Genomic DNA, 69518 nt, shown 5'->3' with positions numbered 1-69518 from the left:
TGAGGTGGGGACAACGTCGGTGTGGGGTCCATCCCTCGATATAAGGATTTTTTGCAGTCAGGGCCAGGGGCCCCTTGGCACATCCTTTTTCCATTTTCCCTGGGAAAGAAAACTCAGCAGTCCAGGTTCCTGATGTCAGTTTGTTGGGTTCCCTTGGGTCTATCACGGTGGCACAAGTTTGAGGTGGGGACAACATCGGTGTGGGGTCCATCCTTCGATATAATGATTCTTTGCAGTCAGGGCCAGGGGCCCCTGGGCACATCCTTTTTCCATTTTCCCTGGGAAAGAAAACTCAGCAGTCCAGGTTGCTGATGTCAGTTTGTAGGGCTCCCTTGGGTCTATCAGGGCAGCACAAGTTTGAGGTGGGGACAACTTCGGTGTGGGGTCCATCCTTCGAAATAAGGATTCTTTGCAGTCAGGACACAGCCCAGGGCCAGGGGCCCCTTGGCACGTCCTTTTTCCATTTTCCCTGGGAAAGAAAACTCAGCAGTCCAGGTTCCTGATGTCAGTTTGTAGGGCTCCCTTGGGTCTATCAGGGCAGCACAAGTTTGAGGTGGGGATAACTTCGGTGTGGGGTCCATCCATCGATATAAGGATTTTTTGCAGTCAGGGCCAGGGGCCCCCGGGCACAACCTTTTTCCATTTTCCCTGGGAAAGAAAACTCAGCAGTCCAGGTTCCTGATGTCAGTTTGTAGGGCTCCCTTGGGTCTATCAGGGCAGCACAAGTTTGAGGTGGGGACAACTTCGGTGTGGGGTCCATCCTTCGATATAAGGATTCTTTGCAGTGAGGTCCCTGCCGAGGGCCAGGGGCCCCCGGGCACATCCTTTGGCCATTTTCCCTGGGAAAGAAAACTCAGCAGTCCAGGTTCCTGATGTCAGTTTGTAGGGCTCCCTTGGGTCTATCAGGGCAGCACAAGTTAGAGGTGGGGACAACTTCAGTGTGGGGTCCATCCTTCGATATAAGGATTCTTGCAGTTAGGTCCCTGCCCAGGGCCAGGAGCCCCCGGGCACATCCTTTGGCCATTTTCCCTGGGAAAGAAAACTCAGCAGTCCAGGTTGCTGATGTCAGTTTGTAGGGCTCCCTTGGGTCTATCAGGGCAGCACAAGTTTGAGGTGGGGACAACTTCGGTGTGGGGTCCATCCTTCGATATAAGGATTTTTTGCAGTCAGGGCCAGGGGCTCCTGGGCACGTCCTATTTCCCATTTTCCCTGGGAAAGAAAACTTAGCAGTCCAGGTTGCTGATGTCAGTTTGTAGGGCTCCTTTGGGTGTATCAGGGCAGCACAAGTTAGAGGTGGGGACAACTTCGGTGTGGGGTCCATCCTTCGATATAAGGATTTTTTGCAGTCAGGGCCAGGGGCCCCTGGGCACATCCTTTTTCCATTTTCCCTGGGAAAGAAAACTCAGCAGTCCAGGTTGCTGATGTCAGTTTGTAGGGCTCCCTTGGGTCTATCAGGGTAGCACAAGTTTGAGGTGGGGACAACTTCGGTGTGGGGTCCATCCTTAGATATAAGGATTATTTGCAGTGAGGGCCTTGCCCAGGTCCAGGGGCCCCTGGGCACGTCCTTTTTCCATTTTCCCTGGGAAAGAAAACTCAGCAGTCCAGGTTCCTGATGTCAGTTTGTAGGGCTCCCTTGGGTCTATCAAGGCAGCACAAGTTTGAGGTGGGGACAACTTCGGTGTGGGGTCCATCCTTCGATATAAGGATTTTTTACAGTGAGGCCCCTGCCCAGGGCTAGGGGCCCCTGGGCACGTCCATTTTCCCATTTTCCCTGGGAAAGAAAACTTAGCAGTCCAGGTTGCTGATGTCAGTTTGTAGGGCTCCCTTGGGTGTATCAGGGCAGCACAAGTTAGAGGTGGGGACAACTTCGGTGTGGGGTCCATCCTTCGATATAAGGATTTTTTGCAGTCAGGGCCAGGGGCCCCTGGGCACATCCTTTTTCCATTTTCCCTGGGAAAGAAAACTCAGCAGTCCAGGTTCCTGATGTCAATTTGTAGGGCTCCCTTAGGTCTATCAGGGTAGCACAAGTTTGAGGTGGGGACAACTTCGGTGTGGGGTCCATCCTTCGATATAAGGATTTTTTTGCAGTGAGGCCCCAGCCCTGCGTCAGGGGCACCTTGGCACATCCTTTTTCCATTTTCCCTGGGAAAGAAAACTCAGCAGTCCAGGTTGCTGATGTCAGTTTGTAGGGCTCCCTTGGGTCTATCAAGGCAGCACAAGTTTGAGGTGGGGACAACTTCGGTGTGGGGTCCATCCTTCGATATAAGGATTTTTTACAGTGAGGCCACTGCCAAGGGCTAGGGGCCCCCGGGCACATCCTTTTTCCATTTTCCCTGGGAAAGAAAACTCAGCAGTCCAGGTTCCTGATGTCAGTTTGTAGGGCTCCCTTGGGTCTATCAGGGCAGCACAAGTTTGAGGTGGGGACAACTTCGGTGTGGGGTCCATCCTTCGATATAAGGATTTTTCGCAGTCAGGGCCAGGGGCCCCTGGGCACATCCTTTTTCCATTTTCCCTGGGAAAGAAAACTCAGCAGTCCAGGTTCCTGATGTCAGTTTGTAGGGCTCCCTTGGGTCTATCAGGGAAGCACAAGTTAGAGGTGGGGACAACTTCGGTGTGGGGTCCATCCTTCGATATAAGGATTTTTTGCAGTCAGGGCCAGGGGCCCCCGGGCACATCCATTTTCCATTTTCCCTGGGAAAGAAAACGCAGCAGTCCAGGTTCCTGATGTCAGTTTGTAGGGCTCCCTTGGGTCTATCAGGGCAGCACAAGTTTGAGGTGGGGACAACTTCGGTGTGGGGTCCATCCTTCGATATAAGGATTTTTTGCATTGAGGCCCCTGCCCAGGGCCAGGGGCCCCCGGGCACAACCTTTTTCCATTTTCCCTGGGAAAGAAAACTCAGCAGTTCAGGTTCCTGATGTCAGTTTGTAGGGCTCCCTTGGGTCTATCAGGGCAGCACAAGTTTGAGGTGGGGACAACTTCGGTGTGGGGTCCATCCTTCGATATAAGGATTTTTTGCAGTCAGGGCCAGGGGCCCCCGGGCATATCCTTTGGCCATTTTCCCTGGGAAAGAAAACTCAGCAGTCCAGGTTCCTGATGTCAGTTTGTAGGGCTCCCTTGGGTCTATCAGGGTAGCACAAGTTTGAGGTGGGGACAAATTTGGTGTGGGGTCCATCCTTCGATATAAGGATTTTTTGCAGTGAGGGCCCTTCCCAGGGCTATGGGCCCCTGGGCACAACCTTTTTCCATTTTCCCTGGGAAAGAAAACTTAGCAGTCCAGGTTCCTGATGTCAGTTTGTAGGGCTCCCTTGGGTCTATCAGGGCAGCACAAGTTTGAGGTGGGGACAACTTCGGTGTGGGGTCCATCCTTCGATATAAGGATTCTTTGCAGTCAGGGCCAGGGGCCCCCGGGCACATCCTTTGGCCATTTTCCCTGGGAAAGAAAACTCAGCAGTCCAGGTTCCTGATGTCAGTTTGTAGGGCTCCCTTGGGTCTATCAGGGCAGCACAAGTTTGAGGTGGGGACAACTTTGGTGTGGGGTCCATCCTTCGATATAAGGATTCTTTGCAGTCAGGGCCAGGGGCCCCCGGGCACAGCCTTTTTCCATTTTCCCTGGGAAAGAAAACTCAGCAGTCCAGGTTCCTGATGTCAGTTTGTAGGGCTCCCTTGGGTCTATCAGGGCAGCACAAGTTTGAGGTGGGGACAACTTTGGTGTGGGGTCCATCCTTCGATATAAGGATTCTTTGCAGTCAGGGCCAGGGGCCCCCGGGCACATCCTTTGGCCATTTTGCCTGGGAAAGAAAACTCAGCAGTCCAGGTTCCTGATGTCATTTTGTAGGGTTCCCTTGGGTCTATCAGGGTAGCACAAGTTTGAGGTGGGGACAACTTCGGTGTGGGGTCCATCCTTCGATATAAGGATTCTTTGCAGTCAGGGCCAAGGGCCCCTGGGCTCATCCTTTTTCCATTTTCCCTGGGAAAGAAAACTCAGCAGTCCAGGTTCCTGATGTCAGTTTGTAGGGCTCCCTTGGGTCTATCAGGGCAGCACAACTTTGAGGTGGGGACGACTTCGGTGTGGGCTCCATCCTTCGATATAAGGATTCTTTGCAGTGAGGCCACTGCCCAGGGCCAGGGGCCCCCGGGCACATCCTTTGGCCATTTTCCCTGGGAAAGAAAACTCAGCAGTCCAGGTTCGTGAAGTCAGTTTGTAGGGCTCCCTTGGGTCTATCAGGGCAGCACAAGTTTGAGGTGGGGACAACTTCGGTGTGGGGTCCATCCTTCGATATAAGGATTCTTTGCAGTGAGGTCCCTGCCCAGGGCCAGGGGCCCCTGGGCACATCCTTTGGCCATTTTCCCTGGGAAAGAAAACTCAGCAGTCCAGGTTCCTGATGTCAGTTTGTAGGGCTCCCTTGGGTGTATCAGGGCAGCACAAGTTTGAGGTGGGGACAACTTCGGTGTGGGGTCCATCCTTCGATATAAGGATTTTTTGCAGTCAGGGCCAGGGGCCCCTGGGCACATCCTTTTTCCATTTTCCCTGGGAAAGAAAACTCAGCAGTCCAGGTTGCTGATGTCAGTTTGTAGGGCTCCCTTGGGTCTATCAGGGCAGCACAAGTTTGAGGTGGGGACAACTTCGGTGTGGGGTCCATCCTTCGATATAAGGATTTTTTGCATTGAGGGCCCTGCCCAGAACCAGTGGCCCCCGGGCACATCCTTTTTCCATTTTCCCTGGGAAAGAAAACTCAGCAGTCCAGGTTCCTGATGTCAGTTTGTAGGGCTCCCTTGGGTCTATCAGGGCAGCACATGTTTGAGGTGGGGACAATTTTGGTGTGGGGTCCATCCTTCGATATAAGGATTTTTTGCAGTGACGGACCTGCCCAGGGCCAGGGGCCCCTGGGCACATCCTTTGGCCATTTTCCGTGGGAAAGAATACTCAGCAGTCCAGGTTCCTGAAGTCAGTTTGTAGGGCTCCCTTGGGTCTATCAGGGCAGCACAAGTTTGAGGTGGGGACAACGTCGGTGTGGGGTCCATCCCTCGATATAAGGATTTTTCGCAGTCAGGGCCAGGGGCCCCTGGGCACATCCTTTTTCCATTTTCCCTGGGAAAGAAAACTCAGCAGTCCAGGTTCCTGATGTCAGTTTGTAGGGTTCCCTTGGGTCTATCACGGTGGCACAAGTTTGAGGTGGGGACAACATCGGTGTGGGGTCCATCCTTCGATATAATGATTCTTTGCAGTCAGGGCCAGGGGCCCCTGGGCACATCCTTTTTCCATTTTCCCTGGGAAAGAAAACTCAGCAGTCCAGGTTGCTGATGTCAGTTTGTAGGGCTCCCTTGGGTCTATCAGGGCAGCACAAGTTTGAGGTGGGGACAACTTCGGTGTGGGGTCCATCCTTCGAAATAAGGATTCTTTGCAGTCAGGACACAGCCCAGGGCCAGGGGCCCCTTGGCACGTCCTTTTTCCATTTTCCCTGGGAAAGAAAACTCAGCAGTCCAGGTTGCTGATGTCAGTTTGTAGGGCTCCCTTGGGTCTATCAGGGCAGCACAAGTTTGAGGTGGGGACAACTTTGGTGTGGGGTCCATCCTTCGATATAAGGATTTTTTGCAGTCAGGGCCAGGGGCTCCTGGGCACGTCCATTTTCCCATTTTCCCTGGGAAAGAAAACTTAGCAGTCCAGGTTGCTGATGTCAGTTTGTAGGGCTCCTTTGGGTGTATCAGGGCAGCACAAGTTAGAGGTGGGGACAACTTCGGTGTGGGGTCCATCCTTCGATATAAGGATTTTTTGCAGTCAGGGCCAGGGGCCCCTGGGCACATCCTTTTTCCATTTTCCCTGGGAAAGAAAACTCAGCAGTCCAGGTTCCTGATGTCAATTTGTAGGGCTCCCTTGGGTCTATCAGGGTAGCACAAGTTTGAGGTGGGGACAACTTCGGTGTGGGGTCCATCCTTCGATATAAGGATTTTTTTGCAGTGAGGCCCCAGCCCTGCGTCAGGGGCACCTGGGCACATCCTTTTTCCATTTTCCCTGGGAAAGAAAACTCAGCAGTCCAGGTTGCTGATGTCAGTTTGTAGGGCTCCCTTGGGTCTATCAGGGTAGCACAAGTTTGAGGTGGGGACAACTTCGGTGTGGGGTCCATCCTTAGATATAAGGATTATTTGCAGTGAGGGCCTTGCCCAGGTCCAGGGGCCCCTGGGCACGTCCTTTTTCCATTTTCCCTGGGAAAGAAAACTCAGCAGTCCAGGTTCCTGATGTCAGTTTGTAGGGCTCCCTTGGGTCTATCAAGGCAGCACAAGTTTGAGGTGGGGACAACTTCGGTGTGGGGTCCATCCTTCGATATAAGGATTTTTTACAGTGAGGCCCCTGCCCAGGGCTAGGGGCCCCCGGGCACGTCCATTTTCCCATTTTCCCTGGGAAAGAAAACCTAGCAGTCCAGGTTGCTGATGTCAGTTTGTAGGGCTCCCTTGGGTGTATCAGGGCAGCACAAGTTAGAGGTGGGGACAACTTCGGTGTGGGGTCCATCCTTCGATATAAGGATCTTTTGCAGTCAGGGCCAGGGGCCCCTGGGCACATCCTTTTTCCATTTTCCCTGGGAAAGAAAACTCAGCAGTCCAGGTTCCTGATGTCAATTTGTAGGGCTCCCTTAGGTCTATCAGGGTAGCACAAGTTTGAGGTGGGGACAACTTCGGTGTGGGGTCCATCCTTCGATATAAGGATTTTTTTGCAGTGAGGCCCCAGCCCTGCGTCAGGGGCACCTTGGCACATCCTTTTTCCATTTTCCCTGGGAAAGAAAACTCAGCAGTCCAGGTTGCTGATGTCAGTTTGTAGGGCTCCCTTGGGTCTATCAGGGTAGCACAAGTTTGAGGTGGGGACAACTTCGGTGTGGGGTCCATCCTTCGATATAAGGATTTTTTGCAGTCAGGGCAAGGGCCCCTTGGCACATCCTTTTTCCATTTTCCCTGGGAAAGAAAACTCAGCAGTCCAGGTTCCTGATGTCAGTTTGTAGGGCTCCCTTGGGTCTATCAAGGCAGCACAAGTTTGAGGTGGGGACAACTTCGGTGTGGGGTCCATCCTTCGATATAAGGATTTTTTACAGTGAGGCCCCTGCCCAGGGCTAGGGGCCCCCGGGCACGTCCATTTTCCCATTTTCCCTGGGAAAGAAAACTTAGCAGTCCAGGTTGCTGATGTCAGTTTGTAGGGCTCCCTTGGGTGTATCAGGGCAGCACAAGTTAGAGGTGGGGACAACTTCGGTGTGGGGTCCATCCTTCGATATAAGGATCTTTTGCAGTCAGGGCCAGGGGCCCCTGGGCACATCCTTTTTCCATTTTCCCTGGGAAAGAAAACTCAGCAGTCCAGGTTCCTGATGTCAATTTGTAGGGCTCCGTTAGGTCTATCAGGGTAGCACAAGTTTGAGGTGGGGACAACTTCGGTGTGGGGTCCATCCTTCGATATAAGGATTTTTTTGCAGTGAGGCCCCAGCCCTGCGTCAGGGGCACCTTGGCACATCCTTTTTCCATTTTCCCTGGGAAAGAAAACTCAGCAGTCCAGGTTGCTGATGTCAGTTTGTAGGGCTCCCTTGGGTCTATCAGGGTAGCACAAGTTTGAGGTGGGGACAACTTCGGTGTGGGGTCCATCCTTCGATATAAGGATTTTTTGCAGTCAGGGCAAGGGCCCCTTGGCACATCCTTTTTCCATTTTCCCTGGGAAAGAAAACTCAGCAGTCCAGGTTCCTGATGTCAGTTTGTAGGGCTCCCTTGGGTCTATCAAGGCAGCACAAGTTTGAGGTGGGGACAACTTCGGTGTGGGGTCCATCCTTCGATATAAGGATTTTTTACAGTGAGGCCCCTGCCCAGGGCTAGGGGCCCCCGGGCACATCCTTTTTCCATTTTCCCTGGGAAAGAAAACTCAGCAGTCCAGGTTCCTGATGTCAGTTTGTAGGGCTCCCTTGGGTCTATCAGGGCAGCACAAGTTTGAGGTGGGGACAACTTCGGTGTGGGGTCCATCCTTCGATATAAGGATTTTTCGCAGTCAGGGCCAGGGGCCCCTGGGCATATCCTTTTTCCATTTTCCCTGGGAAAGAAAACTCAGCAGTCCAGGTTGCTGATGTCAGTTTGTAGGGCTCCCTTGGGTCTATCAGGGAAGCACAAGTTAGAGGTGGGGACAACTTCGGTGTGGGGTCCATCCTTCGATATAAGGATTTTTTGCAGTCAGGGCCAGGGGCCCCCGGGCACATCCTTTTTCCATTTTCCCTGGGAAAGAAAACTCAGCAGTCCAGGTTCCTGATGTCAGTTTGTAGGGCTCCCTTGGGTGTATCAGGGCAGCACAAGTTAGAGGTGGGGACAACTTCGGTGTGGGGTCCATCCTTCGATATAAGGATTTTTTGCATTGAGGCCCCTGCCCAGGGCTAGGGGCCCCCGGGCACAACCTTTTTCCATTTTCCCTGGGAAAGAAAACTCAGCAGTTCAGGTTCCTGATGTCAGTTTGTAGGGCTCCCTTGGGTCTATCAGGGCAGCACAAGTTTGAGGTGGGGACAACTTCGGTGTGGGGTCCATCCTTCGATATAAGGATTTTTTGCAGTCAGGGCCAGGGTCCCCCGGGCATATCCTTTGGCCATTTTCCCTGGGAAAGAAAACTCAGCAGTCCAGGTTGCTGATGTCAGTTTGTAGGGCTCCCTTGGGTCTATCAGGGCAGCACAAGTTTGAGGTGGGGACAACTTCGGTGTGGGGTCCATCCTTCGATATAAGGATTCTTTGAAGTCAGGGCCCAGCCCAGGTCCAGGGGCCCCTGGGCACATCCTTTTTCCATTTTCCCTGGGAAAGAAAACTCAGCAGTCCAGGTTGCTGATGTCAGTTTGTAGGGCTCCCTTGGGTCTATCAGGGCAGCACAAGTTTGAGGTGGGGACAACTTCGGTGTGGGGTCCATCCTTCGATATAAGGATTCTTTGCAGTCAGGGCCAGGGGCCCCCGGGCACAGCCTTTGGCCATTTTCCCTGGGAAAGAAAACTCAGCAGTCCAGGTTCCTGATGTCATTTTGTAGGGTTCCCTTGGGTCTATGAGGGTAGCACAAGTTTGAGGTGGGGACAACTTCGGTGTGGGGTCCATCCTTCGATATAAGGATTCTTTGAAGTCAGGGCCCAGCCCAGGTCCAGGGGCCCCTGGGCACATCCTTTTTCCATTTTCCCTGGGAAAGAAAACTCAGCAGTCCAGGTTGCTGATGTCAGTTTGTAGGGCTCCCTTGGGTCTATCAGGGCAGCACAAGTTTGAGGTGGGGACAACTTCGGTGTGGGGTCCATCCTTCGATATAAGGATTCTTTGCAGTCAGGGCCAGGGGCCCCCGGGCACATCCTTTGGCCATTTTCCCTGGGAAAGAAAACTCAGCAGTCCAGGTTCCTGATGTCAGTTTGTAGGGCTCCCTTGGGTCTATCAGGGCAGCACAAGTTTGAGGTGGGGACAACTTTGGTGTGGGGTCCATCCTTCGATATAAGGATTCTTTGCAGTCAGGGCCAGGGGCCCCCGGGCACAGCCTTTTTCCATTTTCCCTGTGAAAGAAAACTCAGCAGTCCAGGTTCCTGATGTCAGTTTGTAGGGCTCCCTTGGGTCTATCAGGGCAGCACAAGTTTGAGGTGGGGACAACTTTGGTGTGGGGTCCATCCTTCGATATAAGGATTCTTTGCAGTCAGGGCCAGGGGCCCCCGGGCACATCCTTTGGCCATTTTGCCTGGGAAAGAAAACTCAGCAGTCCAGGTTCCTGATGTCATTTTGTAGGGTTCCCTTGGGTCTATCAGGGTAGCACAAGTTTGAGGTGGGGACAACTTCGGTGTGGGGTCCATCCTTCGATATAAGGATTCTTTGCAGTCAGAGCCAAGGGCCCCTGGGCTCATCCTTTTTCCATTTTCCCTGGGAAAGAAAACTCAGCAGTCCAGGTTCCTGATGTCAGTTTGTAGGGCTCCCTTGGGTCTATCAGGGCAGCACAACTTTGAGGTGGGGACGACTTCGGTGTGGGCTCCATCCTTCGATATAAGGATTCTTTGCAGTGAGGCCCCTGCCCAGGGCCAGGGGCCCCCGGGCACATCCTTTGGCCATTTTCCCTGGGAAAGAAAACTCAGCAGTCCAGGTTCGTGAAGTCAGTTTGTAGGGCTCCCTTGGGTCTATCAGGGCAGCACAAGTTTGAGGTGGGGACAACTTCGGTGTGGGGTCCATCCTTCGATATAAGGATTCTTTGCAGTGAGGTCCCTGCCCAGGGCCAGGGGCCCCCGGGCACATCCTTTGGCCATTTTCCCTGGGAAAGAAAACTCAGCAGTCCAGGTTCCTGATGTCAGTTTGTAGGGCTCCCTTGGGTGTATCAGGGCAGCACAAGTTAGAGGTGGGGACAACTTCGGTGTGGGGTCCATCCTTCGATATAAGGATTTTTTGCAGTCAGGGCCAGGGGCCCCTGGGCACATCCTTTTTCCATTTTCCCTGGGAAAGAAAACTCAGCAGTCCAGGTTGCTGATGTCAGTTTGTAGGGCTCCCTTGGGTCTATCAGGGCAGCACCAGTTTGAGGTGGGGACAACTTCGGTGTGGGGTCCATCCTTCGATATAAGGATTTTTTGCATTGAGGGCCCTGCCCAGAACCAGTGGCCCCCGGGCACATCCTTTTTCCATTTTCCCTGGGAAAGAAAACGCAGCAGTCCAGGTTCCTGATGTCAGTTTGTAGGGCTCCCTTGGGTCTATCAAGGCAGCACAAGTTTGAGGTGGGGACAACTTCGGTGTGGGGTCCATCCTTCGATATAAGGATTTTTTGCAGTCAGGGCCAGGGGCCCCCGGGAACATCCTTTTTCCATTTTCCCTGGGAAAGAAAACTCAGCAGTCCAGGTTGCTGATGTCAGTTTGTAGGGCTCTCTTGGGTCTATCAGGGCAGCACAAGTTTGAGGTGGGGACAACTTCGGTGTGGGGTCCATCCTTCGATATAAGGATTCTTTACAGTCAGGCCCCAGCCCAGGGCCAGGGGCCCCTGGGCATATCCATTGGCCAATTTCCCTGGGAAAGAAAACTCAGCAGTCCAGGTTGCTGATGTCAGTTTGTAGGGCTCCCTTGGGTCTATCAGGGCAGCACAAGTTTGAGGTGGGGACAATTTTGGTGTGGGGTCCATCCTTCGATGTAAGGATTTTTTGCAGTGACGGGCCTGCCCAGGGTCAGGGGCCCCTGGGCACATCCTTTGGCCATTTTCCGTGGGAAAGAATACTCAGCAGTCCAGGTTCCTGATGTCAGTTTGTAGGGCTCCCTTGGGTCTATCAGGGCAGCACAAGTTTGAGTTGGGGACAACTTCGGTGTGGGGTCCATCCTTCGATATAAGGATTTTTTGCAGTCAGGGCCAGGGGCTCCTGGGCACGTCCATTTTCCCATTTTCCCTGAAAAAGAAAACTTAGCAGTCCAGGTTGCTGATGTCAGTTTGTAGGGCTCCTTTGGGTGTATCAGGGCAGCATAAGTTAGAGGTGGGGACAACTTCGGTGTGGGGTCCATCCTTCGATATAAGGATTTTTTGCAGTCAGGGCCAGGGGCCCCTGGGCACATCCTTTTTCCATTTTCCCTGGGAAAGAAAACTCAGCAGTCCAGGTTCCTGATGTCAGTTTGTAGGGCTCCCTTGGGTCTATCAGGGTAGCACAAGTTTGAGGTGGGGACAACTTCGGTGTGGGGTCCATCCTTCGATATAAGGATTTTTTTGCAGTGAGGCCCCAGACCTGCGTCAGGGGCACCTGGGCACATCCTTTTTCCATTTTCCCTGGGAAAGAAAACTCAGCAGTCCAGGTTCCTGATGTCAGTTTGTAGGGCTCCCTTGGGTGTATCAGGGCAGCACAAGTTAGAGGTGGGGACAACTTCGGTGTGGGGTCCATCCTTCGATATAAGGATTTTTTGCAGTCAGGGCCAGGGGCCCCTGGGCACATCCTTTTTCCATTTTCCCTGGGAAAGAAAACTCAGCAGTCCAGGTTGCTGATGTCAGTTTGTAGGGCTCCCTTGGGTCTATCAGGGCAGCACAAGTTAGAGGTGGGGACAACTTCGGTGTGGGGTCCATCCTTCGATATAAGGATTTTTTGCAGTGAGGGCCCTGCCCAGAACCAGTGGCCCCCGGGCACATCCTTTTTCCATTTTCCTTGGGAAAGAAAACTCAGCAGTCCAGGTTCCTGATGTCAGTTTGTAGGGCTCCCTTGGGTCTATCAAGGCAGCACAAGTTTGAGGTGGGGACAACTTCGGTGTGGGTTCCATCCTTCGATATAAGGATTTTTTGCAGTCAGGGCCAGGGGCCCCCGGGAACATCCTTTTTCCATTTTCCCTGGGAAAGAGAACTCAGCAGTCCAGGTTCCAGATGTCGGTTTGTAGGGCTCCCTTGGGTCTATCAGGGTAGCACAAGTTTGAGGTGGGGACAACTTCGGTGTGGGGTCCATCCTTCGATATAAGGATTCTTTACAGTCAGGACCCAGCCCAGGGCCAGGGGCCCCTGGGCATATCCATTGGCCAATTTCCCTGGGAAAGTAAACTCAGCAGTCCAGGTTGCTGATGTCAGTTTGTAGGGCTCCCTTGGGTCTATCAGGGCAGCACTAGTTTGAGGTGGGGACAACTTCGGTGTGGGGTCCATCCTTCGATATAAGGATTTTTTGCAGTCAGGGCCAGGGGCTCCTGGGCATGTCCATTTTCCCATTTTCCCTGGGAAAGAAAACTTAGCAGTCCAGGTTGCTGATGTCAGTTTGTAGGGCTCCCTTGGGTGTATCAGGGCAGCACAAGTTAGAGGTGGGGACAACTTCGGTGTGGGGTCCATCCTTCGATATAAGGATTTTTTGCAGTCAGGGCCAGGGGCCTCTGGGCACATCCTTTTTCCATTTTCCCTGGGAAAGAAAACTCAGCAGTCCAGGTTCCTGATGTCAATTTGTAGGGCTCCCTTGGGTCTATCAGGGTAGCACAAGTTTGAGGTGGGGACAACTTCGGTGTGGGGTCCATCCTTCGATATAAGGATTTTTTTGCAGTGAGGCCCCAGCCCTGCGTCAGGGGCACCTGGGCACATCCTTTTTCCATTTTCCCTGGGAAAGAAAACTCAGCAGTCCAGGTTCCTGATGTCAGTTTGTAGGGCTCCCTTGGGTCTATCAGGGTAGCACAAGTTTGAGGTGGGGACAACTTCGGTGTGGGGTCCATCCTTCGATATAAGGATTTTTTGCAGTGACGGGCCTGCCCAGGGCCAGGGGCCCCTGGGCACATCCTTTCGCCATTTTCCGTGGGAAAGAATACTCAGCAGTCCAGGTTCCTGAAGTCAGTTTGTAGGGCTCCCTTGGGTCTATCAGGGCAGCACAAGTTTGAGGTGGGGACAACGTCGGTGTGGGGTCCATCCCTCGATATAAGGATTTTTCGCAGTCAGGGCCAGGGGCCCCTGGGCACATCCTTTTTCCATTTTCCCTGGGAAAGAAAACTCAGCAGTCCAGGTTCCTGATGTCAGTTTGTAGGGCTCCCTTGGGTCTATCAGGGCAGCACAAGTTTGAGGTGGGGACAACTTCGGTGTGGGGTCCATCCTTCGATATAAGGATTTTTTGCAGTCAGGGCCAGGGGCCCCTGGGCACATCCTTTTTCCATTTTCCCTGGGAAAGAAAACTCAGCAGTCCAGGTTCCTGATGTCAGTTTGTAGGGTTCCCTTGGGTCTATCACGTTGGCACAAGTTTGAGGTGGGGACAACATCGGTGTGGGGTCCATCCTTCGATATAAGGATTCTTTGCAGTCAGGGCCAGGGGCCCCTGGGCACATCCTTTTTCCATTTTCCCTGGGAAAGAAAACTCAGCAGTCCAGGTTGCTGATGTCAGTTTGTAGGGCTCCCTTGGGTCTATCAGGGCAGCACAAGTTTGAGGTGGGGACAACTTCGGTGTGGGGTCCATCCTTCGAAATAAGGATTCTTTGCAGTCAGGACACAGCCCAGGGCCAGGGGCCCCTTGGCACGTCCTTTTTCCATTTTCCCTGGGAAAGAAAACTCAGCAGTCCAGGTTCCTGATGTCAGTTTGTAGGGCTCCCTTGGGTCTATCAGGGCAGCACAAGTTTGAGGTGGGGACAACTTCGGTGTGGGGTCCATCCATCGATATAAGGATTTTTTGCAGTCAGGGCCAGGGGCCCCCGGGCACAACCTTTTTCCATTTTCCCTGGGAAAGAAAACTCAGCAGTCCAGGTTCCTGATGTCAGTTTGTAGGGCTCCCTTGGGTCTATCAGGGCAGCACAAGTTTGAGGTGGGGACAACTTCGGTGTGGGGTCCATCCTTCGATATAAGGATTCTTTGCAGTGAGGTCCCTGCCCAGGGCCAGGGGCCCCCGGGCTCATCCTTTGGCCATTTTCCCTGGGAAAGAAAACGCAGCAGTCCAGGTTCCTGATGTCAGTTTGTAGGGCTCCCTTGGGTCTATCAGGGCAGCACAAGTTAGAGGTGGGGACAACTTCAGTGTGGGGTCCATCCTTCGATATAAGGATTCTTTGCAGTTAGGTCCCTGCCCAGGGCCAGGAGCCCCCGGGCACATCCTTTGGCCATTTTCCCTGGGAAAGAAAACTCAGCAGTCCAGGTTGCTGATGTCAGTTTGTAGGGCTCCCTTGGGTCTATCAGGGCAGCACAAGTTTGAGGTGGGGACAACTTTGGTGTGGGGTCCATCCTTCGATATAAGGATTTTTTGCAGTCAGGGCCAGGGGCTCCTGGGCACGTCCATTTTCCCATTTTCCCTGGGAAAGAAAACTTAGCAGTCCAGGTTGCTGATGTCAGTTTGTAGGGCTCCTTTGGGTGTATCAGGGCAGCACAAGTTAGAGGTGGGGACAACTTCGGTGTGGGGTCCATCCTTCGATATAAGGATTTTTCGCAGTCAGGGCCAGGGGCCCCTGGGCACATCCTTTTTCCATTTTCCCTGGGAAAGAAAACTCAGCAGTCCAGGTTCCTGATGTCAGTTTGTAGGGCTCCCTTGGGTCTATCAGGGTAGCACAAGTTTGAGGTGGGGACAACTTCGGTGTGGGGTCCATCCTTAGATATAAGGATTATTTGCAGTGAGGGCCTTGCCCAGGTCCAGGGGCCCCTGGGCACGTCCTTTTTCCATTTTCCCTGGGAAAGAAAACTCAGCAGTCCAGGTTCCTGATGTCAGTTTGTAGGGCTCCCTTGGGTCTATCAAGGCAGCACAAGTTTGAGGTGGGGACAACTTCGGTGTGGGGTCCATCCTTCGATATAAGGATTTTTTACAGTGAGGCCCCTGCCCAGGGCTAGGCGCCCCTGGGCACGTCCATTTTCCCATTTTCCCTGGGAAAGAAAACTTAGCAGTCCAGGTTGCTGATGTCAGTTTGTAGGGCTCCCTTGGGTGTATCAGGGCAGCACAAGTTAGAGGTGGGGACAACTTCGGTGTGGGGTCCATCCTTCGATATAAGGATTTTTTGCAGTCAGGGCCAGGGGCCCCTGGGCACATCCTTTTTCCATTTTCCCTGGGAAAGAAAACTCAGCAGTCCAGGTTCCTGATGTCAATTTGTAGGGCTCCCTTAGGTCTATCAGGGTAGCACAAGTTTGAGGTGGGGACAACTTCGGTGTGGGGTCCATCCTTCGATATAAGGATTTTTTTGCAGTGAGGCCCCAGCCCTGCGTCAGGGGCACCTTGGCACATCCTTTTTCCATTTTCCCTGGGAAAGAAAACTCAGCAGTCCAGGTTGCTGATGTCAGTTTGTAGGGCTCCCTTGGGTCTATCAAGGCAGCACAAGTTAGAGGTGGGGACAACTTCGGTGTGGGGTCCATCCTTCGATATAAGGATTTTTTACAGTGAGGCCCCTGCCAAGGGCTAGGGGCCCCCGGGCACATCCTTTTTCCATTTTCCCTGGGAAAGAAAACTCAGCAGTCCAGGTTCCTGATGTCAGTTTGTAGGGCTCCCTTGGGTCTATCAGGGCAGCACAAGTTTGAGGTGGGGACAACTTCGGTGTGGGGTCCATCCTTCGATATAAGGATTTTTCGCAGTCAGGGCCAGGGGCCCCTGGGCACATCCTTTTTCCATTTTCCCTGGGAAAGAAAACTCAGCAGTCCAGGTTCCTGATGTCAGTTTGTAGGGCTCCCTTGGGTCTATCAGGGCAGCACAAGTTAGAGGTGGGGACAACTTCGGTGTGGGGTCCATCCTTCGATATAAGGATTTTTTGCAGTCAGGGCCAGGGGCCCCCGGGCACATCCTTTTTCCATTTTCCCTGGGAAAGAAAACGCAGCAGTCCAGGTTCCTGATGTCAGTTTGTAGGGCTCCCTTGGGTCTATCAGGGCAGCACAAGTTTGAGGTGGGGACAACTTCGGTGTGGGGTCCATCCTTCGATATAAGGATTTTTTGCATTGAGGCCCCTGCCCAGGGCTAGGGGCCCCCGGGCACAACCTTTTTCCATTTTCCCTGGGAAAGAAAACTCAGCAGTTCAGGTTCCTGATGTCAGTTTGTAGGGCTCCCTTGGGTCTATCAGGGCAGCACAAGTTTGAGGTGGGGACAACTTCGGTGTGGGGTCCATCCTTCGATATAAGGATTTTTTGCAGTCAGGGCCAGGGGCCCCCGGGCATATCCTTTGGCCATTTTCCCTGGGAAAGAAAACTCAGCAGTCCAGGTTCCTGATGTCAGTTTGTAGGGCTCCCTTGGGTCTATCAGGGTAGCACAAGTTTGAGGTGGGGACAAATTTGGTGTGGGGTCCATCCTTCGATATAAGGATTTTTTGCAGTGAGGGCCCTTCCCAGGGCTATGGGCCCCTGGGCACAACCTTTTTCCATTTTCCCTGGGAAAGAAAACTTAGCAGTCCAGGTTCCTGATGTCAGTTTGTAGGGCTCCCTTGGGTCTATCAGGGCAGCACAAGTTTGAGGTGGGGACAACTTCGGTGTGGGGTCCATCCTTCGATATAAGGATTCTTTGCAGTCAGGGCCAGGGGCCCCTGGGCACATCCTTTTTCCATTTCCCCTGGGAAAGAAAACTCAGCAGTCCAGGTTCCTGATGTCAGTTTGTAGGGCTCCCTTGGGTCTATCAGGGCAGCACAAGTTTGAGGTGGGGACAACTTTGGTGTGGGGTCCATCCTTCGATATAAGGATTCTTTGCAGTCAGGGCCAGGGGCCCCCGGGCACAGCCTTTTTCCATTTTCCCTGGGAAAGAAAACTCAGCAGTCCAGGTTCCTGATGTCAGTTTGTAGGGCTCCCTTGGGTCTATCAGGGCAGCACAAGTTTGAGGTGGGGACAACTTTGGTGTGGGGTCCATCCTTCGATATAAGGATTCTTTGCAGTCAGGGCCAGGGGCCCCCGGGCACATCCTTTGGCCATTTTGCCTGGGAAAGAAAACTCAGCAGTCCAGGTTCCTGATGTCATTTTGTAGGGTTCCCTTGGGTCTATCAGGGTAGCACAAGTTTGAGGTGGGGACAACTTCGGTGTGGGGTCCATCCTTCGATATAAGGATTCTTTGCAGTCAGGGCCAAGGGCCCCTGGGCTCATCCTTTTTCCATTTTCCCTGGGAAAGAAAACTCAGCAGTCCAGGTTCCTGATGTCAGTTTGTAGGGCTCCCTTGGGTCTATCAGGGCAGCACAACTTTGAGGTGGGGACGACTTCGGTGTGGGCTCCATCCTTCGATATAAGGATTCTTTGCAGTGAGGCCCCTGCCCAGGGCCAGGGGCCCCCGGGCACATCCTTTGGCCATTTTCCCTGGGAAAGAAAACTCAGCAGTCCAGGTTCGTGATGTCAGTTTGTAGGGCTCCCTTGGGTCTATCAGGGCAGCACAAGTTTGAGGTGGGGACAACTTCGGTGTGGGGTCCATCCTTCGATATAAGGATTCTTTGCAGTGAGGTCCCTGCCCAGGGCCAGGGGCCCCCGGGCACATCCTTTGGCCATTTTCCCTGGGAAAGAAAACTCAGCAGTCCAGGTTCCTGATGTCAGTTTGTAGGGCTCCCTTGGGTGTATCAGGGCAGCACAAGTTAGAGGTGGGGACAACTTCGGTGTGGGGTCCATCCTTCGATATAAGGATTTTTTGCAGTCAGGGCCAGGGGCCCCTGGGCACATCCTTTTTCCATTTTCCCTGGGAAAGAAAACTCAGCAGTCCAGGTTGCTGATGTCAGTTTGTAGGGCTCCCTTGGGTCTATCAGGGCAGCACAAGTTTGAGGTGGGGACAACTTCGGTGTGGGGTCCATCCTTCGATATAAGGATTTTTTGCATTGAGGGCCCTGCCCAGAACCAGTGGCCCCCGGGCACATCCTTTTTCCATTTTCCCTGGGAAAGAAAACGCAGCAGTCCAGGTTCCTGATGTCAGTTTGTAGGGCTCCCTTGGGTCTATCAAGGCAGCACAAGTTTGAGGTGGGGACAACTTCGGTGTGGGGTCCATCCTTCGATATAAGGATTTTTTGCAGTCAGGGCCAGGGGCCCCCAGGAACATCCTTTTTCCATTTTCCCTGGGAAAGAAAACTCAGCAGTCCAGGTTCCTGATGTCAGTTTGTAGGGCTCCCTTGGGTCTATCAAGGCAGCACAAGTTTGAGGTGGGGACAACTTCGGTGTGGGGTCCATCCTTCGATATAAGGATTTTTTACAGTGAGGCCCCTGCCCAGGGCTAGGGGCCCCCGGGCACGTCCATTTTCCCATTTTCCCTGGGAAAGAAAACTTAGCAGTCCAGGTTGCTGATGTCAGTTTGTAGGGCTCCCTTGGGTGTATCAGGGCAGCACAAGTTTGAGGTGGGGACAACTTCGGTGTGGGGTCCATCCTTCGATATAAGGATTTTTCGCAGTCAGGGCCAGGGGCCCCTGGGCACATCCTTTTTCCATTTTCCCTGGGAAAGAAAACTCAGCAGTCCAGGTTCCTGATGTCAGTTTGTAGGGCTCCCTTGGGTCTATCAGGGAAGCACAAGTTAGAGGTGGGGACAACTTCGGTGTGGGGTCCATCCTTCGATATAGGGATTTTTTGCAGTCAGGGCCAGGGGCCCCCGGGCACATCCTTTTTCCATTTTCCCTGGGAAAGAAAACTCAGCAGTCCAGGTTCCTGATGTCAGTTTGTAGGGCTCCCTTGGGTGTATCAGGGCAGCACAAGTTAGAGGTGGGGACAACTTCGGTGTGGGGTCCATCCTTCGATATAAGGATTTTTTGCATTGAGGCCCCTGCCCAGGGCTAGGGGCCCCCGGGCACAACCTTTTTCCATTTTCCCTGGGAAAGAAAACTCAGCAGTCCAGGTTGCTGATGTCAGTTTGTAGGGCTCCCTTGGGTCTATCAGGGCAGCACAAGTTTGAGGTGGGGACAACTTCGGTGTGGGGTCCATCCTTCGATATAAGGATTTTTTGCAGTCAGGGCCAGGGGCCCCCGGGCATATCCTTTGGCCATTTTCCCTGGGAAAGAAAACTCAGCAGTCCAGGTTGCTGATGTCAGTTTGTAGGGCTCCCTTGGGTCTATCAGGGCAGCACAAGTTTGAGGTGGGGACAACTTCGGTGTGGGGTCCATCCTTCGATATAAGGATTCTTTGCAGTCAGGGCCAGGGGCCCCCGGGCACATCCTTTGGCCATTTTCCCTGGGAAAGAAAACTCAGCAGTCCAGGTTCCTGATGTCAGTTTGTAGGGCTCCCTTGGGTCTATCAGGGCAGCACAAGTTTGAGGTGGGGACAACTTCGGTGTGGGGTCCATCCTTCGATATAAGGATTCTTTGCAGTCAGGGCCAGGGGCCCCCGGGCACAGCCTTTTTCCATTTTCCCTGGGAAAGAAAACTCAGCAGTCCAGGTTCCTGATGTCATTTTGTAGGGTTCCCTTGGGTCTATCAGGGTAGCACAAGTTTGAGGTGGGGACAACTTCGGTGTGGGGTCCATCCTTCGATATAAGGATTCTTTGAAGTCAGGGCCCAGCCCAGGTCCAGGGGCCCCTGGGCACATCCTTTTTCCATTTTCCCTGGGAAAGAAAACTCAGCAGTCCAGGTTGCTGATGTCAGTTTGTAGGGCTCCCTTGGGTCTATCAGGGCAGCACAAGTTTGAGGTGGGGACAACTTCGGTGTGGGGTCCATCCTTCGATATAAGGATTCTTTGCAGTCAGGGCCAGGGGCCCCCGGGCACATCCTTTGGCCATTTTCCCTGGGAAAGAAAACTCAGCAGTCCAGGTTCCTGATGTCAGTTTGTAGGGCTCCCTTGGGTCTATCAGGGCAGCACAAGTTTGAGGTGGGGACAACTTTGGTGTGGGGTCCATCCTTCGATATAAGAATTCTTTGCAGTCAGGGCCAGGGGCCCCCGGGCACAGCCTTTTTCCATTTTCCCTGGGAAAGAAAACTCAGCAGTCCAGGTTCCTGATGTCAGTTTGTAGGGCTCCCTTGGGTCTATCAGGGCAGCACAAGTTTGAGGTGGGGACAACTTTGGTGTGGGGTCCATCCTTCGATATAAGGATTCTTTGCAGTCAGGGCCAGGGGCCCCCGGGCACATCCTTTGGCCATTTTGCCTGGGAAAGAAAACTCAGCAGTCCAGGTTCCTGATGTCATTTTGTAGGGTTCCCTTGGGTCTATCAGGGTAGCACAAGTTTGAGGTGGGGACAACTTCGGTGTGGGGTCCATCCTTCGATATAAGGATTCTTTGCAGTCAGAGCCAAGGGCCCCTGGGCTCATCCTTTTTCCATTTTCCCTGGGAAAGAAAACTCAGCAGTCCAGGTTCCTGATGTCAGTTTGTAGGGCTCCCTTGGGTCTATCAGGGCAGCACAAGTTTGAGGTGGGGACGACTTCGGTGTGGGCTCCATCCTTCGATATAAGGATTCTTTGCAGTGAGGCCCCTGCCCAGGGCCAGGGGCCCCCGGGCACATCCTTTTTCCATTTTCCCTGGGAAAGAAAACTCAGCAGTCCAGGTTCGTGAAGTCAGTTTGTAGGGCTCCCTTGGGTCTATCAGGGCAGCACAAGTTTGAGGTGGGGACAACTTCGGTGTGGGGTCCATCCTTCGATATAAGGATTCTTTGCAGTGAGGTCCCTGCCCAGGGCCAGGGGCCCCCGGGCACATCCTTTGGCCATTTTCCCTGGGAAAGAAAACTCAGCAGTCCAGGTTCCTGATGTCAGTTTGTAGGGCTCCCTTGGGTGTATCAGGGCAGCACAAGTTAGAGGTGGGGACAACTTCGGTGTGGGGTCCATCCTTCGATATAAGGATTTTTTGCAGTCAGGGCCAGGGGCCCCTGGGCACATCCTTTTTCCATTTTCCCTGGGAAAGAAAACTCAGCAGTCCAGGTTGCTGATGTCAGTTTGTAGGGCTCCCTTGGGTCTATCAGGGCAGCACAAGTTTGAGGTGGGGACAACTTCGGTGTGGGGTCCATCCTTCGATATAAGGATTTTTTGCATTGAGGGCCCTGCCCAGAACCAGTGGCCCCCGGGCACATCCTTTTTCCATTTTCCCTGGGAAAGAAAACTCAGCAGTCCAGGTTCCTGATGTCAGTTTGTAGGGCTCCCTTGGGTCTATCAAGGCAGCACAAGTTTGAGGTGGGGACAACTTCGGTGTGGGGTCCATCCTTCGATATAAGGATTTTTTGCAGTCAGGGCCAGGGGCCCCCGGGCACATCCTTTTTCCATTTTCCCTGGGAAAGAAAACTCAGCAGTCCAGGTTCCAGATGTCAGTTTGTAGGGCTCCCTTGGGTCTATCAGGGTAGCACAAGTTTGAGGTGGGGACAACTTCGGTGTGGGGTCCATCCTTCGATATAAGGATTCTTTACAGTCAGGCCCCAGCCCAGGGCCAGGGGCCCCTGGGCATATCCATTGGCCAATTTCCCTGGGAAAGAAAACTCAGCAGTCCAGGTTGCTGATGTCAGTTTGTAGGGCTCCCTTGGGTCTATCAGGGCAGCACATGTTTGAGGTGGGGACAATTTTGGTGTGGGGTCCATCCTTCGATATAAGGATTTTTTGCAGTGACGGGCCTGCCCAGGGTCAGGGGCCCCTGGGCACATCCTTTGGCCATTTTCCGTGGGAAAGAATACTCAGCAGTCCAGGTTCCTGAAGTCAGTTTGTAGGGCTCCCTTGGGTCTATCAGGGCAGCACAAGTTTGAGGTGGGGACAACGTCGGTGTGGGGTCCATCCCTCGATATAAGGATTTTTCGCAGTCAGGGCCAGGGGCCCCTGGGCACATACTTTTTCCATTTTCCCTGGGAAAGAAAACTCAGCAGTCCAGGTTCCTGATGTCAGTTTGTAGGGCTCCCTTGGGTCTATCAGGGAAGCACAAGTTAGAGGTGGGGACAACTTCGGTGTGGGGTCCATCCTTCGATATAGGGATTTTTTGCAGTCAGGGCCAGGGGCCCCTGGGCACATCCTTTTTCCATTTTCCCTGGGAAAGAAAACTCAGCAGTCCAGGTTGCTGATGTCAGTTTGTAGGGCTCCCTTGGGTCTATCAGGGCAGCACAAGTTTGAGGTGGGGACAACTTCGGTGTGGGGTCCATCCTTCGAAATAAGGATTCTTTGCAGTCAGGACACAGCCCAGGGCCAGGGGCCCCTTGGCACGTCCTTTTTCCATTTTCCCTGGGAAAGAAAACTCAGCAGTCCAGGTTCCTGATGTCAGTTTGTAGGACTCCCTTGGGTCTATCAGGGCAGCACAAGTTTGAGGTGGGGACAACTTCGGTGTGGGGTCCATCCATCGATATAAGGATTTTTTGCAGTCAGGGCCAGGGGCCCCCGGGCACAACCTTTTTCCATTTTCCCTGGGAAAGAAAACTCAGCAGTCCAGGTTCCTGATGTCAATTTGTAGGGCTCCCTTGGGTCTATCAGGGCAGCACAAGTTTGAGGTGGGGACAAGTTCGGTGTGGGGTCCATCCTTCGATATAAGGATTCTTTGCAGTGAGGTCCCTGCCCAGGGCCAGGAGCCCCCGGGCACATCCTTTGGCCATTTTCCCTGGGAAAGAAAACTCAGCAGTCCAGGTTGCTGATGTCAGTTTGTAGGGCTCCCTTGGGTCTATCAGGGCAGCACAAGTTTGAGGTGGGGACAACTTTGGTGTGGGGTCCATCCTTCGATATAAGGATTTTTTGCAGTCAGGGCCAGGGGCTCCTGGGCACGTCCATTTTCCCATTTTCCCTGGGAAAGAAAACTTAGCAGTCCAGGTTGCTGATGTCAGTTTGTAGGGCTCCTTTGGGTGTATCAGGGCAGCACAAGTTAGAGGTGGGGACAACTTCGGTGTGGGGTCCATCCTTCGATATAAGGATTTTTTGCAGTCAGGGCCAGGGGCCCCTGGGCACATCCTTTTTCCATTTTCCCTGGGAAAGAAAACTCAGCAGTCCAGGTTCCTGATGTCAATTTGTAGGGCTCCCTTGGGTCTATCAGGGTAGCACAAGTTTGAGGTGGGGACAACTTCGGTGTGGGGTCCATCCTTCGATATAAGGATTTTTTTGCAGTGAGGCCCCAGCCCTGCGTCAGGGGCACCTGGGCACATCCTTTTTCCATTTTCCCTGGGAAAGAAAACTCAGCAGTCCAGGTTCCTGATGTCAGTTTGTAGGGCTCCCTTGGGTCTATCAGGGTAGCACAAGTTTGAGGTGGGGACAACTTCGGTGTGGGGTCCATCCTTAGATATAAGGATTATTTGCAGTGAGGGCCTTGCCCAGGTCCAGGGGCCCCTGGGCACGTCCTTTTTCCATTTTCCCTGGGAAAGAAAACTCAGCAGTCCAGGTTCCTGATGTCAGTTTGTAGGGCTCCCTTGGGTCTATCAAGGCAGCACAAGTTTGAGGTGGGGACAACTTCGGTGTGGGGTCCATCCTTCGATATAAGGATTTTTTACAGTGAGGCCCCTGCCCAGGGCTAGGGGCCCCCGGGTACGTCCATTTTCCCATTTTCCCTGGGAAAGAAAACTTAGCAGTCCAGGTTGCTGATGTCAGTTTGTAGGGCTCCCTTGGGTCTATCAGGGCAGCACAAGTTAGAGGTGGGGACAACTTCGGTGTGGGGTCCATCCTTCGATATAAGGATCTTTTGCAGTCAGGGCCAGGGGCCCCTGGGCACACCCTTTTTCCATTTTCCCTGGGAAAGAAAACTCAGCAGTCCAGGTTCCTGATGTCAATTTGTAGGGCTCCCTTAGGTCTATCAGGGTAGCACAAGTTTGAGGTGGGGACAACTTCGGTGTGGGGTCCATCCTTCGATATAAGGATTTTTTTGCAGTGAGGCCCCAGCCCTGCGTCAGGGGCACCTTGGCACATCCTTTTTCCATTTTCCCTGGGAAAGAAAACTCAGCAGTCCAGGTTGCTGATGTCAGTTTGTAGGGCTCCCTTGGGTCTATCAGGGTAGCACAAGTTTGAGGTGGGGACAACTTCGGTGTGGGGTCCATCCTTCGATATAAGGATTTTTTGCAGTCAGGGCAAGGGCCCTTTGGCACATCCTTTTTCCATTTTCCCTGGGAAAGAAAACTCAGCAGTCCAGGTTCCTGATGTCAGTTTGTAGGGCTCCCTTGGGTGTATCAGGGCAGCACAAGTTAGAGGTGGGGACAACTTCGGTGTGGGGTCCATCCTTCGATATAAGGATTTTTTGCAGTCAGGGCCAGGGGCCCCCGGGCACATCCTTTTTCCATTTTCCCTGGGAAAGAAAACTCAGCAGTCCAGGTTCCTGATGTCAGTTTGTAGGGCTCCCTTGGGTGTATCAGGGCAGCACAAGTTAGAGGTGGGGACAACTTCGGTGTGGGGTCCATCCTTCGATATAAGGATTTTTTGCATTGAGGCCCCTGCCCAGGGCTAGGGGCCCCCGGGCACAACCTTTTTCCATTTTCCCTGGGAAAGAAAACTCAGCAGTTCAGGTTCCTGATGTCAGTTTGTAGGGCTCCCTTGGGTCTATCAGGGCAGCACAAGTTTGAGGTGGGGACAACTTCGGTGTGGGGTCCATCCTTCGATATAAGGATTCTTTGCAGTCAGGGCCAGGGGCCCCCGGGCATATCCTTTGGCCATTTTCCCTGGGAAAGAAAACTCAGCAGTCCAGGTTGCTGATGTCAGTTTGTAGGGCTCCCTTGGGTCTATCAGGGCAGCACAAGTTTGAGGTGGGGACAACTTCGGTGTGGGGTCCATCCTTCGATATAAGGATTCTTTGAAGTCAGGGCCCAGCCCACGTCCAGGGGCCCCTGGGCACATCCTTTTTCCATTTTCCCTGGGAAAGAAAACTCAGCAGTCCAGGTTGCTGATGTCAGTTTGTAGGGCTCCCTTGGGTCTATCAGGGCAGCACAAGTTTGAGGTGGGGACAACTTCGGTGTGGGGTCCATCCTTCGATATAAGGATTCTTTGCAGTCAGGGCCAGGGGCCCCCGGGCACATCCTTTGGCCATTTTCCCTGGGAAAGAAAACTCAGCAGTCCAGGTTCCTGATGTCAGTTTGTAGGGCTCCCTTGGGTCTATCAGAGCAGCACAAGTTTGAGGTGGGGACAACTTTGGTGTGGGGTCCATCCTTCGATATAAGGAATCTTTGCAGTCAGGGCCAGGGGCCCCCGGGCACAGCCTTTTTCCATTTTCCCTGGGAAAGAAAACTCAGCAGTCCAGGTTCCTGATGTCATTTTGTAGGGTTCCCTTGGGTCTATCAGGGTAGCACAAGTTTGAGGTGGGGACAACTTCGGTGTGGGATCCATCCTTCGATATAAGGATTCTTTGCAGTCAGGGCCAAGGGCCCCTGGGCTCATCCTTTTTCCATTTTCCCTGGGAAAGAAAACTCAGCAGTCCAGGTTCCTGATGTCAGTTTGTAGGGCTCCCTTGGGTCTATCAGGGCAGCACAACTTTGAGGTGGGGACAACTTCGGTGTGGGGTCCATCCTTCGATATAAGGATTCTTTGCAGTGAGGTCCCTGCCCAGGGCCAGGGGCCCCCGGGCACATCCTTTGGCCATTTTCCCTGGGAAAGAAAACTCAGCAGTCCAGCTTCGTGAAGTCAGTTTGTAGGGCTCCCTTGGGTCTATCAGGGCAGCACAAGTTTGAGGTGGGGACAACTTCGGTGTGGGGTCCATCCTTCGATATAAGGATTCTTTGCAGTGAGGTCCCTGCCCAGGGCCAGGGGCCCCCGGGCACATCCTTTGGCCATTTTCCCTGGGAAAGAAAACTCAGCAGTCCAGGTTCCTGATGTCAGTTTGTAGGGCTCCCTTGGGTGTATCAGGGCAGCACAAGTTAGAGGTGGGGACAACTTCGGTGTGGGGTCCATCCTTCGATATAAGGATTTTTTGCAGTCAGGGCCAGGGGCCCCTGGGCACATCCTTTTTCCATTTTCCCTGGGAAAGAAAACTCAGCAGTCCAGGTTGCTGATGTCAGTTTGTAGGGCTCCCTTGGGTCTATCAGGGCAGCACAAGTTTGAGGTGGGGACAACTTCGGTGTGGGGTCCATCCTTCGATATAAGGATTTTTTGCATTGAGGGCCCTGCCCAGAACCAGTGGCCCCCGGGCACATCCTTTTTCCATTTTCCCTGGGAAAGAAAACTCAGCAGTCCAGGTTCCTGATGTCAGTTTGTAGGGCTCCCTTGGGTCTATCAAGGCAGCACAAGTTTGAGGTGGGGACAACTTCGGTGTGGGGTCCATCCTTCGATATAAGGATTTTTTGCAGTCAGGGCCAGGGGCCCCCGGGCACAACCTTTTTCCATTTTCCCTGGGAAAGAAAACTCAGCAGTCCAGGTTCCAGATGTCAGTTTGTAGGGCTCCCTTGGGTCTATCAGGGTAGCACAAGTTTGAGGTGGGGACAACTTCGGTGTGGGGTCCATCCTTCGATATAAGGATTCTTTACAGTCAGGCCCCAGCCCAGGGCCAGGGGCCCCTGGGCATATCCATTGGCCAATTTCCCTGGGAAAGAAAACTCAGCAGTCCAGGTTGCTGATGTCAGTTTGTAGGGCTCCCTTGGGTCTATCAGGGCAGCACATGTTTGAGGTGGGGACAATTTTGGTGTGGGGTCCATCCTTCGATATAAGGATTTTTTGCAGTGACGGGCCTGCCCAGGGTCAGGGGCCCCTGGGCACATCCTTTGGCCATTTTCCGTGGGAAAGAATACTCAGCAGTCCAGGTTCCTGAAGTCAGTTTGTAGGGCTCCCTTGGGTCTATCAGGGCAGCACAAGTTTGAGGTGGGGACAACGTCGGTGTGGGGTCCATCCCTCGATATAAGGATTTTTCGCAGTCAGGGCCAGGGGCCCCTGGGCACACACTTTTTCCATTTTCCCTGGGAAAGAAAACTCAGCAGTCCAGGTTCCTGATGTCAGTTTGTAGGGTTCCCTTGGGTCTATCACGGTGGCACAAGTTTGAGGTGGGGACAACATCGGTGTGGGCTCCATCCTTCGATATAATGATTCTTTGCAGTCAGGGCCAGGGGCCCCTGGGCACATCCTTTTTCCATTTTCCCTGGGAAAGAAAACTCAGCAGTCCAGGTTGCTGATGTCAGTTTGTAGGGCTCCCTTGGGTCTATCAGGGCAGCACAAGTTTGAGGTGGGGACAACTTCGGTGTGGGGTCCATCCTTCGAAATAAGGATTCTTTGCAGTCAGGACACAGCCCAGGGCCAGGGGCCCCTTGGCACGTCCTTTTTCCATTTTCCCTGGGAAAGAAAACTCAGCAGTCCAGGTTCCTGATGTCAGTTTGTAGGACTCCCTTGGGTCTATCAGGGCAGCACAAGTTTGAGGTGGGGACAACTTCGGTGTGGGGTCCATCCATCGATATAAGGATTTTTTGCAGTCAGGGCCAGGGGCCCCCGGGCACAACCTTTTTCCATTTTCCCTGGGAAAGAAAACTCAGCAGTCCAGGTTCCTGATGTCAGTTTGTAGGGCTCCCTTGGGTCTATCAGGGCAGCACAAGTTTGAGGTGGGGACAAGTTCGGTGTGGGGTCCATCCTTCGATATAAGGATTCTTTGCAGTGAGGTCCCTGCCCAGGGCCAGGAGCCCCCGGGCACATCCTTTGGCCATTTTCCCTGGGAAAGAAAACTCAGCAGTCCAGGTTCCTGATGTCAGTTTGTAGGGCTCCCTTGGGTCTATCAGGGCAGCACAAGTTTGAGGTGGGGACAACTTTGGTGTGGGGTCCATCCTTCGATATAAGGATTTTTTGCAGTCAGGGCCAGGGGCTCCTGGGCACGTCCATTTTCCCATTTTCCCTGGGAAAGAAAACTTAGCAGTCCAGGTTCCTGATGTCAGTTTGTAGGGCTCCTTTGGGTGTATCAGGGCAGCACAAGTTAGAGGTGGGGACAACTTCGGTGTGGGGTCCATCCTTCGATATAAGGATTTTTTGCAGTCAGGGCCAGGGGCCCCTGGGCACATCCTTTTTCCATTTTCCCTGGGAAAGAAAACTCAGCAGTCCAGGTTCCTGATGTCAATTTGTAGGGCTCCCTTGGGTCTATCAGAGTAGCACAAGTTTGAGGTGGGGACAACTTCGGTGTGGGGTCCATCCTTCGATATAAGGATTTTTTTGCAGTGAGGCCCCAGCCCTGCGTCAGGGGCACCTGGGCACATCCTTTTTCCATTTTCCCTGGGAAAGAAAACTCAGCAGTCCAGGTTGCTGATGTCAGTTTGTAGGGCTCCCTTGGGTCTATCAGGGTAGCACAAGTTTGAGGTGGGGACAACTTTGGTGTGGGGTCCATCCTTAGATATAAGGATTATTTGCAGTGAGGGCCTTGCCCAGGTCCAGGGGCCCCTGGGCACGTCCTTTTTCCATTTTCCCTGGGAAAGAAAACTCAGCAGTCCAGGTTCCTGATGTCAGTTTGTAGGGCTCCCTTGGGTCTATCAAGGCAGCACAAGTTTGAGGTGGGGACAACTTCGGTGTGGGGTCCATCCTTCGATATAAGGATTTTTTACAGTGAGGCCCCTGCCCAGGGCTAGGGGCCCCCGGGCACGTCCATTTTCCCATTTTCCCTGGGAAAGAAAACTTAGCAGTCCAGGTTGCTGATGTCAGTTTGTAGGGCTCCCTTGGGTGTATCAGGGCAGCACAAGTTAGAGGTGGGGACAACTTCGGTGTGGGGTCCATCCTTCGATATAAGGATCTTTTGCAGTCAGGGCCAGGGGCCCCTGGGCACACCCTTTTTCCATTTACCCTGGGAAAGAAAACTCAGCAGTCCAGGTTCCTGATGTCAATTTGTAGGGCTCCCTTAGGTCTATCAGGGTAGCACAAGTTTGAGGTGGGGACAACTTCGGTGTGGGGTCCATCCTTCGATATAAGGATTTTTTTGCAGTGAGGCCCCAGCCCTGCGTCAGGGGCACCTTGGCACATCCTTTTTCCATTTTCCCTGGGAAAGAAAACTCAGCAGTCCAGGTTCCTGATGTCAGTTTGTAGGGCTCCCTTGGGTCTATCAGGGTAGCACAAGTTTGAGGTGGGGACAACTTCGGTGTGGGGTCCATCCTTCGATATAAGGATTTTTTGCAGTCAGGGAAAGGGCCCTTTGGCACATCCTTTTTCCATTTTCCCTGGGAAAGAAAACTCAGCAGTCCAGGTTCCTGATGTCAGTTTGTAGGGCTCCCTTGGGTCTATCAAGGCAGCACAAGTTTGAGGTGGGGACAACTTCGGTGTGGGGTCCATCCTTCGATATAAGGATTTTTTACAGTGAGGCCCCTGCCCAGGGCTAGGGGCCCCCGGGCACATCCTTTTTCCATTTTCCCTGGGAAAGAAAACTCAGCAGTCCAGGTTCCTGATGTCAGTTTGTAGGGCTCCCTTGGGTCTATCAGGGCAGCACAAGTTTGAGGTGGGGACAACTTCGGTGTGGGGTCCATCCTTCGATATAAGGATTTTTCGCAGTCAGGGCCAGGGGCCCCTGGGCACATCCTTTTTCCATTTTCCCTGGGAAAGAAAACTCAGCAGTCCAGGTTCCTGATGTCAGTTTGTAGGGCTCCCTTGGGTGTATCAGGGCAGCACAAGTTAGAGGTGGGGACAACTTCGGTGTGGGGTCCATCCTTCGATATAAGGATTTTTTGCAGTCAGGGCCAGGGGCCCCCGGGCACATCCTTTTTCCATTTTCCCTGGGAAAGAAAACTCAGCAGTCCAGGTTCCTGATGTCAGTTTGTAGGGCTCCCTTGGGTGTATCAGGGCAGCACAAGTTAGAGGTGGGGACAACTTCGGTGTGGGGTCCATCCTTCGATATAAGGATTTTTTGCATTGAGGCCCCTGCCCAGGGCTAGGGGCCCCCGGGCACGTCCTTTTTCCATTTTCCCTGGGAAAGAAAACTCAGCAGTTCAGGTTCCTGATGTCAGTTTGTAGGGCTCCCTTGGGTCTATCAGGGCAGCACAAGTTTGAGGTGGGGACAACTTCGGTGTGGGGTCCATCCTTCGATATAAGGATTCTTTGCAGTCAGGGCCAGGGGCCCCCGGGCATATCCTTTGGCCATTTTCCCTGGGAAAGAAAACTCAGCAGTCCAGGTTGCTGATGTCAGTTTGTAGGGCTCCCTTGGGTCTATCAGGGCAGCACAAGTTTGAGGTGGGGACAACTTCGGTGTGGGGTCCATCCTTCGATATAAGGATTCTTTGCAGTCAGGGCCAGGGGCCCCCGGGCACATCCTTTGGCCATTTTCCCTGGGAAAGAAAACTCAGCAGTCCAGGTTCCTGATGTCAGTTTGTAGGGCTCCCTTGGGTCTATCAGAGCAGCACAAGTTTGAGGTGGGGACAACTTTGGTGTGGTGTCCATCCTTCGATATAAGGAATCTTTGCAGTCAGGGCCAGGGGCCCCCGGGCACAGCCTTTTTCCATTTTCCCTGGGAAAGAAAACTCAGCAGTCCAGGTTCCTGATGTCATTTTGTAGGGTTCCCTTGGGTCTATCAGGGTAGCACAAGTTTGAGGTGGGGACAACTTCGGTGTGGGATCCATCCTTCGATATAAGGATTCTTTGCAGTCAGGGCCAAGGGCCCCTGGGCTCATCCTTTTTCCATTTTCCCTGGGAAAGAAAACTCAGCAGTCCAGGTTCCTGATGTCAGTTTGTAGGGCTCCCTTGGGTCTATCAGGGCAGCACAACTTTGAGGTGGGGACAACTTCGGTGTGGGGTCCATCCTTCGATATAAGGATTCTTTGCAGTGAGGTCCCTGCCCAGGGCCAGGGGCCCCCGGGCACATCCTTTGGCCATTTTCCCTGGGAAAGAAAACTCAGCAGTCCAGCTTCGTGAAGTCAGTTTGTAGGGCTCCCTTGGGTCTATCAGGGTAGCACAAGTTTGAGGTGGGGACAAGTTCAGTGTGGGGTCCATCCTTCGATATAAGGATTTTTTGCAGTCAGGGCCAGGGGCCCCTGGGCACATCCTTTTTCCATTTTCCCTGGGAAAGAAAACTCAGCAGTCCAGGTTGCTGATGTCAGTTTGTAGGGCTCCCCTGGGTCTATCAGGGCAGCACAAGTTTGAGGTGGGGACAACTTCGGTGTGGGGTCCATCCTTCGATATAAGGTTTTTTTACAGTGAGGCCCCTGCCCAGGGCTAGGGGCCCCCGGGCACATCCTTTTTCCATTTTCCCTGGGAAAGAAAACTCAGCAGTCCAGGTTCCTGATGTCAGTTTGTAGGGCTCCCTTGGGTCTATCAGGGCAGCACAAGTTTGAGGTGGGGACAACTTCGGTGTGGGGTCCATCCTTCGATATAAGGATTTTTTGCAGTGAGGGCCCTGCCCAGAACCAGTGGCCCCCGGGCACATCCTTTTTCCATTTTCCCTGGGAAAGAAAACTCAGCAGTCCAGGTTCCTGATGTCAGTTTGTAGGGCTTCCTTGGGTCTATCAAGGCAGCACAAGTTTGAGGTGGGGACAACTTCGGTGTGGGGTCCATCCTTCGATATAAGGATTTTTTGCAGTGAGGGCCCTTCCCATGGCTATGGGCCCCCGGGCACAACCTTTTTCCATTTTCCCTGGGAAAGAAAACTCAGCAGTCCAGGTTGCTGATGTCAGTTTGTAGGGCTCCCTTGGGTCTATCAGGGCAGCACAAGTTTGAGGTGGGGACAACTTCGGTGTGGGGTCCATCCTTCGATATAAGGATTCTTTGCAGTCAGGGCCCAGCCCAGGTCCAGGGGCCCTGGGCACATCCTTTTTCCATTTTCCCTGGGAAAGAAAACTCAGCAGTCCAGGTTGCTGATGTCAGTTTGTAGGGCTCCCTTGGGTCTATCAGGGCAGCACAAGTTTGAGGTGGGGACAACTTCGGTGTGGGGTCCATCCTTCGATATAAGGATTTTTCGCAGTGAGGGCCCTGCCCAGAACCAGTGGCCCCCGGGCACATCCTTTTTCCATTTTCCCTGGGAAAGAAAACTCAGCAGTCCAGGTTCCTGATGTCAGTTTGTAGGGCTCCCTTGGGTGTATCAGGGCAGCACAAGTTTGAGGTGGGGACAACTTCGGTGTGGGGTCCATCCTTCGATATAAGGATTCTTTGCAGTGAGGTCCCTGCCCAGGGCCAGGGGCCCCCGGGCACATCCTTTGGCCATTTTCCCTGGGAAAGAAAACTCAGCAGTCCAGGTTCCTGATGTCAGTTTGTAGGGCTCCCTTGGGTCTATCAGGGTAGCACAAGTTTGAGGTGGGGACAACTTTGGTGTGGGGTCCATCCTTCGATATAAGGATTTTTTGCAGTCAGGGCCAGGGGCCCCCGGGCACACCCTTTGGCCATTTTCCCTGGGAAAGAAAACTCAGGAGTCCAGGTTCCTGATGTCAGTTTGTAGGGTTCCCTTGGGTCTATCACGGTGGCACAAGTTTGAGGTGGGGACAACATCGGTGTGGGGTCCATCCTTCGATATAAGGATTCTTTGCAGTCAGGGCCAGGGGCCCCTGGGCACATCCTTTTTCCATTTTCCCTGGGAAAGAAAACTCAGCAGTCCAGGTTCCTGATGTCAGTTTGTAGGGCTCCCTTGGGTCTATCAGGGCAGCACAAGTTTGAGGTGGGGACAACTTCGGTGTGGGGTCCATCCTTCGAAATAAGGATTCTTTGCAGTCAGGACACAGCCCAGGGCCAGGGGCCCCTTGGCACGTCCTTTTTCCATTTTCCCTGGGAAAGAAAACTCAGCAGTCCAGGTTCCTGATGTCAGTTTGTAGGGCTCCCTTGGGTCTATCAGGGCAGCACAAGTTTGAGGTGGGGACAACTTCGGTGTGGGGTCCATCCTTCGATATAAGGATTCTTTGCAGTGAGGTCCCTGCCCAGGGCCAGGGGCCCCCGGGCACATCCTTTGGCCATTTTCCCTGGGAAAGAAAACTCAGCAGTCCAGGTTCCTGATGTCAGTTTGTAGGGCTCCCTTGGGTCTATCAGGGCAGCACAAGTTTGAGGTGGGGACAACTTCGGTGTGGGGTCCATCCTTCGATATAAGGATTCTTTGCAGTGAGGTCCCTGCCCAGGGCCAGGGGCCCCGGGGCACATCCTTTGGCCATTTTCCCTGGGAAAGAAAACTCAGCAGTCCAGGTTCCTGATGTCAGTTTGTAGGGCTCCCTTGGGTCTATCAGGGCAGCACAAGTTTGAGGTGGGGACAACTTCGGTGTGGGGTCCATCCTTCGATATAAGGATTCTTTGCAGTCAGGGCCAGGGGCCCCTGGGCACACCCTTTTTCCATTTTCCCTGGGAAAGAAAACTCAGCAGTCCAGGTTCCTGATGTCAGTTTGTAGGGCTCCCTTGGGTCTATCAGCGTAGCACAATTTTGAGGTGGGGACAAATTTGGTGTGGGGTCCATCCTTCGATATAAGGATTCTTTGCAGTCAGGGCCAGGGGCCCCCGGGCACATCCTTTGGCCATTTTCCCTGGGAAAGAAAACTCAGCAGTCCAGGTTCCTGATGTCAGTTTGTAGGGTTCCCTTGGGTCTATCACGGTGGCACAAGTTTGAGGTGGGGACAACATCGGTGTGGGGTCCATCCTTCGATATAATGATTCCTTGCAGTCAGGGCCAGGGGCCCCTGGGCACATCCTTTTTCCATTTTCCCTGGGAAAGAAAACTCAGCAGTCCAGGTTGCTGATGTCAGTTTGTAGGGCTCCCTTGGGTCTATCAGGGCAGCACAAGTTTGAGGTGGGGACAACTTCGGTGTGGGGTCCATCCTTCGAAATAAGGATTCTTTGCAGTCAGGACACAGAGCAGGGCCAGGGGCCCCTTGGCACGTCCTTTTTCCATTTTCCCTGGGAAAGAAAACTCAGCAGTCCAGGTTCCTGATGTCAGTTTGTAGGGCTCCCTTGGGTCTATCAGGGCAGCACAAGTTTGAGGTGGGGACAACTTCGGTGTGGGGTCCATCCTTCGATATAAGGATTCTTTGCAGTGAGGTCCCTGCCCAGGGCCAGGGTCCCCCGGGCACATCCTTTGGCCATTTTCCCTGGGAAAGAAAACTCAGCAGTCCAGGTTCCTGATGTCAGTTTGTAGGGCTCCCTTGGGTCTATCAGGTCAGCACAAGTTTGAGGTGGGGACAACTTCGGTGTGGGGTCCATCCTTCGATATAAGGATTCTTTGCAGTCAGGGCCAGGGGCCCCTGGACATATCCTTTGGCCATTTTCCCTGGGAAAGAAAACTCAGCAGTCCAGGTTCCTGATGTCAGTTTGTAGGGCTCCCTTGGGTGTATCAGGGCAGCACAAGTTAGAGGTGGGGACAACTTCGGTGTGGGGTCCATCCTTCGATATAAGGATTTTTTGCAGTCAGGGCCAGGGGCCCCTGGGCACATCCTTTTTCCATTTTCCCTGGGAAAGAAAACTCAGCAGTCCAGGTTGCTGATGTCAGTTTGTAGGGCTCCCTTGGGTCTATCAGGGCAGCACAAGTTTGAGGTGGGGACAACTTCGGTGTGGGGTCCATCCTTCGATATAAGGATTTTTTGCAGTGAGGGCCCTGCCCAGAACCAGTGGCCCCCGGGCACATCCTTTTTCCATTTTCCCTGGGAAAGAAAACTCAGCAGTCCAGGTTCCTGATGTCAGTTTGTAGGGCTCCCTTGGGTCTATCAAGGCAGCACAAGTTTGAGGTGGGGACAACTTCGGTGTGGGGTCCATCCTTCGATATAAGGATTCTTTGCAGTCAGGGCCAGGGGCCCCCGGGCACATCCTTTTTCCATTTTCCCTGGGAAAGAAAACTCAGCAGTCCAGGTTCCTGATGTCAGTTTGTAGGGCTCCCTTGGGTCTATCAAGGCAGCACAAGTTAGAGGTGGGGACAACTTCGGTGTGGGGTCCATCCTTCGATATAAGGATTTTTTGCAGTGAGGGCCCTGCCCAGAACCAGTGGCCCCCGGGCACATCCTTTTTCCATTTTCCCTGGGAAAGAAAACTCAGCAGTCCAGGTTCCTGATGTCAGTTTGTAGGGCTCCCTTGGGTCTATCAAGGCAGCACAAGTTTGAGGTGGGGACAACTTCGGTGTGGGGTCCATCCTTCGATATAAGGATTCTTTAAAGTCAGGCCCCAGCCCAGGGCCAGGGGCCCCTGGGCATATCCATTGGCCAATTTCCCTGGGAAAGAAAACTCAGCAGTCCAGGTTCCTGATGTCAGTTTGTAGGGCTCCCTTGGGTCTATCAGGGCAGCACAAGTTTGAGGTGGGGACAACTTCGGTGTGGGGTCCATCCTTCGAAATAAGGATTCTTTGCAGTCAGGACACAGCCCAGGGCCAGGGGCCCCTTGGCACGTCCTTTTTCCATTTTCCCTGGGAAAGAAAACTCAGCAGTCCAGGTTCCTGATGTCAGTTTGTAGGGCTCCCTTGGGTCTATCAGGGCAGCACAAGTTTGAGGTGGGGACAACTTCGGTGTGGGATCCATCCTTCGATATAAGGATTCTTTGCAGTCAGGGCCAGGGGCCCCCGGGCACAACCTTTTTCCATTTTCCCTGGGAAAGAAAACTCAGCAGTCCAGGTTCCTGATGTCAGTTTGTAGGGCTCCCTTGGGTCTATCAGGGCAGCACAAGTTTGAGGTGGGGACAACTTCGGTGTGGGGTCCATCCTTAGATATAAGGATTCTTTGCAGTGAGGTCCCTGCCCAGGGCCAGGGGCCCCCGGGCACATCCTTTGGCCATTTTCCCTGGGAAAGAAAACGCAGCAGTCCAGGTTCCTGATGTCAGTTTGTAGGGCTCCCTTGGGTCTATCAGGGCAGCACAAGTTTGAGGTGGGGACAACTTCGGTGTGGGGTCCATCCTTCGATATAAGGATTTTTTGCAGTCAGGGCTTGGGGCTCCTGGGCACGTCCATTTTCTCATTTTCCCTGGGAAAGAAAACTTAGCAGTCCAGGTTGCTGATGTCAGTTTGTAGGGCTCCTTTGGGTGTATCAGGGCAGCACAAGTTAGAGGTGGGGACAACTTCGGTGTGGGGTCCATCCTTCGATATAAGGATTTTTTGCAGTCAGGGCCAGGGGCCCCTGGGCACATCCTTTTTCCATTTTCCCTGGGAAAGAAAACTCAGCAGTCCAGGTTCCTGATGTCAATTTGTAGGGCTCCCTTGGGTCTATCAGGGTAGCACAAGTTTGAGGTGGGGACAACTTCGGTGTGGGGTCCATAATTCGATATAAGGATTTTTTTGCAGTGAGGCCCCAGCACTGCGTCAGGGGCACCTGGGCACATCCTTTTTCCATTTTCCCTGGGAAAGAAAACTCAGCAGTCCAGGTTGCTGATGTCAGTTTGTAGGGCTCCCTTGGGTGTATCAGGGCAGCACAAGTTAGAGGTGGGGACAACTTCGGTGTGGGGTCCATCCTTCGATATAAGGATTTTTTGCAGTCAGGGCCAGGGGCCCCCGGGAACATCCTTTTTCCATTTTCCCTGGGAAAGAAAACTCAGCAGTCCAGGTTCCAGATGTCAGTTTGTAGGGCTCCCTTGGGTCTATCAGGGTAGCACAAGTTTGAGGTGGGGACAACTTCGGTGTGGGGTCCATCCTTCGATATAAGGATTCTTTACAGTCAGGCCCCAGCCCAGGGCCAGGGGCCCCTGGGCATATCCATTGGCCAATTTCCCTGGGAAAGAAAACTCAGCAGTCCAGGTTCCTGATGTCAGTTTGTAGGGCTCCCTTGGGTCTATCAAGGCAGCACAAGTTTGAGGTGGGGACAACTTCGGTGTGGGGTCCATCCTTCGATATAAGGATTTTTTAGAGTGAGGCCCCTGCCCAGGGCTAGGGGCCCCCGGGCACATCCTTTTTCCATTTTCCCTGGGAAAGAAAACTCAGCAGTCCAGCTTGCTGATGTCAGTTTGTAGGGCTCCCTTGGGTCTATCAGGGAAGCACAAGTTTGAGGTGGGGACAACTTCGGTGTGGGGTCCATCCTTCGATATAAGGATTTTTTGCAGTCAGGGCCAGGGGCCCCCGGGCACATCCTTTGGCCATTTTCCCTGGGAAAGCAAACTCAGCAGTCCAGGTTCCTGATGTCAGTTTGTAGGGCTCCCTTGGGTCTATCAGGGCAGCACAAGTTTGAGGTGGGGACAACTTCGGTGTGGGGTCCATCCTTCGATATAAGGATTTTTTGCATTGAGGCCCCTGCCCAGGGCTAGGGGCCCCCGGGCACATCCTTTGGCCATTTTCCCTGGGAAAGAAAACTCAGCAGTCCAGGTTCCTGATGTCAGTTTGTAGGGCTCCCTTGGGTCTATCAGGGCAGCACAAGTTTGAGGTGGGGACAACTTCGGTGTGGGGTCCATCCTTCGATATAAGGATTCTTTGCAGTCAGGGCCCAACCCAGGTCCAGGGGCCCCTGGGCACATCCTTTTTCCATTTTCCCTGGGAAAGAAAACTCAGCAGTCCAGGTTCCTGATGTCAGTTTGTAGGGCTCCCTTGGGTCTATCAGGGCAGCACAAGTTTGAGGTGGGGACAACTTTGGTGTGGGGTCCATCCTTCGATATAAGGATTCTTTGCAGTCAGGGCCAGGGGCCCCCGGGCACATCCTTTGGCCATTTTGCCTGGGAAAGAAAACTCAGCAGTCCAGGTTCCTGATGTCATTTTGTAGGGTTCCCTTGGGTCTATCAGGGTAGCACAAGTTTGAGGTGGGGACAACTTCGGTGTGGGGTCCATCCTTCGATATAAGGATTCTTTGCAGTCAGGGCCAAGGGCCCCTGGGCTCATCCTTTTTCCATTTTCCCTGGGAAAGAAAACTCAGCAGTCCAGGTTCCTGATGTCAGTTTGTAGGGCTCCCTTGGGTCTATCAGGGCAGCACAACTTTGAGGTGGGGACGACTTCGGTGTGGGGTCCATCCTTCGATATAAGGATTCTTTGCAGTGAGGTCCCTGCCCAGGGCCAGGGGCCCCCGGGCACATCCTTTGCCCATTTTCCCTGGGAAAGAAAACTCAGCAGTCCAGGTTCGTGAAGTCAGTTTGTAGGGCTCCCTTGGGTCTATCAGGGTAGCACAAGTTTGAGGTGGGGACAACTTCAGTGTGGGGTCCATCCTTCGATATAAGGATTTTTTGCAGTCAGGGCCAGGGGCCCCTGGGCACATCCTTTTTCCATTTTCCCTGGGAAAGAAAACTCAGCAGTCCAGGTTGCTGATGTCAGTTTGTAGGGCTCCCCTGGGTCTATCAGGGCAGCACAAGTTTGAGGTGGGGACAACTTCGGTGTGGGGTCCATCCTTCGATATAAGGTTTTTTTACAGTGAGGCCCCTGCCCAGGGCTAGAGGCCCCCGGGCACATCCTTTTTCCATTTTCCCTGGGAAAGAAAACTCAGCAGTCCAGGTTCCTGATGTCAGTTTGTAGGGCTCCCTTGGGTCTATCAGGGCAGCACAAGTTTGAGGTGGGGACAACTTCGGTGTGGGGTCCATCCTTCGATATAAGGATTTTTTGCAGTGAGGGCCCTGCCCAGAACCAGTGGCCCCCGGGCACAACCTTTTTCCATTTTCCCTGGGAAAGAAAACTCAGCAGTCCAGGTTGCTGATGTCAGTTTGTAGGGCTCCCTTGGGTGTATCAGGGCAGCACAAGTTTGAGGTGGGGACAACTTCGGTGTGGGGTCCATCCTTCGATATAAGGATTCTTTGCAGTCAGGGCCCAGCCCAGGGCCAGGGGCCCCTGGGCACATCCTTTTTCCATTTTCTCTGGGAAAGAAAACTCAGCAGTCCAGGTTCCTGATGTCAGTTTGTAGGGCTCCCTTGGGTCTATCAGGGCAGCACAAGTTTGAGGTGGGGACAACTTCGGTGTGGGGTCCATCCTTCGATATAAGGATTCTTTGCAGTCAGGGCCAGGGGCCCCTGGGCACATCCTTTTTCCATTTTCCCTGGGAAAGAAAACTCAGCAGTCCAGGTTCCTGATGTCAGTTTGTAGGGCTCCCTTGGGTCTATCAGGGTAGCACAAGTTTGAGGTGGGGACAAATTTGGTGTGGGGTCCATCCTTCGATATAAGGATTCTTTGCAGTCAGGGCCAGGGGCCCCCGGGCACATCCTTTGGCCATTTTCGCTGGGAAAGAAAACTCAGCAGTCCAGGTTCCTGATGTCAGTTTGTAGTGTTCCCTTGGGTCTATCACGGTGGCACAAGTTTGAGGTGGGGACAACATCGGTGTGGGGTCCATCCTTCGATATAATGATTCTTTGCAGTCAGGGCCAGGGGCCCCTGGGCACATCCTTTTTCCATTTTCCCTGGGAAAGAAAACTCAGCAGTCCAGGTTCCAGATGTCAGTTTGTAGGGCTCCCTTGGGTCTATCAGGGCAGCACAAGTTTGAGGTGGGGACAACTTCGGTGTGGGGTCCATCCTTCGATATAAGGATTCTTTGCAGTGAGGTCCCTGCCCAGGGCCAGGGGCCCCCGGGCACATCCTTTGGCCATTTTCCCTGGGAAAGAAAACTCAGCAGTCCAGGTTCCTGATGTCAGTTTGTAGGGCTCCCTTGGGTCTATCAGGGCAGCACAAGTTTGAGGTGGGGACAACTTCGGTGTGGGGTCCATCCTTCGATATAAGGATTCTTTGCAGTGAGGTCCCTGCCCAGGGCCAGGGGCCCCGGGGCACATCCTTTGGCCATTTTCCCTGGGAAAGAAAACTCAGCAGTCCAGGTTCCTGATGTCAGTTTGTAGGGCTCCCTTGGGTCTATCAGGGCAGCACAAGTTTGAGGTGGGGACAACTTCGGTGTGGGGTCCATCCTTCGATATAAGGATTCTTTGCAGTCAGGGCCAGGGGCCCCTGGGCACATCCTTTTTCCATTTTCCCTGGGAAAGAAAACTCAGCAGTCCAGGTTCCTGATGTCAGTTTGTAGGGCTCCCTTGGGTCTATCAGCGTAGCACAATTTTGAGGTGGGGACAAATTTGGTGTGGGGTCCATCCTTCGATATAAGGATTCTTTGCAGTCAGGGCCAGGGGCCCCCGGGCACATCCTTTGGCCATTTTCCCTGGGAAAGAAAACTCAGCAGTCCAGGTTCCTGATGTCAGTTTGTAGGGTTCCCTTGGGTCTATCACGGTGGCACAAGTTTGAGGTGGGGACAACATCGGTGTGGGGTCCATCCTTCGATATAATGATTCCTTGCAGTCAGGGCCAGGGGCCCCTGGGCACATCCTTTTTCCATTTTCCCTGGGAAAGAAAACTCAGCAGTCCAGGTTGCTGATGTCAGTTTGTAGGGCTCCCTTGGGTCTATCAGGGCAGCACAAGTTTGAGGTGGGGACAACTTCGGTGTGGGGTCCATCCTTCGAAATAAGGATTCTTTGCAGTCAGGACACAGAGCAGGGCCAGGGGCCCCTTGGCACGTCCTTTTTCCATTTTCCCTGGGAAAGAAAACTCAGCAGTCCAGGTTCCTGATGTCAGTTTGTAGGGCTCCCTTGGGTCTATCAGGGCAGCACAAGTTTGAGGTGGGGACAACTTCGGTGTGGGGTCCATCCTTCGATATAAGGATTCTTTGCAGTGAGGTCCCTGCCCAGGGCCAGGGTCCCCCGGGCACATCCTTTGGCCATTTTCCCTGGGAAAGAAAACTCAGCAGTCCAGGTTCCTGATGTCAGTTTGTAGGGCTCCCTTGGGTCTATCAGGTCAGCACAAGTTTGAGGTGGGGACAACTTCGGTGTGGGGTCCATCCTTCGATATAAGGATTCTTTGCAGTCAGGGCCAGGGGCCCCTGGACATATCCTTTGGCCATTTTCCCTGGGAAAGAAAACTCAGCAGTCCAGGTTCCTGATGTCAGTTTGTAGGGCTCCCTTGGGTGTATCAGGGCAGCACAAGTTAGAGGTGGGGACAACTTCGGTGTGGGGTCCATCCTTCGATATAAGGATTTTTTGCAGTCAGGGCCAGGGGCCCCTGGGCACATCCTTTTTCCATTTTCCCTGGGAAAGAAAACTCAGCAGTCCAGGTTGCTGATGTCAGTTTGTAGGGCTCCCTTGGGTCTATCAGGGCAGCACAAGTTTGAGGTGGGGACAACTTCGGTGTGGGGTCCATCCTTCGATATAAGGATTTTTTGCAGTGAGGGCCCTGCCCAGAACCAGTGGCCCCCGGGCACATCCTTTTTCCATTTTCCCTGGGAAAGAAAACTCAGCAGTCCAGGTTCCTGATGTCAGTTTGTAGGGCTCCCTTGGGTCTATCAAGGCAGCACAAGTTTGAGGTGGGGACAACTTCGGTGTGGGGTCCATCCTTCGATATAAGGATTCTTTGCAGTCAGGGCCAGGGGCCCCCGGGCACATCCTTTTTCCATTTTCCCTGGGAAAGAAAACTCAGCAGTCCAGGTTCCTGATGTCAGTTTGTAGGGCTCCCTTGGGTCTATCAAGGCAGCACAAGTTAGAGGTGGGGACAACTTCGGTGTGGGGTCCATCCTTCGATATAAGGATTTTTTGCAGTGAGGGCCCTGCCCAGAACCAGTGGCCCCCGGGCACATCCTTTTTCCATTTTCCCTGGGAAAGAAAACTCAGCAGTCCAGGTTCCTGATGTCAGTTTGTAGGGCTCCCTTGGGTCTATCAAGGCAGCACAAGTTTGAGGTGGGGACAACTTCGGTGTGGGGTCCATCCTTCGATATAAGGATTCTTTAAAGTCAGGCCCCAGCCCAGGGCCAGGGGCCCCTGGGCATATCCATTGGCCAATTTCCCTGGGAAAGAAAACTCAGCAGTCCAGGTTGCTGATGTCAGTTTGTAGGGCTCCCTTGGGTCTATCAGGGCAGCACAAGTTTGAGGTGGGGACAACTTCGGTGTGGGGTCCATCCTTCGAAATAAGGATTCTTTGCAGTCAGGACACAGCCCAGGGCCAGGGGCCCCTTGGCACGTCCTTTTTCCATTTTCCCTGGGAAAGAAAACTCAGCAGTCCAGGTTCCTGATGTCAGTTTGTAGGGCTCCCTTGGGTCTATCAGGGCAGCACAAGTTTGAGGTGGGGACAACTTCGGTGTGGGATCCATCCTTCGATATAAGGATTCTTTGCAGTCAGGGCCAGGGGCCCCCGGGCACAACCTTTTTCCATTTTCCCTGGGAAAGAAAACTCAGCAGTCCAGGTTCCTGATGTCAGTTTGTAGGGCTCCCTTGGGTCTATCAGGGCAGCACAAGTTTGAGGTGGGGACAACTTCGGTGTGGGGTCCATCCTTAGATATAAGGATTCTTTGCAGTGAGGTCCCTGCCCAGGGCCAGGGGCCCCCGGGCACATCCTTTGGCCATTTTCCCTGGGAAAGAAAACGCAGCAGTCCAGGTTCCTGATGTCAGTTTGTAGGGCTCCCTTGGGTCTATCAGGGCAGCACAAGTTTGAGGTGGGGACAACTTCGGTGTGGGGTCCATCCTTCGATATAAGGATTTTTTGCAGTCAGGGCTTGGGGCTCCTGGGCACGTCCATTTTCTCATTTTCCCTGGGAAAGAAAACTTAGCAGTCCAGGTTGCTGATGTCAGTTTGTAGGGCTCCTTTGGGTGTATCAGGGCAGCACAAGTTAGAGGTGGGGACAACTTCGGTGTGGGGTCCATCCTTCGATATAAGGATTTTTTGCAGTCAGGGCCAGGGGCCCCTGGGCACATCCTTTTTCCATTTTCCCTGGGAAAGAAAACTCAGCAGTCCAGGTTCCTGATGTCAATTTGTAGGGCTCCCTTGGGTCTATCAGGGTAGCACAAGTTTGAGGTGGGGACAACTTCGGTGTGGGGTCCATACTTCGATATAAGGATTTTTTTGCAGTGAGGCCCCAGCACTGCGTCAGGGGCACCTGGGCACATCCTTTTTCCATTTTCCCTGGGAAAGAAAACTCAGCAGTCCAGGTTGCTGATGTCAGTTTGTAGGGCTCCCTTGGGTGTATCAGGGCAGCACAAGTTAGAGGTGGGGACAACTTCGGTGTGGGGTCCATCCTTCGATATAAGGATTTTTTGCAGTCAGGGCCAGGGGCCCCCGGGAACATCCTTTTTCCATTTTCCCTGGGAAAGAAAACTCAGCAGTCCAGGTTCCAGATGTCAGTTTGTAGGGCTCCCTTGGGTCTATCAGGGTAGCACAAGTTTGAGGTGGGGACAACTTCGGTGTGGGGTCCATCCTTCGATATAAGGATTCTTTACAGTCAGGCCCCAGCCCAGGGCCAGGGGCCCCTGGGCATATCCATTGGCCAATTTCCCTGGGAAAGAAAACTCAGCAGTCCAGGTTGCTGATGTCAGTTTGTAGGGCTCCCTTGGGTCTATCAGGGCAGCACAAGTTTGAGGTGGGGACAACTTCGGTGTGGGGTCCATCCTTAGATATAAGGATTATTTGCAGTGAGGGCCCTGCCCAGGTCCAGGGGCCCCTGGGTACGTCCTTTTTCCATTTTCCCTGGGAAAGAAAACTCAGCAGTCCAGGTTCCTGATGTCAGTTTGTAGGGCTCCCTTGGGTCTATCAAGGCAGCACAAGTTTGAGGTGGGGACAACTTCGGTGTGGGGTCCATCCTTCGATATAAGGATTTTTTAGAGTGAGGCCCCTGCCCAGGGCTAGGGGCCCCCGGGCACATCCTTTTTCCATTTTCCCTGGGAAAGAAAACTCAGCAGTCCAGCTTGCTGATGTCAGTTTGTAGGGCTCCCTTGGGTCTATCAGGGCAGCACAAGTTTGAGGTGGGGACAACATCGGTGTGGGGTCCATCCTTCGATATAATGATTCCTTGCAGTCAGGGCCAGGGGCCCCTGGGCACATCCTTTTTCCATTTTCCCTGGGAAAGAAAACTCAGCAGTCCAGGTTGCTGATGTCAGTTTGTAGGGCTCCCTTGGGTCTATCAGGGCAGCACAAGTTTGAGGTGGGGACAACTTCGGTGTGGGGTCCATCCTTCGAAATAAGGATTCTTTGCAGTCAGGACACAGAGCAGGGCCAGGGGCCCCTTGGCACGTCCTTTTTCCATTTTCCCTGGGAAAGAAAACTCAGCAGTCCAGGTTCCTGATGTCAGTTTGTAGGGCTCCCTTGGGTCTATCAGGGCAGCACAAGTTTGAGGTGGGGACAACTTCGGTGTGGGGTCCATCCTTCGATATAAGGATTCTTTGCAGTGAGGTCCCTGCCCAGGGCCAGGGTCCCCCGGGCACATCCTTTGGCCATTTTCCCTGGGAAAGAAAACTCAGCAGTCCAGGTTCCTGATGTCAGTTTGTAGGGCTCCCTTGGGTCTATCAGGTCAGCACAAGTTTGAGGTGGGGACAACTTCGGTGTGGGGTCCATCCTTCGATATAAGGATTCTTTGCAGTCAGGGCCAGGGGCCCCTGGACATATCCTTTGGCCATTTTCCCTGGGAAAGAAAACTCAGCAGTCCAGGTTCCTGATGTCAGTTTGTAGGGCTCCCTTGGGTGTATCAGGGCAGCACAAGTTAGAGGTGGGGACAACTTCGGTGTGGGGTCCATCCTTCGATATAAGGATTTTTTGCAGTCAGGGCCAGGGGCCCCTGGGCACATCCTTTTTCCATTTTCCCTGGGAAAGAAAACTCAGCAGTCCAGGTTGCTGATGTCAGTTTGTAGGGCTCCCTTGGGTCTATCAGGGCAGCACAAGTTTGAGGTGGGGACAACTTCGGTGTGGGGTCCATCCTTCGATATAAGGATTTTTTGCAGTGAGGGCCCTGCCCAGAACCAGTGGCCCCCGGGCACATCCTTTTTCCATTTTCCCTGGGAAAGAAAACTCAGCAGTCCAGGTTCCTGATGTCAGTTTGTAGGGCTCCCTTGGGTCTATCAAGGCAGCACAAGTTTGAGGTGGGGACAACTTCGGTGTGGGGTCCATCCTTCGATATAAGGATTCTTTGCAGTCAGGGCCAGGGGCCCCCGGGCACATCCTTTTTCCATTTTCCCTGGGAAAGAAAACTCAGCAGTCCAGATTCCTGATGTCAGTTTGTAGGGCTCCCTTGGGTCTATCAAGGCAGCACAAGTTAGAGGTGGGGACAACTTCGGTGTGGGGTCCATCCTTCGATATAAGGATTTTTTGCAGTGAGGGCCCTGCCCAGAACCAGTGGCCCCCGGGCACATCCTTTTTCCATTTTCCCTGGGAAAGAAAACTCAGCAGTCCAGGTTCCTGATGTCAGTTTGTAGGGCTCCCTTGGGTCTATCAAGGCAGCACAAGTTTGAGGTGGGGACAACTTCGGTGTGGGGTCCATCCTTCGATATAAGGATTCTTTAAAGTCAGGCCCCAGCCCAGGGCCAGGGGCCCCTGGGCATATCCATTGGCCAATTTCCCTGGGAAAGAAAACTCAGCAGTCCAGGTTGCTGATGTCAGTTTGTAGGGCTCCCTTGGGTCTATCAGGGCAGCACAAGTTTGAGGTGGGGACAACTTCGGTGTGGGGTCCATCCTTCGAAATAAGGATTCTTTGCAGTCAGGACACAGCCCAGGGCCAGGGGCCCCTTGGCACGTCCTTTTTCCATTTTCCCTGGGAAAGAAAACTCAGCAGTCCAGGTTCCTGATGTCAGTTTGTAGGGCTCCCTTGGGTCTATCAGGGCAGCACAAGTTTGAGGTGGGGACAACTTCGGTGTGGGATCCATCCTTCGATATAAGGATTCTTTGCAGTCAGGGCCAGGGGCCCCCGGGCACAACCTTTTTCCATTTTCCCTGGGAAAGAAAACTCAGCAGTCCAGGTTCCTGATGTCAGTTTGTAGGGCTCCCTTGGGTCTATCAGGGCAGCACAAGTTTGAGGTGGGGACAACTTCGGTGTGGGGTCCATCCTTAGATATAAGGATTCTTTGCAGTGAGGTCCCTGCCCAGGGCCAGGGGCCCCCGGGCACATCCTTTGGCCATTTTCCCTGGGAAAGAAAACGCAGCAGTCCAGGTTCCTGATGTCAGTTTGTAGGGCTCCCTTGGGTCTATCAGGGCAGCACAAGTTTGAGGTGGGGACAACTTCGGTGTGGGGTCCATCCTTCGATATAAGGATTTTTTGCAGTCAGGGCTTGGGGCTCCTGGGCACGTCCATTTTCTCATTTTCCCTGGGAAAGAAAACTTAGCAGTCCAGGTTGCTGATGTCAGTTTGTAGGGCTCCTTTGGGTGTATCAGGGCAGCACAAGTTAGAGGTGGGGACAACTTCGGTGTGGGGTCCATCCTTCGATATAAGGATTTTTTGCAGTCAGGGCCAGGGGCCCCTGGGCACATCCTTTTTCCATTTTCCCTGGGAAAGAAAACTCAGCAGTCCAGGTTCCTGATGTCAATTTGTAGGGCTCCCTTGGGTCTATCAGGGTAGCACAAGTTTGAGGTGGGGACAACTTCGGTGTGGGGTCCATACTTCGATATAAGGATTTTTTTGCAGTGAGGCCCCAGCACTGCGTCAGGGGCACCTGGGCACATCCTTTTTCCATTTTCCCTGGGAAAGAAAACTCAGCAGTCCAGGTTGCTGATGTCAGTTTGTAGGGCTCCCTTGGGTGTATCAGGGCAGCACAAGTTAGAGGTGGGGACAACTTCGGTGTGGGGTCCATCCTTCGATATAAGGATTTTTTGCAGTCAGGGCCAGGGGCCCCCGGGAACATCCTTTTTCCATTTTCCCTGGGAAAGAAAACTCAGCAGTCCAGGTTCCAGATGTCAGTTTGTAGGGCTCCCTTGGGTCTATCAGGGTAGCACAAGTTTGAGGTGGGGACAACTTCGGTGTGGGGTCCATCCTTCGATATAAGGATTCTTTACAGTCAGGCCCCAGCCCAGGGCCAGGGGCCCCTGGGCATATCCATTGGCCAATTTCCCTGGGAAAGTAAACTCAGCAGTCCAGGTTGCTGATGTCAGTTTGTAGGGCTCCCTTGGGTCTATCAGGGCAGCACAAGTTTGAGGTGGGGACAACTTCGGTGTGGGGTCCATCCTTAGATATAAGGATTATTTGCAGTGAGGGCCCTGCCCAGGTCCAGGGGCCCCTGGGTACGTCCTTTTTCCATTTTCCCTGGGAAAGAAAACTCAGCAGTCCAGGTTCCTGATGTCAGTTTGTAGGGCTCCCTTGGGTCTATCAAGGCAGCACAAGTTTGAGGTGGGGACAACTTCGGTGTGGGGTCCATCCTTCGATATAAGGATTTTTTAGAGTGAGGCCCCTGCCCAGGGCTAGGGGCCCCCGGGCACATCCTTTTTCCATTTTCCCTGGGAAAGAAAACTCAGCAGTCCAGCTTGCTGATGTCAGTTTGTAGGGCTCCCTTGGGTCTATCAGGGCAGCACAAGTTTGAGGTGGGGACAACTTCGGTGTGGGGTCCATCCTTCGATATAAGGATTTTTCGCAGTCAGGGCCAGGGGCCCCTGGGCACATCCTTTTTCCATTTTCCCTGGGAAAGAAAACTCAGCAGTCCAGGTTCCTGATGTCAGTTTGTAGGGCTCCCTTGGGTCTATCAGGGAAGCACAAGTTTGAGGTGGGGACAACTTCGGTGTGGGGTCCATCCTTCGATATAAGGATTTTTTGCAGTCAGGGCCAGGGGCCCCCGGGCACATCCTTTGGCCATTTTCCCTGGGAAAGCAAACTCAGCAGTCCAGGTTCCTGATGTCAGTTTGTAGGGCTCCCTTGGGTCTATCAGGGCAGCACAAGTTTGAGGTGGGGACAACTTCGGTGTGGGGTCCATCCTTCGATATAAGGATTTTTTGCATTGAGGCCCCTGCCCAGGGCTAGGGGCCCCCGGGCACATCCTTTGGCCATTTTCCCTGGGAAAGAAAACTCAGCAGTCCAGGTTCCTGATGTCAGTTTGTAGGGCTCCCTTGGGTCTATCAGGGCAGCACAAGTTTGAGGTGGGGACAACTTCGGTGTGGGGTCCATCCTTCGATATAAGGATTCTTTGCAGTCAGGGCCCAACCCAGGTCCAGGGGCCCCTGGGCACATCCTTTTTCCATTTTCCCTGGGAAAGAAAACTCAGCAGTCCAGGTTCCTGATGTCAGTTTGTAGGGCTCCCTTGGGTCTATCAGGGCAGCACAAGTTTGAGGTGGGGACAACTTTGGTGTGGGGTCCATCCTTCGATATAAGGATTCTTTGCAGTCAGGGCCAGGGGCCCCCGGGCACATCCTTTGGCCATTTTGCCTGGGAAAGAAAACTCAGCAGTCCAGGTTCCTGATGTCATTTTGTAGGGTTCCCTTGGGTCTATCAGGGTAGCACAAGTTTGAGGTGGGGACAACTTCGGTGTGGGGTCCATCCTTCGATATAAGGATTCTTTGCAGTCAGGGCCAAGGGCCCCTGGGCTCATCCTTTTTCCATTTTCCCTGGGAAAGAAAACTCAGCAGTCCAGGTTCCTGATGTCAGTTTGTAGGGCTCCCTTGGGTCTATCAGGGCAGCACAACTTTGAGGTGGGGACGACTTCGGTGTGGGGTCCATCCTTCGATATAAGGATTCTTTGCAGTGAGGTCCCTGCCCAGGGCCAGGGGCCCCCGGGCACATCCTTTGCCCATTTTCCCTGGGAAAGAAAACTCAGCAGTCCAGGTTCGTGAAGTCAGTTTGTAGGGCTCCCTTGGGTCTATCAGGGTAGCACAAGTTTGAGGTGGGGACAACTTCAGTGTGGGGTCCATCCTTCGATATAAGGATTTTTTGCAGTCAGGGCCAGGGGCCCCTGGGCACATCCTTTTTCCATTTTCCCTGGGAAAGAAAACTCAGCAGTCCAGGTTGCTGATGTCAGTTTGTAGGGCTCCCCTGGGTCTATCAGGGCAGCACAAGTTTGAGGTGGGGACAACTTCGGTGTGGGGTCCATCCTTCGATATAAGGTTTTTTTACAGTGAGGCCCCTGCCCAGGGCTAGAGGCCCCCGGGCACATCCTTTTTCCATTTTCCCTGGGAAAGAAAACTCAGCAGTCCAGGTTCCTGATGTCAGTTTGTAGGGCTCCCTTGGGTCTATCAGGGCAGCACAAGTTTGAGGTGGGGACAACTTCGGTGTGGGGTCCATCCTTCGATATAAGGATTTTTTGCAGTGAGGGCCCTGCGCAGAACCAGTGGCCCCCGGGCACATCCTTTTTCCATTTTCCCTGGGAAAGAAAACTCAGCAGTCCAGGTTCCTGATGTCAGTTTGTAGGGCTTCCTTGGGTCTATCAAGGCAGCACAAGTTTGAGGTGGGGACAACTTCGGTGTGGGGTCCATCCTTCGATATAAGGATTTTTTGCAGTGAGGGCCCTTCCCAGGGCTATGGGCCCCCGGGCAAAACCTTTTTCCATTTTCCCTGGGAAAGAAAACTCAGCAGTCCAGGTTGCTGATGTCAGTTTGTAGGGCTCCCTTGGGTGTATCAGGGCAGCACAAGTTTGAGGTGGGGACAACTTCGGTGTGGGGTCCATCCTTCGATATAAGGATTCTTTGCAGTCAGGGCCCAGCCCAGGGCCAGGGGCCCCTGGGCACATCCTTTTTCCATTTTCTCTGGGAAAGAAAACTCAGCAGTCCAGGTTCCTGATGTCAGTTTGTAGGGCTCCCTTGGGTCTATCAGGGCAGCACAAGTTTGAGGTGGGGACAACTTCGGTGTGGGGTCCATCCTTCGATATAAGGATTCTTTGCAGTCAGGGCCAGGGGCCCCTGGGCACATCCTTTTTCCATTTTCCCTGGGAAAGAAAACTCAGCAGTCCAGGTTCCTGATGTCAGTTTGTAGGGCTCCCTTGGGTCTATCAGGGTAGCACAAGTTTGAGGTGGGGACAAATTTGGTGTGGGGTCCATCCTTCGATATAAGGATTCTTTGCAGTCAGGGCCAGGGGCCCCCGGGCACATCCTTTGGCCATTTTCGCTGGGAAAGAAAACTCAGCAGTCCAGGTTCCTGATGTCAGTTTGTAGTGTTCCCTTGGGTCTATCACGGTGGCACAAGTTTGAGGTGGGGACAACATCGGTGTGGGGTCCATCCTTCGATATAATGATTCTTTGCAGTCAGGGCCAGGGGCCCCTGGGCACATCCTTTTTCCATTTTCCCTGGGAAAGAAAACTCAGCAGTCCAGGTTCCAGATGTCAGTTTGTAGGGCTCCCTTGGGTCTATCAGGGCAGCACAAGTTTGAGGTGGGGACAACTTCGGTGTGGGGTCCATCCTTAGATATAAGGATTATTTGCAGTGCGGGCCCGGCCCACGTCCAGGGGCCCCTGGGCACGTCCTTTTTCCATTTTCCCTGGGAAAGAAAACTCAGCAGTCCAGGTTCCTGATGTCAGTTTGTAGGGCTCCCTTGGGTCTATCAAGGCAGCACAAGTTTGAGGTGGGGACAACTTCGGTGTGGGGTCCATCCTTCGATATAAGGATTTTTTACAGTGAGGCCCCTGCCCAGGGCTAGGGGCCCCCGGTCACATCCTTTTTCCATTTTCCCTGGGAAAGAAAACTCAGCAGTCCAGGTTCCTGATGTCAGTTTGTAGGGCTCCCTTGGGTGTATCAGGGCAGCACAAGTTTGAGGTGGGGACAACTTCGGTGTGGGGTCCATCCTTCGATATAAGGATTCTTTGCAGTCAGGGCCAGGGGCCCCCGGGCACAGCCTTTTTCCATTTTCCCTGGGAAAGAAAACTCAGCAGTCCAGGTTCCTGATGTCATTTTGTAGGGTTCCCTTGGGTCTATCAGGGTAGCACAAGTTTGAGGTGGGGACAACTTTGGTGTGGTGTCCATCCTTCGATATAAGGATTCTTTGCAGTCAGGGCCAAGGGACCCTGGGCACATCCTTTTTCCATTTTCCCTGGGAAAGAAAACTCAGCAGTCCAGGTTCCTGATGTCAGTTTGTAGGGCTCCCTTGGGTCTATCAGGGCAGCACAAGTTTGAGGTGGGGACAACTTCGGTGTGGGGTCCATCCTTCGATATAAGGATTCTTTGCAGTCAGGGCCAGGGGCCCCCGGGCACATCCTTTGGCCATTTTCCCTGGGAAAGAAAACTCAGCAGTCCAGGTTCCTGATGTCAGTTTGTAGGGCTCCCTTGGGTCTATCAGGGCAGCACAAGTTTGAGGTGGGGACAACTTCGGTGTGGGGTCCATCCTTCGATATAAGGATTTTTTGCAGTGAGGGCCCTGCCCAGAACCAGTGGCCCCCGGGCACATCCTTTTTCCATTTTCCCTGGGAAAGAAAACTCAGCAGTCCAGGTTCCTGATGTCAGTTTGTAGGGCTTCCTTGGGTCTATCAAGGCAGCACAAGTTTGAGGTGGGGACAACTTCGGTGTGGGGTCCATCCTTCGATATAAGGATTTTTTCCAGTCAGGGCCAGGGGCCCCCGGGAACATCCTTTTTCCATTTTCCCTGGGAAAGAAAACTCAGCAGTCCAGGTTGCTGATGTCAGTTTGTAGGGCTCCCTTGGGTCTATCAGGGCAGCACAAGTTTGAGGTGGGGACAATTTTGGTGTGGGGTCCATCCTTCGATATAAGGATTTTTTGCAGTGAGGGGCCTGCCCAGGGCCAGGGGCCCCTGGGCACATCCTTTGGCCATTTTCCGTGGGAAAGAATACTCAGCAGTCCAGGTTCCTGAAGTCAGTTTCTAGGGCTCCCTTGGGTCTATCAGGGCAGCACAAGTTTGAGGTGGGGACAACTTCGGTGTGGGGTCCATCCTTCGATATAAGGATTCTTTGCAGTGAGGGCCCAGCCCAGGGCCAGGGGCCCCTGGGCACATCCTTTTTCCATTTTCCCTGGGAAAGAAAACTCAGCAGTCCAGGTTGCTGATGTCAGTTTGTAGGGCTCCCTTGGGTCTATCAGGGCAGCACAAGTTTGAGGTGGGGACAACTTCGGTGTGGGGTCCATCCTTCGATATAAGGATTCTTTGCAGTCAGGGCCAGGGGCCCCTGGGCACATCCTTTTTCCATTTTCCCTGGGAAAGAAAACTCAGCAGTCCAGGTTCCTGATGTCAGTTTGTAGGGCTCCCTTGGGTCTATCAGGGTAGCACAAGTTTGAGGTGGGGACAACTTCGGTGTGGGGTCCATCCTTAGATATAAGGATTATTTGCAGTCAGGACACAGCCCAGGGCCAGGGGCCCCTGGGCACATCCTTTTTCCATTTTCCCTGGGAAAGAAAACTCAGCAGTCCAGGTTCCTGATGTCAGTTTGTAGGGCTCCCTTGGGTCTATCAGGGCAGCACAAGTTTGAGGTGGGGACAACTTCGGTGTGGGGTCCATCCTTCGATATAAGGATTCTTTGCAGTCAGGGCCAGGGGCCCCTGGGCACATCCTTTTTCCATTTTCCCTGGGAAAGAAAACTCAGCAGTCCAGGTTCCTGATGTCAGTTTGTAGGGTTCCCTTGGGTCTATCACGGTGGCACAAGTTTGAGGTGGGGAGAACTTCTGTGTGGGGTCCATCCTTCGATATAAGGATTTTTTGCAGTCAGGGCCAGGGGCCCCTGGGCACATCCTTTTTCCATTTTCCCTGGGAAAGAAAACTCAGCAGTCCAGGTTCCTGATGTCAATTTGTAGGGCTCCCTTAGGTCTATCAGGGCAGCACAAGTTTGAGGTGGGGACAACTTCGGTGTGGGGTCCATCCTTCGATATAAGGTTTTTTTACAGTGAGGCCCCTGCCCAGGGCTAGGGGCCCCCGGGCACATCCTTTTTCCATTTTCCCTGGGAAAGAAAACTCAGCAGTCCAGGTTCCTGATGTCAGTTTGTAGGGCTCCCTTGGGTCTATCAGGGCAGCACAAGTTTGAGGTGGGGACAACTTCGGTGTGGGGTCCATCCTTCGATATAAGGATTTTTTGCAGTGAGGGCCCTGCCCAGAACCAGTGGCCCCCGGGCACATCCTTTTTCCATTTTCCCTGGGAAAGAAAACTCAGCAGTCCAGGTTCCTGATGTCAGTTTGTAGGGCTTCCTTGGGTCTATCAAGGCAGCACAAGTTTGAGGTGGGGACAACTTCGGTGTGGGGTCCATCCTTCGATATAAGGATTTTTTGCAGTGAGGGCCCTTCCCAGGGCTATGGGCCCCCGGGCACAACCTTTTTCCTTTTTCCCTGGGAAAGAAAACTCAGCAGTCCAGGTTGCTGATGTCAGTTTGTAGGGCTCCCTTGGGTCTATCAGGGCAGCACAAGTTTGAGGTGGGGACAACTTCGGTGTGGGGTCCATCCTTCGATATAAGGATTCTTTGCAGTCAGGGCCCAGCCCAGGGCCAGGGGCCCCTGGGCACATCCTTTTTCCATTTTCCCTGGGAAAGAAAACTCAGCAGTCCAGGTTCCTGATGTCAGTTTGTAGGGCTCCCTTGGGTCTATCAGGGCAGCACAAGTTTGAGGTGGGGACAACTTCGGTGTGGGGTCCATCCTTCGATATAAGGATTCTTTGCAGTCAGGGCCAGGGGCCCCTGGGCACATCCTTTTTCCATTTTCCCTGGGAAAGAAAACTCAGCAGTCCAGGTTCCTGATGTCAGTTTGTAGGGCTCCCTTGGGTCTATCAGGGTAGCACAAGTTTGAGGTGGGGACAACTTCGGTGTGGGGTCCATCCTTCGATATAAGGATTCTTTGCAGTCAGGGCCAGGGGCCCCTGGGCACATCCTTTTTCCATTTTCCCTGGGAAAGAAAACTCAGCAGTCCAGGTTCCTGATGTCAGTTTGTAGGGCTCCCTTGGGTCTATCAGGGCAGCACAACTTTGAGGTGGGGACGACTTCGGTGTGGGGTCCATCCTTCGATATAAGGATTCTTTGCAGTGAGGTCCCTGCCCAGGGCCAGGGGCCCCCGGGCACATCCTTTGGCCATTTTCCCTGGGAAAGAAAACTCAGCAGTCCAGGTTCGTGAAGTCAGTTTGTAGGGCTCCCTTGGGTCTATCAGGGTAGCACAAGTTTGAGGTGGGGACAACTTCAGTGTGGGGTCCATCCTTCGATATAAGGATTTTTTGCAGTCAGGGCCAGGGGCCCCTGGGCACATCCTTTTTCCATTTTCCCTGGGAAAGAAAACTCAGCAGTCCAGGTTGCTGATGTCAGTTTGTAGGGCTCCCCTGGGTCTATCAGGGCAGCACAAGTTTGAGGTGGGGACAACTTCGGTGTGGGGTCCATCCTTCGATATAAGGTTTTTTTACAGTGAGGCCCCTGCCCAGGGCTAGAGGCCCCCGGGCACATCCTTTTTCCATTTTCCCTGGGAAAGAAAACTCAGCAGTCCAGGTTCCTGATGTCAGTTTGTAGGGCTCCCTTGGGTCTATCAGGGCAGCACAAGTTTGAGGTGGGGACAACTTCGGTGTGGGGTCCATCCTTCGATATAAGGATTTTTTGCAGTGAGGGCCCTGCCCAGAACCAGTGGCCCCCGGGCACATCCTTTTTCCATTTTCCCTGGGAAAGAAAACTCAGCAGTCCAGGTTCCTGATGTCAGTTTGTAGGGCTTCCTTGGGTCTATCAAGGCAGCACAAGTTTGAGGTGGGGACAACTTCGGTGTGGGGTCCATCCTTCGATATAAGGATTTTTTGCAGTGAGGGCCCTTCCCAGGGCTATGGGCCCCCGGGCACAACCTTTTTCCATTTTCCCTGGGAAAGAAAACTCAGCAGTCCAGGTTGCTGATGTCAGTTTGTAGGGCTCCCTTGGGTGTATCAGGGCAGCACAAGTTTGAGGTGGGGACAACTTCGGTGTGGGGTCCATCCTTCGATATAAGGATTCTTTGCAGTCAGGGCCCAGCCCAGGGCCAGGGGCCCCTGGGCACATCCTTTTTCCATTTTCTCTGGGAAAGAAAACTCAGCAGTCCAGGTTGCTGATGTCAGTTTGTAGGGCTCCCTTGGGTCTATCAGGGTAGCACAAGTTTGAGGTGGGGACAAATTTGGTGTGGGGTCCATCCTTCGATATAAGGATTCTTTGCAGTCAGGGCCAGGGGCCCCCGGGCACATCCTTTGGCCATTTTCCCTGGGAAAGAAAACTCAGCAGTCCAGGTTCCTGATGTCAGTTTGTAGGGTTCCCTTGGGTCTATCACGGTGGCACAAGTTTGAGGTGGGGACAACATCGGTGTGGGGTCCATCCTTTGATATAATGATTCTTTGCAGTCAGGGCCAGGGGCCCCTGGGCACATCCTTTTTCCATTTTCCCTGGGAAAGAAAACTCAGCAGTCCAGGTTCCAGATGTCAGTTTGTAGGGCTCCCTTGGGTCTATCAGGGCAGCACAAGTTTGAGGTGGGGACAACTTCGGTGTGGGGTCCATCCTTAGATATAAGGATTATTTGCAGTGCGGGCCCGGCCCACGTCCAGGGGCCCCTGGGCACGTCCTTTTTCCATTTTCCCTGGGAAAGAAAACTCAGCAGTCCAGGTTCCTGATGTCAGTTTGTAGGGCTCCCTTGGGTCTATCAGGGCAGCACAAGTTTGAGGTGGGGACAACTTTGGTGTGGGGTCCATCCTTCGATATAAGGATTCTTGGCAGTGAGGGCCCTGCCCAGGGCCAGGGGCCCCCGGGCACACCCTTTGGCCATTTTCCCTGGGAAAGAAAACTCAGCAGTCCAGGTTCCTGATGTCAGTTTGTAGGGCTCCCTTGGGTCTATCAGGGCAGCACAAGTTTGAGGTGGGGACAACTTTGGTGTGGGGTCCATCCTTCGATATAAGGATTTTTTGCAGTCAGGGCCAGGGGCTCCTGGGCACGTCCTTTTTCCATTTTCCCTGGGAAAGAAAACTTAGCAGTCCAGGTTCCTGATGTCAGTTTGTAGGGCTCCCTTGGGTGTATCAGGGCAGCACAAGTTAGAGGTGGGGACAACTTCGGTGTGGGGTCCATCCTTCGATATAAGGATTCTTTGCAGTCAGAGCCAGGGGCCCCCGGGCACAGCCTTTTTCCATTTTCCCTGGGAAAGAAAACTCAGCAGTCCAGGTTCCTGATGTCATTTTGTAGGGTTCCCTTGGGTCTATCAGGGTAGCACAAGTTTGAGGTGGGGACAACTTCGGTGTGGTGTCCATCCTTCGATATAAGGATTCTTTGCAGTCAGGGCCAAGGGACCCTGGGCACATCCTTTTTCCATTTTCCCTGGGAAAGAAAACTCAGCAGTCCAGGTTCCTGATGTCAGTTTGTAGGGCTCCCTTGGGTCTATCAGGGCAGCACAAGTTTGAGGTGGGGACAACTTCGGTGTGGGGTCCATCCTTCGATATAAGGATTCTTTGCAGTCAGGGCCAGGGGCCCCCGGGCACATCCTTTGGCCATTTTCCCTGGGAAAGAAAACTCAGCAGTCCAGGTTCCTGATGTCAGTTTGTAGGGCTCCCTTGGGTCTATCAGGGCAGCACAAGTTTGAGGTGGGGACAACTTCGGTGTGGGGTCCATCCTTCGATATAAGGATTTTTTGCAGTGAGGGCCCTGCCCAGAACCAGTGGCCCCCGGGCACATCCTTTGTCCATTTTCCCTGGGAAAGAAAACTCAGCAGTCCAGGTTCCTGATGTCAGTTTGTAGGGCTTCCTTGGGTCTATCAAGGCAGCACAAGTTTGAGGTGGGGACAACTTCGGTGTGGGGTCCATCCTTCGATATAAGGATTTTTTGCAGTCAGGGCCAGGGGCCCCCGGGAACATCCTTTTTCCATTTTCCCTGGGAAAGAAAACTCAGCAGTCCAGGTTCCTGATGTCATTTTGTAGGGTTCCCTTGGGTCTATCAGGGTAGCACAAGTTTGAGGTGGGGACAACTTCGGTGTGGGGTCCATCCTTCGATATAAGGATTCTTTGCAGTCAGGGCCAAGGGCCCCTGGGCTCATCCTTTTTCCATTTTCCCTGGGAAAGAAAACTCAGCAGTCCAGGTTCCTGATGTCAGTTTGTAGGGCTCCCTTGGGTCTATCAGGGCAGCACAACTTTGAGGTGGGGACGACTTCGGTGTGGGGTCCATCCTTCGATATAAGGATTCTTTGCAGTGAGGTCCCTGCCCAGGGCCAGGGGCCCCCGGGCACATCCTTTGCCCATTTTCCCTGGGAAAGAAAACTCAGCAGTCCAGGTTCGTGAAGTCAGTTTGTAGGGCTCCCTTGGGTCTATCAGGGTAGCACAAGTTTGAGGTGGGGACAACTTCAGTGTGGGGTCCATCCTTCGATATAAGGATTTTTTGCAGTCAGGGCCAGGGGCCCCTGGGCACATCCTTTTTCCATTTTCCCTGGGAAAGAAAACTCAGCAGTCCAGGTTGCTGATGTCAGTTTGTAGGGCTCCCCTGGGTCTATCAGGGCAGCACAAGTTTGAGGTGGGGACAACTTCGGTGTGGGGTCCATCCTTCGATATAAGGTTTTTTTACAGTGAGGCCCCTGCCCAGGGCTAGAGGCCCCCGGGCACATCCTTTTTCCATTTTCCCTGGGAAAGAAAACTCAGCAGTCCAGGTTCCTGATGTCAGTTTGTAGGGCTCCCTTGGGTCTATCAGGGCAGCACAAGTTTGAGGTGGGGACAACTTCGGTGTGGGGTCCATCCTTCGATATAAGGATTTTTTGCAGTGAGGGCCCTGCCCAGAACCAGTGGCCCCCGGGCACATCCTTTTTCCATTTTCCCTGGGAAAGAAAACTCAGCAGTCCAGGTTCCTGATGTCAGTTTGTAGGGCTTCCTTGGGTCTATCAAGGCAGCACAAGTTTGAGGTGGGGACAACTTCGGTGTGGGGTCCATCCTTCGATATAAGGATTTTTTGCAGTGAGTGCCCTTCCCAGGGCTATGGGCCCCCGGGCACAACCTTTTTCCATTTTCCCTGGGAAAGAAAACTCAGCAGTCCAGGTTCCTGATGTCAGTTTGTAGGGCTCCCTTGGGTGTATCAGGGCAGCACAAGTTTGAGGTGGGGACAACTTCGGTGTGGGGTCCATCCTTCGATATAAGGATTCTTTGCAGTCAGGGCCCAGCCCAGGGCCAGGGGCCCCTGGGCACATCCTTTTTCCATTTTCTCTGGGAAAGAAAACTCAGCAGTCCAGGTTCCTGATGTCAGTTTGTAGGGCTCCCTTGGGTCTATCAGGGCAGCACAAGTTTGAGGTGGGGACAACTTCGGTGTGGGGTCCATCCTTCGATATAAGGATTCTTTGCAGTCAGGGCCAGGGGCCCCTGGGCACATCCTTTTTCCATTTTCCCTGGGAAAGAAAACTCAGCAGTCCAGGTTCCTGATGTCAGTTTGTAGGGCTCCCTTGGGTCTATCAGGGTAGCACAAGTTTGAGGTGGGGACAAATTTGGTGTGGGGTCCATCCTTCGATATAAGGATTCTTTGCAGTCAGGGCCAGGGGCCCCCGGGCACATCCTTTGGCCATTTTCGCTGGGAAAGAAAACTCAGCAGTCCAGGTTCCTGATGTCAGTTTGTAGGGCTCCCTTGGGTCTATCACGGTGGCACAAGTTTGAGGTGGGGACAACATCGGTGTGGGGTCCATCCTTCGATATAATGATTCTTTGCAGTCAGGGCCAGGGGCCCCTGGGCACATCCTTTTTCCATTTTCCCTGGGAAAGAAAACTCAGCAGTCCAGGTTCCAGATGTCAGTTTGTAGGGCTCCCTTGGGTCTATCAGGGCAGCACAAGTTTGAGGTGGGGACAACTTCGGTGTGGGGTCCATCCTTAGATATAAGGATTATTTGCAGTGCGGGCCCGGCCCACGTCCAGGGGCCCCTGGGCACGTCCTTTTTCCATTTTCCCTGGGAAAGAAAACTCAGCAGTCCAGGTTCCTGATGTCAGTTTGTAGGGCTCCCTTGGGTCTATCAAGGCAGCACAAGTTTGAGGTGGGGACAACTTCGGTGTGGGGTCCATCCTTCGATATAAGGATTTTTTACAGTGAGGCCCCTGCCCAGGGCTAGGGGCCCCCGGTCACATCCTTTTTCCATTTTCCCTGGGAAAGAAAACTCAGCAGTCCAGGTTCCTGATGTCAGTTTGTAGGGCTCCCTTGGGTGTATCAGGGCAGCACAAGTTAGAGGTGGGGACAACTTCGGTGTGGGGTCCATCCTTCGATATAAGGATTCTTTGCAGTCAGGGCCAGGGGCCCCCGGGCACAGCCTTTTTCCATTTTCCCTGGGAAAGAAAACTCAGCAGTCCAGGTTCCTGATGTCATTTTGTAGGGTTCCCTTGGGTCTATCAGGGTAGCACAAGTTTGAGGTGGGGACAACTTTGGTGTGGTGTCCATCCTTCGATATAAGGATTCTTTGCAGTCAGGGCCAAGGGACCCTGGGCACATCCTTTTTCCATTTTCCCTGGGAAAGAAAACTCAGCAGTCCAGGTTCCTGATGTCAGTTTGTAGGGCTCCCTTGGGTCTATCAGGGCAGCACAAGTTTGAGGTGGGGACAACTTCGGTGTGGGGTCCATCCTTCGATATAAGGATTCTTTGCAGTCAGGGCCAGGGGCCCCCGGGCACATCCTTTGGCCATTTTCCCTGGGAAAGAAAACTCAGCAGTCCAGGTTCCTGATGTCAGTTTGTAGGGCTCCCTTGGGTCTATCAGGGCAGCACAAGTTTGAGGTGGGGACAACTTCGGTGTGGGGTCCATCCTTCGATATAAGGATTTTTTGCAGTGAGGGCCCTGCCCAGAACCAGTGGCCCCCGGGCACATCCTTTTTCCATTTTCCCTGGGAAAGAAAACTCAGCAGTCCAGGTTCCTGATGTCAGTTTGTAGGGCTTCCTTGGGTCTATCAAGGCAGCACAAGTTTGAGGTGGGGACAACTTCGGTGTGGGGTCCATCCTTCGATATAAGGATTTTTTGCAGTCAGGGCCAGGGGCCCCCGGGAACATCCTTTTTCCATTTTCCCTGGGAAAGAAAACTCAGCAGTCCAGGTTGCTGATGTCAGTTTGTAGGGCTCCCTTGGGTCTATCAGGGCAGCACAAGTTTGAGGTGGGGACAACTTCGGTGTGGGGTCCATCCTTCGATATAAGGATTCTTTGCAGTCAGGGCCAGGGGCCCCTGGGCACATCCTTTTTCCATTTTCCCTGGGAAAGAAAACTCAGCAGTCCAGGTTCCTGATGTCAGTTTGTAGGGCTCCCTTGGGTCTATCAGGGTAGCACAAGTTTGAGGTGGGGACAACTTCGGTGTGGGGTCCATCCTTAGATATAAGGATTATTTGCAGTCAGGACACAGCCCAGGGCCAGGGGCCCCTGGGCACATCCTTTTTCCATTTTCCCTGGGAAAGAAAACTCAGCAGTCCAGGTTCCTGATGTCAGTTTGTAGGGCTCCCTTGGGTCTATCAGGGCAGCACAAGTTTGAGGTGGGGACAACTTCGGTGTGGGGTCCATCCTTCGATATAAGGATTCTTTGCAGTCAGGGCCAGGGGCCCCTGGGCACATCCTTTTTCCATTTTCCCTGGGAAAGAAAACTCAGCAGTCCAGGTTCCTGATGTCAGTTTGTAGGGTTCCCTTGGGTCTATCACGGTGGCACAAGTTTGAGGTGGGGAGAACTTCTGTGTGGGGTCCATCCTTCGATATAAGGATTTTTTGCAGTCAGGGCCAGGGGCCCCTGGGCACATCCTTTTTCCATTTTCCCTGGGAAAGAAAACTCAGCAGTCCAGGTTCCTGATGTCAATTTGTAGGGCTCCCTTAGGTCTATCAGGGCAGCACAAGTTTGAGGTGGGGACAACTTCGGTGTGGGGTCCATCCTTCGATATAAGGTTTTTTTACAGTGAGGCCCCTGCCCAGGGCTAGGGGCCCCCGGGCACATCCTTTTTCCATTTTCCCTGGGAAAGAAAACTCAGCAGTCCAGGTTCCTGATGTCAGTTTGTAGGGCTCCCTTGGGTCTATCAGGGCAGCACAAGTTTGAGGTGGGGACAACTTCGGTGTGGGGTCCATCCTTCGATATAAGGATTTTTTGCAGTGAGGGCCCTGCCCAGAACCAGTGGCCCCCGGGCACATCCTTTTTCCATTTTCCCTGGGAAAGAAAACTCAGCAGTCCAGGTTCCTGATGTCAGTTTGTAGGGCTTCCTTGGGTCTATCAAGGCAGCACAAGTTTGAGGTGGGGACAACTTCGGTGTGGGGTCCATCCTTCGATATAAGGATTCTTTGCAGTCAGGGCCAGGGGCCCCTGGGCACATCCTTTTTCCATTTTCCCTGGGAAAGAAAACTCAGCAGTCCAGGTTCCTGATGTCAGTTTGTAGGGCTCCCTTGGGTCTATCAGGGTAGCACAAGTTTGAGGTGGGGACAACTTCGGTGTGGGGTCCATCCTTCGATATAAGGATTCTTTGCAGTCAGGGCCAGGGGCCCCTGGGCACATCCTTTTTCCATTTTCCCTGGGAAAGAAAACTCAGCAGTCCAGGTTCCTGATGTCAGTTTGTAGGGCTCCCTTGGGTCTATCAGGGCAGCACAACTTTGAGGTGGGGACGACTTCGGTGTGGGGTCCATCCTTCGATATAAGGATTCTTTGCAGTGAGGTCCCTGCCCAGGGCCAGGGGCCCCCGGGCACATCCTTTGGCCATTTTCCCTGGGAAAGAAAACTCAGCAGTCCAGGTTCGTGAAGTCAGTTTGTAGGGCTCCCTTGGGTCTATCAGGGTAGCACAAGTTTGAGGTGGGGACAACTTCAGTGTGGGGTCCATCCTTCGATATAAGGATTTTTTGCAGTCAGGGCCAGGGGCCCCTGGGCACATCCTTTTTCCATTTTCCCTGGGAAAGAAAACTCAGCAGTCCAGGTTCCTGATGTCAGTTTGTAGGGCTCCCCTGGGTCTATCAGGGCAGCACAAGTTTGAGGTGGGGACAACTTCGGTGTGGGGTCCATCCTTCGATATAAGGTTTTTTTACAGTGAGGCCCCTGCCCAGGGCTAGAGGCCCCCGGGCACATCCTTTTTCCATTTTCCCTGGGAAAGAAAACTCAGCAGTCCAGGTTCCTGATGTCAGTTTGTAGGGCTCCCTTGGGTCTATCAGGGCAGCACAAGTTTGAGGTGGGGACAACTTCGGTGTGGGGTCCATCCTTCGATATAAGGATTTTTTGCAGTGAGGGCCCTGCCCAGAACCAGTGGCCCCCGGGCACATCCTTTTTCCATTTTCCCTGGGAAAGAAAACTCAGCAGTCCAGGTTCCTGATGTCAGTTTGTAGGGCTTCCTTGGGTCTATCAAGGCAGCACAAGTTTGAGGTGGGGACAACTTCGGTGTGGGGTCCATCCTTCGATATAAGGATTTTTTGCAGTGAGGGCCCTTCCCAGGGCTATGGGCCCCCGGGCACAACCTTTTTCCATTTTCCCTGGGAAAGAAAACTCAGCAGTCCAGGTTGCTGATGTCAGTTTGTAGGGCTCCCTTGGGTGTATCAGGGCAGCACAAGTTTGAGGTGGGGACAACTTCGGTGTGGGGTCCATCCTTCGATATAAGGATTCTTTGCAGTCAGGGCCCAGCCCAGGGCCAGGGGCCCCTGGGCACATCCTTTTTCCATTTTCTCTGGGAAAGAAAACTCAGCAGTCCAGGTTCCTGATGTCAGTTTGTAGGGCTCCCTTGGGTCTATCAGGGTAGCACAAGTTTGAGGTGGGGACAAATTTGGTGTGGGGTCCATCCTTCGATATAAGGATTCTTTGCAGTCAGGGCCAGGGGCCCCCGGGCACATCCTTTGGCCATTTTCCCTGGGAAAGAAAACTCAGCAGTCCAGGTTCCTGATGTCAGTTTGTAGGGTTCCCTTGGGTCTATCACGGTGGCACAAGTTTGAGGTGGGGACAACATCGGTGTGGGGTCCATCCTTTGATATAATGATTCTTTGCAGTCAGGGCCAGGGGCCCCTGGGCACATCCTTTTTCCATTTTCCCTGGGAAAGAAAACTCAGCAGTCCAGGTTCCAGATGTCAGTTTGTAGGGCTCCCTTGGGTCTATCAGGGCAGCACAAGTTTGAGGTGGGGACAACTTCGGTGTGGGGTCCATCCTTAGATATAAGGATTATTTGCAGTGCGGGCCCGGCCCACGTCCAGGGGCCCCTGGGCACGTCCTTTTTCCATTTTCCCTGGGAAAGAAAACTCAGCAGTCCAGGTTCCTGATGTCAGTTTGTAGGGCTCCCTTGGGTCTATCAGGGCAGCACAAGTTTGAGGTGGGGACAACTTTGGTGTGGGGTCCATCCTTCGATATAAGGATTCTTGGCAGTGAGGGCCCTGCCCAGGGCCAGGGGCCCCCGGGCACATCCTTTGGCCATTTTCCCTGGGAAAGAAAACTCAGCAGTCCAGGTTCCTGATGTCAGTTTGTAGGGCTCCCTTGGGTCTATCAGGGCAGCACAAGTTTGAGGTGGGGACAACTTTGGTGTGGGGTCCATCCTTCGATATAAGGATTTTTTGCAGTCAGGGCCAGGGGCTCCTGGGCACGTCCTTTTTCCATTTTCCCTGGGAAAGAAAACTTAGCAGTCCAGGTTCCTGATGTCAGTTTGTAGGGCTCCCTTGGGTGTATCAGGGCAGCACAAGTTAGAGGTGGGGACAACTTCGGTGTGGGGTCCATCCTTCGATATAAGGATTCTTTGCAGTCAGGGCCAGGGGCCCCCGGGCACAGCCTTTTTCCATTTTCCCTGGGAAAGAAAACTCAGCAGTCCAGGTTCCTGATGTCATTTTGTAGGGTTCCCTTGGGTCTATCAGGGTAGCACAAGTTTGAGGTGGGGACAACTTCGGTGTGGTGTCCATCCTTCGATATAAGGATTCTTTGCAGTCAGGGCCAAGGGACCCTGGGCACATCCTTTTTCCATTTTCCCTGGGAAAGAAAACTCAGCAGTCCAGGTTCCTGATGTCAGTTTGTAGGGCTCCCTTGGGTCTATCAGGGCAGCACAAGTTTGAGGTGGGGACAACTTCGGTGTGGGGTCCATCCTTCGATATAAGGATTCTTTGCAGTCAGGGCCAGGGGCCCCCGGGCACATCCTTTGGCCATTTTCCCTGGGAAAGAAAACTCAGCAGTCCAGGTTCCTGATGTCAGTTTGTAGGGCTCCCTTGGGTCTATCAGGGCAGCACAAGTTTGAGGTGGGGACAACTTCGGTGTGGGGTCCATCCTTCGATATAAGGATTTTTTGCAGTGAGGGCCCTGCCCAGAACCAGTGGCCCCCGGGCACATCCTTTGTCCATTTTCCCTGGGAAAGAAAACTCAGCAGTCCAGGTTCCTGATGTCAGTTTGTAGGGCTTCCTTGGGTCTATCAAGGCAGCACAAGTTTGAGGTGGGGACAACTTCGGTGTGGGGTCCATCCTTCGATATAAGGATTTTTTGCAGTCAGGGCCAGGGGCCCCCGGGAACATCCTTTTTCCATTTTCCCTGGGAAAGAAAACTCAGCAGTCCAGGTTGCTGATGTCAGTTTGTAGGGCTCCCTTGGGTCTATCAGGGCAGCACAAGTTTGAGGTGGGGACAATTTTGGTGTGGGGTCCATCCTTCGATATAAGGATTTTTTGCAGTGAGGGGCCTGCCCAGGGCCAGGGGCCCCTGGGCACATCCTTTGGCCATTTTCCGTGGGAAAGAATACTCAGCAGTCCAGGTTCCTGAAGTCAGTTTGTAGGGCTCCCTTGGGTCTATCACGGTGGCACAAGTTTGAGGTGGGGACAACTTCGGTGTGGGGTCCATCCTTCGATATAAGGATTCTTTGCAGTGAGGGCCCAGCCCAGGGCCAGGGGCCACTGGGCACATCCTTTTTCCATTTTCCCTGGGAAAGAAAACTCAGCAGTCCAGGTTGCTGATGTCAGTTTGTAGGGCTCCCTTGGGTCTATCAGGGCAGCACAAGTTTGAGGTGGGGACAACTTCGGTGTGGGGTCCATCCTTCGATATAAGGATTCTTTGCAGTCAGGGCCAGGGGCCCCTGGGCACATCCTTTTTCCATTTTCCCTGGGAAAGAAAACTCAGCAGTCCAGGTTCCTGATGTCAGTTTGTAGGGCTCCCTTGGGTCTATCAGGGTAGCACAAGTTTGAGGTGGGGACAACTTCGGTGTGGGGTCCATCCTTAGATATAAGGATTATTTGCAGTCAGGACACAGCCCAGGGCCAGGGGCCCCTGGGCACATCCTTTTTCCATTTTCCCTGGGAAAGAAAACTCAGCAGTCCAGGTTCCTGATGTCAGTTTGTAGGGCTCCCTTGGGTCTATCAGGGCAGCACAAGTTTGAGGTGGGGACAACTTCGGTGTGGGGTCCATCCTTCGATATAAGGATTCTTTGCAGTCAGGGCCAGGGGCCCCTGGGCACATCCTTTTTCCATTTTCCCTGGGAAAGAAAACTCAGCAGTCCAGGTTCCTGATGTCAGTTTGTAGGACTCCCTTGGGTCTATCAGGGTAGCACAAGTTTGAGGTGGGGACAAATTTGGTGTGGGGTCCATCCTTCGATATAAGGATTCTTTGCAGTCAGGGCCAGGGGCCCCCGGGCACATCCTTTGGCCATTTTCCCTGGGAAAGAAAACTCAGCAGTCCAGGTTCCTGATGTCAGTTTGTAGGGTTCCCTTGGGTCTATCACGGTGGCACAAGTTTGAGGTGGGGACAACATCGGTGTGGGGTCCATCCTTCGATATAATGATTCTTTGCAGTCAGGGCCAGGGGCCCCTGGGCACATCCTTTTTCCATTTTCCCTGGGAAAGAAAACTCAGCAGTCCAGGTTCCAGATGTCAGTTTGTAGGGCTCCCTTGGGTCTATCAGGGCAGCACAAGTTTGAGGTGGGGACAACTTCGGTGTGGGGTCCATCCTTAGATATAAGGATTATTTGCAGTGCGGGCCCGGCCCACGTCCAGGGGCCCCTGGGCACGTCCTTTTTCCATTTTCCCTGGGAAAGAAAACTCAGCAGTCCAGGTTCCTGATGTCAGTTTGTAGGGCTCCCTTGGGTCTATCAGGGCAGCACAAGTTCGAGGTGGGGACAACTTCGGTGTGGGGTCCATCCTTCGATATAAGGATTTTTTGCAGTGAGGGCCCTGCCCAGAACCAGTGGCCCCCGGGCACATCCTTTTTCCATTTTCCCTGGGAAAGAAAACTCAGCAGTCCAGGTTCCTGATGTCAGTTTGTAGGGCTCCCTTGGGTCTATCAGGGCAGCACAAGTTTGAGGTGGGGACAACTTCGGTGTGGGGTCCATCCTTCGATATAAGGATTCTTTGCAGTGAGGTCCCTGCCCAGGGCCAGGGGCCCCCGGGCACATCCTTTGGCCATTTTGCCTGGGAAAGAAAACTCAGCAGTCCAGGTTCCTGATGTCAGTTTGTAGGGCTCCCTTGGGTCTATCAGGGCAGCACAAGTTTGAGGTGGGGACAACTTCGGTGTGGGGTCCATCCTTCGATATAAGGATTTTTTGCAGTCAGGGCCAGGGGCTCCTGGGCACGTCCTTTTTCCATTTTCCCTGGGAAAGAAAACTCAGCAGTCCAGGTTCCTGATGTCAGTTTGTAGGGCTCCCTTGGGTCTATCAGGGCAGCACAAGTTAGAGGTGGGGACAACTTCGGTGTGGGGTCCATCCTTCGATATAAGGATTCTTTGCAGTCAGGGCCAAGGGCCCCTGGGCACATCCTTTTTCCATTTTCCCTGGGAAAGAAAACTCAGCAGTCCAGGTTCCTGATGTCATTTTGTAGGGTTCCCTTGGGTCTATCAGGGTAGCACAAGTTTGAGGTGGGGACAACTTCGGTGTGGGGTCCATCCTTCGATATAAGGATTCTTTGCAGTGAGGTCCCTGATAAGGGCCAGGGGCCCCCGGGCACATCCTTTGGCCATTTTCCCTGGGAAAGAAAACTCAGCAGTCCAGGTTCCTGATGTCAGTTTGTAGGGCTCCCTTGGGTCTATCAGGGTAGCACAAGTTTGAGGTGGGGACAACTTCGGTGTGGGGTCCATCCTTCGATATAAGGATTCTTTGCAGTCAGGGGCAGGGGCCCCTGGACATATCCTTTGGCCATGTTCCCTGGGAAAGAAAACTCAGCAGTCCAGGTTCCTGATGTCAGTTTGTAGGGCTCCCTTGGGTGTATCAGGGCAGCACAAGTTAGAGGTGGGGACAACTTCGGTGTGGGGTCCATCCTTCGATATAAGGATTTTTTGAAGTCAGGGCCAGGGGCCCCTGGGCACAACCTTTTTCCATTTTCCCTGGGAAAGAAAACTCAGCAGTCCAGGTTGCTGATGTCAGTTTGTAGGGCTCCCTTGGGTCTATCAGGGCAGCACAAGTTTGAGGTGGGGACAACTTCGGTGTGGGGTCCATCCTTCGATATAAGGATTCTTTGCAGTCAGGGCCAGGGGCCCCCGGGCACATCCTTTGGCCATTTTCCCTGGGAAAGAAAACTCAGCAGTCCAGGTTCCTGATGTCAGTTTGTAGGGCTCCCTTGGGTCTATCAGGGCAGCACAAGTTTGAGGTGGGGACAACTTCGGTGTGGGGTCCATCCTTCGATATAAGGATTTTTTGCAGTGAGGGCCCTGCCCAGAACCAGTGGCCCCCGGGCACATCCTTTTTCCATTTTCCCTGGGAAAGAAGACTCAGCAGTCCAGGTTCCTGATGTCAGTTTGTAGGGCTCCCTTGGGTCTATCAAGGCAGCACAAGTTTGAGGTGGGGACAACTTCGGTGTGGGGTCCATCCTTCGATATAAGGATTTTTTGCAGTCAGGGCCAGGGGCCCCCGGGAACATCCTTTTTCCATTTTCCCTGGGAAAGAAAACTCAGCAGTCCAGGTTCCTGATGACAGTTTGTAGGGCTCCCTTGGGTCTATCAGGGTAGCACAAGTTTGAGGTGGGGACAACTTCGGTGTGGGGTCCATCCTTCGATATAAGGATTCTTTACAGTCAGGCCCCAGCCCAGGGCCAGGGGCCCCTGGGCATATCCATTGGCCAATTTCCCTGGGAAAGAAAACTCAGCAGTCCAGGTTGCTGATGTCAGTTTGTAGGGCTCCCTTGGGTCTATCAGGGCAGCACAAGTTTGAGGTGGGGACAATTTTGGTGTGGGGTCCATCCTTCGATATAAGGATTTTTTGCAGTGAGGGGCCTGCCCAGGGCCAGGGGCCCCTGGGCACATCCTTTTTCCATTTTCCCTGGGAAAGAAAACTTAGCAGTCCAGGTTCCTGATGTCAGTTTGTAGGGCTCCCTTGGGTGTATCAGGGCAGCACAAGTTAGAGGTGGGGACAACTTCGGTGTGGGGTCCATCCTTCGATATAAGGATTCTTTGCAGTCAGGGCCAAGGGCCCCTGGGCACATCCTTTTTCCATTTTCCCTGGGAAAGAAAACTCAGCAGTCCAGGTTCCTGATGTCATTTTGTAGGGTTCCCTTGGGTCTATCAGGGTAGCACAAGTTTGAGGTGGGGACAACTTCGGTGTGGGGTCCATCCTTCGATATAAGGATTCTTTGCAGTCAGGGCCAAGGGACCCTGGGCACATCCTTTTTCCATTTTCCCTGGGAAAGAAAACTCAGCAGTCCAGGTTCCTGATGTCAGTTTGTAGGGCTCCCTTGGGTCTATCAGGGCAGCACAAGTTTGAGGTGGGGACAACTTCGGTGTGGGGTCCATCCTTCGATATAAGGATTCTTTGCAGTGAGGTCCCTGATAAGGGCCAGGGGCCCCCGGGCACATCCTTTGGCCATTTTCCCTGGGAAAGAAAACTCAGCAGTCCAGGTTCCTGATGTCTGTTTGTAGGGCTCCCTTGGGTCTATCAGGGTAGCACAAGTTTGAGGTGGGGACAACTTCGGTGTGGGGTCCATCCTTCGATATAAGGATTCTTTGCAGTCAGGGCCAGGGGCCCCTGGACATATCCTTTGGCCATGTTCCCTGGGAAAGAAAACTCAGCAGTCCAGGTTCCTGATGTCAGTTTGTAGGGCTCCCTTGGGTGTATCAGGGCAGCACAAGTTAGAGGTGGGGACAACTTCGGTGTGGGGTCCATCCTTCGATATAAGGATTTTTTGAAGTCAGGGCCAGGGGCCCCTGGGCACAACCTTTTTCCATTTTCCCTGGGAAAGAAAACTCAGCAGTCCAGGTTGCTGATGTCAGTTTGTAGGGCTCCCTTGGGTCTATCAGGGCAGCACAAGTTTGAGGTGGGGACAACTTCGGTGTGGGGTCCATCCTTCGATATAAGGATTCTTTGCAGTCAGGGCCAGGGGCCCCCGGGCACATCCTTTGGCCATTTTCCCTGGGAAAGAAAACTCAGCAGTCCAGGTTCCTGATGTCAGTTTGTAGGGCTCCCTTGGGTCTATCAGGGCAGCACAAGTTTGAGGTGGGGACAACTTCGGTGTGGGGTCCATCCTTCGATATAAGGATTTTTTGCAGTGAGGGCCCTGCCCAGAACCAGTGGCCCCCGGGCACATCCTTTTTCCATTTTCCCTGGGAAAGAAGACTCAGCAGTCCAGGTTCCTGATGTCAGTTTGTAGGGCTCCCCTGGGTCTATCAAGGCAGCACAAGTTTGAGGTGGGGACAACTTCGGTGTGGGGTCCATCCTTCGATATAAGGATTTTTTGCAGTCAGGGCCAGGGGCCCCCGGGAACATCCTTTTTCCATTTTCCCTGGGAAAGAAAACTCAGCAGTCCAGGTTCCTGATGACAGTTTGTAGGGCTCCCTTGGGTCTATCAGGGTAGCACAAGTTTGAGGTGGGGACAACTTCGGTGTGGGGTCCATCCTTCGATATAAGGATTCTTTACAGTCAGGCCCCAGCCCAGGGCCAGGGGCCCCTGGGCATATCCATTGGCCAATTTCCCTGGGAAAGAAAACTCAGCAGTCCAGGTTCCTGATGTCAGTTTGTAGGGCTCCCTTGGGTCTATCAGGGCAGCACAAGTTTGAGGTGGGGACAATTTTGGTGTGGGGTCCATCCTTCGATATAAGGATTTTTTGCAGTGAGGGGCCTGCCCAGGCCCAGGGGCCCCTGGGCACATCCTTTGGCCATTTTCCGTGGGAAAGAATACTCAGCAGTCCAGGTTCCTGATGTCAGTTTGTAGGGCTCCCTTGGGTCTATCAGGGCAGC

Source organism: Lonchura striata, chromosome 30, assembly GCF_046129695.1.
Source record: "Lonchura striata isolate bLonStr1 chromosome 30, bLonStr1.mat, whole genome shotgun sequence".
NCBI lineage: Eukaryota > Metazoa > Chordata > Aves > Passeriformes > Estrildidae > Lonchura > Lonchura striata.
This window is presented reverse-complemented; position numbering follows the sequence as displayed.